This window comes from Lolium perenne, chromosome 5, assembly GCF_019359855.2.
Source record: "Lolium perenne isolate Kyuss_39 chromosome 5, Kyuss_2.0, whole genome shotgun sequence".
In the NCBI taxonomy this organism is placed as follows: domain Eukaryota; kingdom Viridiplantae; phylum Streptophyta; class Magnoliopsida; order Poales; family Poaceae; genus Lolium; species Lolium perenne.
In genome coordinates this window covers 64,392,954-64,465,042 of record NC_067248.2, presented here as the reverse complement: position 1 = coordinate 64,465,042, position 72,089 = coordinate 64,392,954, and the positions used below count along the sequence as shown (strand labels likewise).

The window sequence follows — 72,089 nt, the reverse complement described above, 5'->3', positions numbered from 1 at the left end:
GATATAAAATAGTGATGCAAATTGGACGTATCACAGCACCATGGAAACCCGACGAGGAAGCAGGGCAGGACGCAAGCCTTGCCGAAGGTCGCCAAGCGAAGAGCCAACGACAACCGAAGAGCACTGGTAAACTCCAAGACGATGTCTTCAAGAAGAACACGACACGAGCGCGCCGTCACCGCCCAATCCGCAGATCTTAGGTTTTCACCCGGAGCACTTTGCTCGACGAATACCGCGCCTCAGCCACACCACCAACGGAGAGCCGCACACTGTGGACTCCAAGGCGGTGTCTTCAAGAAGATCACGGCACGAGAGCGATGCCACCGCCCGATCAGAGGATCTTGGGCTTTCACCCGGAGCACGTAGAAGGACAGGGAGAAGCCTCAACAACGCCTTCAAGAAGGGAACGGCGTCCGCGGACGTCGCCGTCGTGGCCCGGGCGGACAAGGGTTTCCCCTCGGCGAACTCTCCCCGCCTTCTACACAGGACACCGACCAACAGAGTGGTCGATCCACTGCCACCGCACGCTGCTCGCCGGCCACCACGTCGCCCCCGCGACCATGGTTTCCGGCCAGCTCCTGAGCCATTGGCACGCCCGCCAACCAAAATGGCTCCCACCGACCAGGGCCGCCGCCCCGGCACCCAACTCTGAGCACTGCAAACTGCTACGCACGGAAGACACCATTGCGAGGACCGCAGACGCCGACCAAGGACTCCGGGCCGCCATAGCACCGCCGCCGACCCACTGGAAAGAGCACCCCCTGCCAGATTGACCACCAAACCGCCCCCGAGGCGGCCGGAGCACGCAGATCTGGGCAGAGATGGATGGGCTCGAAGGGGCCCGGGCCCCTGCTCGGCCCGAATCGAGGCGGCCAGACCCGATCTGGATCCGCACAGCCCACAGCAAGCTGGTCTCCTCCATGGCCGGCCGGACGAGCGCCGGCACCCACCGCGCCTGGCCGTGCTGGACCTCAACCCGATGTCCCCGCGCATCACCAGGCCGCCGCGCGCAGAGCTCGCGTCGCCCGCCACCGACCACTCCGGGGAGCAGCCGCCGCGAGCACGCCCAGGCCACGCAGCCGCCACGCCGTTGCAGGAACCGCGCCGCCGCACCCCACGCCAAAGCACGGCGCCCTCGCCGGCCGCGCCAGCCCGCGCCGCCGCCACCGCACGAGGGGAGAGAGGCCCGCCGCCGCCGGGGCGCCGCACGGGCTTCGCCCGGCGACGCGCTGAGGCGGCGGCGAGGAGGAGGGGAGGGGGAGGAGGGAGACGAGGGGGAGGCGCCGCCGGGAGCCCCAGGCCGCCCGCGGGAGCGGCTAAGGGGCTAGGGTTTTTTCTCAGAGGGAGGCTTTCTCCTCTGATTTTGAACGTTAGCGAGGAGGAGCGCAGACGGTCTGATTTTGATCGGACGGTAGACACGAGTGGTCACCGGCTAAGACAAGATAGAGACCCGGCACATAATAGAAAAGAGTCGCCTCGGTTGCGCTGCGTCTTGTTTGGTCCAACTATCCAAGTAGCTAGCTAGGCATCACGCCATCCAGAGAACCACAGAAATTTCTTGCCTGATGTGTAACGGCGTCGGCGAGGAGAGGAGAGGAGGCCACCATGCTTCACCGGCGTCGTCCCACGGCATATTCGAGCTGTCGTCGTCGTCCTCTACTTGGTGTCCGGCAGTCGAGCAGGTAACTATCTACGCGCTTCTCACCTAGGGACGATTTGTTCTTGTGGTGTGGTTAATTCCATTTCATGGGTCGGATCCGTGACTAGATCACGTATGCTCTCAGCCATGTGCTCACGGCTTATGCACGCCCTGACTAGATCATCTAGATACTAGGCCTGCCAGCGAAAAGGGTATTTAAGTGGCTGTGGCTGCCGAGAGGCTGCGTTTTCCCTTCGCTAGGGTTCCCTGCTCGTCCAAGTGAGGTGCGGCGGCGCTTGAGTGATCCTTTTGCTCCACCGCATCGCTTGCTCAGGCCAACCCAGGAACCACCACTTCTCTGCCGTTCGTTTGCGGACGCGGTCATGGACCGTGGCTACGACGATGGGCGCAAGCGGAGGTTTGAGGGAGGTGCCAGGAGGCAGGAGGGAGGCGGTCGGGGCGAGGGGGCCTGGCGCGAAGGTGGAGGTGCACGACATGACGGCAACAACAACAACTACGGCGGGCGCTTCGACGGTGGAGGTGGCCGCCAGGAGGGTGGCTACCGCTACCAGGATCCGGGCGGGATGCGACAGGAGGGTGGTTCCCGTTTCAACGGGGAGGACCTCCGCGGCACAGAGCGTGGCGACGATCGGTGGGGCCCGCCACCGCCGTGGTGGGAGGAACAACAGAAGCGTGAAGAGGCGCTGCGTGCGCGGGAGTTGCAAGCGCAGGGCCAAGGTGCGCGTGGCTTTGGGGAGTGGGCGGGTACGGGTGGTCAGGGAGACCGCTCTGGTGCGCCGCCGCGACTTCACCACCAGCAGCACCCGCAGGCCAAGGCAAAGGGGAAGAAGGTGATGGGCCAGGGGGCAGGGGCGGGCCCTGGCCAGCCAAAGGGGAAGAACAAAGCGTCCGCCGCTAAGGCCGGGGCCCCGGTGGCGGGTGAGTGTTTCAAGTGCGGCCGTGAAGGGCATTACCAGTCGGAGTGCACGTTTGAGCCATTGTGTGTGGTCTGCAGCGGAGAGGGACATGCTTCAGCGAACTGCCCTTCCAAAGGGAACTCTCTCCGCCTCCAGTCCATGGGGCATGCCATCTCCGGCGGGGGTTTTTTCAACATTGACGTCGAACCACTTCAGGGAGCGGGCTCCCTGGGAGAGGTCTCTACTGCTGTGATCAGGTTTGACTCCTCTCCGCTGTCGGAGGTGCAACTTTCCGACGAGCTGAAGCATCTGGTGGACGAGATGTGGGACTGGCAGGTATGCCGTCTCTCGGATTCGGAGTTCTCGGTCGTTTTTCCGTCAAGGGAGACGATGCGACTGAGTACTGGGAGTGGTAAGCTCCATCTCCCGCTGTCCAAGAAGGATACCGCCATCAGGGAGGCGTTCTTATCCCCTAAGCCGTCCCTGGTGCTGCCCGCCACCTGGGTTAGGCTCACAGGGGTCCCGGAGGATCTGCTCTCCAAGGAACGGATGCGGGCGGCCTTCGTGATGGTGGGGCGCATGGTCGATCTCGACGAGCTCTCAGTGCTAAAGAGGGACCGGGAGCCGATTCGGGCTCGTTTCCAGTGCCGTTACCCGGACCGCATCAAAGGGTCGGTGCAGGTCTTTTTGAATGGGGAAGGCTACACCGTGGGTGTGCAGGCGGAAGCCCCACCGCGTGGAGGTGCTGGTGGCTCCGGGGGTGCGCCGCCACCACCACCGCGCAGAGATACCGAGGACGACCTCTCGGATGAGTACTCGACTGATGACGAGTGGAAGCACGGCAGGAGGAAGAAAAACCAGGAACCTGAGCAGGACAAATCCGGGCAGCAACAGTCAAAGGGAGGCGCGACGGGGCTGCCGGGGGCGAAAACGTGCGACAAGGAGATGGGCTCGCAGAGCGCGCCACCCGCGTCGCGTGGGCTGGAAGCGCTTGACTTGCCGATCTTCCAGTATGGGTCCAACCTGGGTCGGGACGGCCTGGAGTGGACCAAGTCTCAGGAAGACACGACCTTTGCCGGGGAGAAGGGGTTGGAGCAGCCTAGGGAGGAGGGGGAGCTCTCGCTGTTCAGTGCGGACGACTCGCGGCTCTCGACTGAGACGGAATCTCTCGTCATCGATCCCCTGCACCTTCCGGCGGTGGACAGCCCACAGGAGGGCCCACCCACCAAGCTGGCCAGGCGGGACTTATCGCTGGGGGAGAAGGAGCTGGACCAGGTGGCATTGAAGGGAAGGGAGTTGGTGATGGAGGTGCAAGGAGCGAAGACGACAAGGGTGGCGGGGCAGAATCTGCAGAAGGAGGCGCTGGCGGCCATGCCCCTGGCGCAAGGCCGTCGGTCCCAGGCGGTGCCTTACTCGCGGCGTGGGGCGGCTGCGGCGGCTACGCCCTCCACCGCGACACGCAAGAGCGCAAGAAATGGGGGCGGCAAGTCCGGCACCTCGACGCTCGTGAAGGCGCAGCGCTTGGCGGCAGAGAAGAACCTGGAGGGCAAGTGCAAGGAATCAGGTACGTCGGCAGAGGTGCTTGGTTTTCTTTCTGATTCTCATCTGTCGGAGGTGATCTTGGATAGTGGCATGGTCTTCCGGCCCTCTGCGGGCACACAGGCTGAGGCTATTTCGATCATTAGAGCGAAGGAGACGGTGCAGGCTGCACTCGCAGCGACGGCACGGCGTCTCGAGCTCGAGGCGGAGGCGCGCTTGGCTCAGGCACAGAGCGAGGCCATGGGGGCTTCGGTGGGTGTGGCGGGAGACATCGATCCACCACCATCAGGGGAGGTGCTGGCTGCCAATGGCGACACGACGGCGACGGCTGACCCATGGGCAGGGAGCCCTGGGGTTGACCCAGCCTTGGGCCGGGAGACTTCGGCAGGGACGCCTCACAAATCCCCTGCCCAGCCTCGCGACGGGGAGGCTCAGGGTGCCAAACCTCGTAAGCGCAGGGGACGCAAATCGACACTCACGGTCCGGAAAGGGAGCTCCAAGAGGAAAGTCGCGCCATGAGGTTCCTCATCCAAAATATTAGGGGTTTTGGAGCGCCAGGGAGGTGCTCCCAGCTCAAAGACACGGTGCACAAGGAACGCGTGGATATTATTGGTCTGCAAGAGACTATTAAACAGGATTTTTCGGCGGTTGAACTTCGTCGCCTCGAGCATGGGGGCCAGTTTGCTTGGAACTGGTTGCCAGCGCAGGGACATTCGGGCGGTATGCTTCTCGGTTTCCGAGACACCTGTTTTGAGGTGGGGAGCTGGAGGATGGGTTCCTTCTTCCTTAGCGCGGATGTCCTGCAACGGAACCTGAACCTTAAATGGCGGTTCATGCTGATCTATGGCCCAGCTGACCATGCCAGGACGGCGGAGTTCCTGGGGGAACTGGAGGCCGAGGTCTTAGCATGCCCCCTCCCACTGGTGGTGGGAGGGGATTTCAACCTTGTCCGCAGGGTCGCGGACAAGAGCAATGGGATTGTTAACTGGCCAAGGGTGCGTCGTTTCAATGATGTACTAGCTGGTCTTGCGCTTCGGGAAGTTTGTCGAGCAGGGGCTCGATTCACTTGGACCAATAACCAAGCCGCTCCTATCAGGGCAGTGCTGGATAGGGTGTTTGTGTCCAACAGCTGGGAAATCCTGTTCCCGTTGTGCTCTCTGGTGGCGATCACCAGGATCGGGTCTGATCACTGCCCCCTCATACTCGATAACGGGGAAAAGGGCATCCGTCGCTCACCCAGGTTTTTCTTCCAAACTTGGTGGTTCGGCGTAGCTGGCTTCGAGGAGCTAGTTAAGGGGAAGATTGTGCGGGCGCTAGAGGAGTCGGGGCCGCATCGTTGTAGCATTGATGCTTGGCAGGGGATTGCTAGAGGCCTGAGGATGTTCCTCAAGGGGTGGGGTGCAAACCTTGGGAAAGAGAAACGGTCCTTCCGTGAGGGGCTTTTGCAGCAGGTTGCCTCCCTCGATAGGCAGGCGGACTCCTCCGGGCTGGATGAGGAGGGGTGGGCACTCCGATACCACCTGGAGGACCAGATAACCCAGCTGGACGCCTTAGACGAGGAGTACTGGCACCAACGGAGCCGCTTGCAGTGGACCCTTAAGGGGGATGCCTGTACGGCTTACTTCCACGCCTTCGCTAACGGAAGACGCAGGAAGTGTTTGATTCCCAGGATTTTGACGGAGACAGGGGAAGTCTCGGAGCAGGCTCATCTGATGGAGCATATCCATGGGTTCTATCAGGGGTTGATGGGTGCTTCGGGGGAGGAGAGGGTCTTCTCTTTGGCCACAGACCTGTGGCCCGCCGAACGCCAAGTGGATGATGAGGAGAACGCCGCGCTTGAACTAACCTTTACCCTGGAGGAGTTGGACCAGGTGCTGGCTGACATGAAGCCGGACTCCGCACCTGGGCCGGATGGGTTCCCGGTGGCGTTCTTCAAGAGATTCTGGGAGATTCTCAAGGGACCGATTCTTGCTATCCTTAACGATTTTGCCCTAGGGAGGGTTGACATTTCTCGTCTCAACTATGGGATTATCTCGCTCATCCCGAAAGTGAAAGGGGCAGACACAGTCAAACAGTTTAGGCCTATAGCCCTTATCAATGTCATCTTTAAATTCATAGCTAAGGCCTACGCGTCTAGACTCTCCCCGATAGCGCATAGGACGATAGATCGTAGCCAAACGGCTTTCATTAAGGGTAGATGCCTGCACGAGGGTGTGCTGGCACTACACGAGATTGCGCACGAGCTAAGGGCCAAGAAACTGAGAGGCCTTCTCCTCAAATTGGATTTCGAGAAGGCCTACGACAGAGTCGACTGGGGATTCCTTAGGGAGGTACTGCTGAGAAAAGGGTTCTCGGCAGTTACGACTCACCGCTTGTTGCAGTTGGTGTCTGGGGGTCAGACCGCTGTCAACGTCAACGGGGAAATTAGCCCATATTTTAGGAATGCACGGGGAGTGCGACAGGGGGACCCCTTATCCCCTATCCTGTTTGACTTTTTGGTGGATGCCTTGGCGGCTATCCTGACAAAGGCAAACCAGGCTGGGCACATACAGGGAGTGGTGCCACACTTAATCCCTGGGGGTGTCACTCATCTTCAGTATGCGGATGACACCTTGGTCCTGGTTGAGCCGTCGTACCTGGGGGTGGCCAACCTCAAGACCATCCTCCTCTGCTTCGAGAATATGTCGGGTCTTAAGATTAACCTGGCTAAAAGCGAGGCGATTGTGACAGGGGTCACCGAGGAGGAAAAACGCTGGGTTGCAGAGGGCTTGAACTGCAAGCTGGGAACTCTCCCGATAAAGTATCTGGGGCTCCCAGTATCGGACAAATCCCTCTCAGTGGCGGATTGGCACTTTCTCACTGAGAAGGTGGGTCATAGGGTTGACCCGTGGCAGGGGCTATTCCTTGCTTCGGCAGGTCGGCTGGAATTGACCAACTCCTGCCTTTCGAGTCTCCCCATGTTTGCGATGGGCATCTACCTCCTCCACGAGTCCACGCATGGGGCGATGAATAGATCCAGAGCCCGCTTCTTTTGGGAAGGGACCGGGAACAAGAGAAAATACCACATGGTGGACTGGGCTACTGTGTGCAGGCCGAAAGCGTTTGGGGGTCTGGGGATCCTTAACACGAAGTTTATGAACATTGCTTTGATGCTGAAGTGGGTCTGGAAGCTTTACCAGAATGCGGAGGGTCTTTGGGCTGACTTGATCCGTGCCAAATACCTGGGAGACAATGACCTCTTTTCCCCTCTCGTGCCGACGAAGGGGTCCCAGTTCTGGAATTCCATCCACAAGATTAAATGGTATTTCAAACTGGGGGCGAAACACCAGGTTAGGGATGGGGCCCGAACCTATTTTTGGCTTGACTGGTGGACCGGGAATGGTCCGCTAAGAGCGAGCTTCCCTCGTCTTTTTGAGGTGTGCAACAACCCCTTCGCTACGGTAGCGGGGGTTCGCACTGCCGATGGGTGGCACATTAGATTCAGACGCGCCTTTGGGTTGGCGGAAACGGTGGAGTGGGCGAACTTGTGTAGGATTTTTGATCTCCACCCCTTCGAAACTGGTAATGACCTGGTAACTTGGGGTTTGGAGGCTTCGGGGGAATACTCCACTAACTCCATTTACCACAGAATGTCTTTAGGTGCGGTGGTCACTCATCTCAAGGATGTTTGGAAAGTTAGGGTCCCGCCTAAGATCAAGATCTTCTTATGGCAGCTGCTCAGGGGACGCCTTCCATCTGGGGATCAACTCGTCAAGCGGCATGGCCCTTCAGATGGGAATTGTGCTCTCTGTGGGGAGAGAGAGGATTGTTCTCACATATTTTTTGGTTGCGCCCTAGCAAAGTTTATGTGGGCTGGGGTACGGGAACTCCTAGGTGACGTGTGGAATCCAGCAGGGGCTGGGCAGTTTCTCGCTATCGTCCATGGTCTATCGGGGCCCCTTCGTAGGATAGCATGGTTTACCTTTGCGGCTCAATGCTGGGCCTTATGGAATATTAGAAATAAACTTGCTATTGAAGGGAAACTGATTAACTCTCCGGCTGATGCGATGTTCCAAATGGTGCTATATATGCAGAGATGGAGGGCTCTGGCCAGAACGAAGGACCGGGGGCTGCTTGACATGACGATGGACGAGATCCGGAGGGTGCAGCTACGGATGCGGAATGACGGAGCAGGGTGATGCATGCGTTCTTCATTTTCCTGTGCTTCATGTGTTGTACCCTGATAACTCGATACTTTGCCGTCCCGTGGGCTGATTGTTAGTGTGTGTTGACTTCGTGTGGTGGGTCCAGGACCCGTGGTGTTGTATGATCAAACTTCTGTTGCTTTATCTATAAAGCCGGGCCTTTGGCCTTCTGTTTAAAAGATTGATACAGACTGCATCCATGACAGAGGAAGAGGGCAGCCTAGCTTAGGCGCAGCAGCCGCGCGGCGGATGTCCAGGGACAGTTGACACACCGGACCTGGCCTGTGCTGCCTGCTAGCAGCCACCGTGCAATCTGCCGTGCGACTAGCCGACTAGTACCACCTGAGGAGAAGAGGAGCGAGAAGTCGCGTCGCCGGCACGCAGGGGAGCTGCGCCAGGTCGCGCGCCGCCTCCACGCCTGGGAGCATGCTCCACTCCCGGCACCAATGCTATTCATGGTCGGGATGAGGGTAAAATGATAAATTGATATGAGCTAAAGTAGTATATACATGGCAGGGAGTGATGTTTTGGCATATGGGAGCATATGCTTCCTTTATTTTGAAATACATGTTAGATATATTTTAAAATGTCAAAAAGATTGAAACAAAAATTCCGCACGTACATCTTCATGTGCTACGCGCTCACAAAGTTGTTTCATGAAAAATCGACATGTCTTGTGACGTGTGTAAAAAAGAGAAAATTCGGTGCTGAAACAAAGACTTGTCACAAGATAAACTTTCTCTTTTTCGCTTAGACTACAAAAAATATCATTTTTTCGTGAAACTTGACGAGTACACATATATTATGGAGATGTACATGTAAATTTTTTTGTCAAAATTTTTTAACACTTGAAAATATGTTTTTATGGTAGAGGGATCATACGCACCCGGGAGCCGAATTGAGTTTCTGATACATGGCAGTAGTATAATCCAGCAATATCATAAGAGAGCAGAAATTTTTTTTTTGAAACGAATAAGAGAGCAGAAATTACATAAGATTTTCCAATGAACCACAATTATGTTCAATATTAACCATATCAGTAAGAAACATTGGATGATACGGCATGTACTATCTAAACTGAAATTATGTAGTAGAAAAAGAAAAAAAAAAGAAAAAGAAACAAAAAAAGAAATAGCAAATGGCGGAGAGATTGAGAAAGAAGGGAATTAATTATCGAGGAGGGACACACTGGCATATGGGCCAAGAGGGGACACACATGATCAGGCCGGTCGCACGGACCTTTCTGCTTCGACACTATTCTGACCCATTTTTGATCCGCAAATAGATCAAGCACGGACAGCCGAACAATTTGGATCGAGCCAATGGGTTAGTTATTTGTGCGTTTTGACACAAAGAGAGAAAAAACCCAGAATGAATCTCCCCGCTGGAGATGCCCCAAAGGTACAAAAGACTACCAGGACTCAACCAAATATGTAAATATTTGAAGCCTAAAAGTAGCAATAAAGACACGGGTAAACATATAATACTCCCTCTATCCCAAAAGGATGCATATAATATTTGAATAAAGTTAAATTATCAACATTTATAATTTCAAATTAATATTTTCAAAACAGTTATGAAATATATTTTCAGATAGCGTGCTTTTAAAATTTTAGATGTTGATATTTTTATATATATAGTTGCTCAAACATTTTTTTAAAATTTTAACTAAAAACTATAGGCATCTTAATTTAGAAAGCAGGGGGTACTATAATATCAAATATGCAGAAAAGAGGACCACCACCATTCAAGGCAAGTCAACAGCTGCTAACCTAACAAATGTAGTTCCTGGGCGCCTTTTTATACTACTCTCACTTGAGTGCTCATTGGAGTTCTTCACACCACAAGTTACAGCAGACGGTAACAACCATGGCCAGCAAGAAGAAAAAATGAAGAGAGATGAAGATGCAAGAACACGAGAGTTCCGTTGTCTAATTCAAAGCAGTAGGTATAGGATGCATTCGAGAAAACTACTTCACTTTTGTACATGATTGATTTTGCATACTAACCGCTACTTTGTTTTTTTTTAGCCTCTTCTCTGGACATACAAGTTGTAGCATCTATTCAGCACACAGGGACGCACACCACACTCACACACACCACACACACTCACACCCCACCCCTATGCGACTAACTAGACCTACTCCTTATATATCCTTCACGTCCTTGAGAGATCTTGGAAGTCCTAGACTCCATGACGGCGGGCACGTCGTTCTCACCTGTGGCATATTGACGTGTGAGAGAGGTACCTGCGAAATTATTTGGGCAGTGTTCCTACCGAACAGTACCTAGGTGAGACAACCCAGATATCGCTCCCGCGGGGAGTCGAACCTGGGCGGGCTGGCCGGCCACTGCCGCGCACAACCACTGCGCTCCATGCGCGTCTCACCGCTACTTTGTTAAGTAAGCTTCCCAAATACTACTTCTATTTTGAACATTCTCCCATATGGGGTTGTACCATGTTAGTGATATAGCATGAGCAATTGTGCAGCAACACTGAGGGCTTGTATCCCAATTGTGCAGCAACATGGAGCCACCTACGTGACGATGAACGTGACTAGCATATGTTGGTGAATAACTGAATGAAGAATTATTGGTGAATATAAATTTCAAGGAAATGATTAATTTAACATTTTTTAGTCAACGTTGTTGCTGCAGCTGATGCTGTGTTGTAATCAGAGGTGTTCCGTGTCTGATTGTACGGCGGTTTGTGTTGGAGATATGCCCAAGAGGCAATAATAAAATGGTTATTATAATATATCTTTGTGTTTATGATAATGTTTGCATACCATGCTATAATTGTATCAACTGAAACATTGGTACATGTGTGTTATGTAAACAACAAGGAGTCCCTAATAAGCCTCTTGTATAACTAGCTTGTTGATTAATGGATGATCATGGTTTCGTGATCATGAACATTGGATGTCATTAATAACAAGGTTATGTCATTAGGTGAATGATATAATGGACATACACCCAAATGAGCGTAGCATAAGATCAAGTCATTAAGTTCAATTTGCTATAAGCTTTTGGTACATAGTTGCCTAAGTCCTTCGACCATGAGATCATGTAAATCGCTTACACCGGAAGGGTACTTTGATTACATCAAACGCCATTGCGTAAATGGGTGGTTATAAAGATGGGATTAAGTATTCGGAAAGTGTGAGTTGAAGCATATGGATCAATAGTGGGATTTGTCCATCCTGATGACGGATAGATATACTCTGGGCCCTCTCAATGGAATGTCGTCTGATTAGCTTGCAAGCATATGATTGGATCATAAGAGATGACATACCGTAGTACGAGTAAAGAGTACTTGTCGGTAACGAGGTTGAACAAAGTATGGAGATACCGATGATCGAACCTTGGACGAGTAAAATATCGCGTGACAAAGGGAATCGGCATCGTATGTAAATGGTTCAATCGATCACTAAGTCATCGTTGAATATGTGGGAGCCATTATGGATCTCCAGATCCCGCTATTGGTTATTGCTCGGAGAGGAGTCTCGACCATGTATGCATAGTTCACGAACCGTAGGGTGACACGCTTAAGGTTCGATGTCGCATAAGTAGATTCGGAATATGAGATGGAGACTGAATGTCGTTCGGAGTCTCGGATGGGATCCAAGACATCACGAGGAGGACCGGAATTGTTCTGGAAGAATTCTGCTGTTTTGTATTTCAAGAAAAGTTGTTCTGGAAATATTCTCGGAATTGGACGAAATAAAAACAGAAGTTCTTATTTTTCTGTCACGTAGACGGAGTCCAAAGGGGAGACGGAGAAAGGCCAGGGGTGGGCCACACACCACCCCGGCGCGGGTCCCACCCTGGCCGCGCCAGGGTATTGTGTGGGCCCACCAGGCGTCGGCCCTAGTTGTGTTTTGTGAAACCCTAACCCTACCTCCCGACTATATATAGAGGGGTAGTTTGGCCGGCCATTGCTGCTCCGTAAGCAACCCTAATTTGCCACCTCTCCTCCCTCCCAGTTTCTCCTGCTCCGGCTTAGGCGAAGCCCTGCAGGAATTCTTCTCCACCACCACCACCACGCCGTCGTGCTGCTGGGATTCCGTGGAGATCTATCACACCTCCGCTGCCTGCTAGAACGGGGAGAGGAAGGAGCTTCATCAACACCGTACGCGTGACCGAGTACGGAAGTGCTGCCGTATTGCAGCACTGGGGATGCTCGTCTACACCAACAACGAGATCTAATCTCGTAGGCTTTGGAAATCTTCGAGGGTTAGTCTCACATCAATCTCGTTGCTCCGATCTTGTAGATTAGATCTTGGGTGTTCCATATATTAGATCTTGGATTTATTCGTCTTGCGGTAGAATTTTTTTTGTTTTCTATGCTACGAACCCCATCAGTGGTATCAGAGCCAGGTCTATGCATAGATCTGTTGCACGAGTATAACACAATGGTTTTGTGGGCGCTGATGCTCTTGTTGCTTTAGTTTGTGTACTTTGCATCTTGCGGGATGGTGGGATGAAGCGGCCCGGGCTAACTTTACATGACCGCGTCTCATGAGACTTGCTCCACGCTTGACATGCAACTTGTATTGCATAAGTGGCTTTGCGGGTGTCTGTCTCTCCCACTATAGTGAAGATTGCAATTTGCACTTTCTATTGTCAACACTAGTATCACTGTTGTGGTTCATGTTCGTAGGTAGATTGGATCTTACTCGAAAACCCTAAACCACGTAAAATATGCAAACCAAATTAGAGGCGTCTAACTTGTTTTTGCAGGGTTTGGTGATGTGATATGGCCATGATGTGATGATGATTATATTTGATGTATGAGATTTTCATTGTTGTATTATGTCAACCGGCAGGAGCCTAATGGTTGTCTTTAATTTTTGTTAAGACCTGCGTGTCTATTCATCATGTAATAGCTTTATTTTAAGTAGTTGTTATAGTAGCTATAAGTGATGGACAACCATGAAGCGGTGCCATAGACCTTGGTGCAATGCTGGTGATGATGGAGATCATGCTCGTGTGTTTGGAGATGGAGATCAAAAGCACAAGAAGAAAGGCCATATCATATCACATATCATGAATTGCATGTGATGTTAATCCTTTATGCATCTTATCTTGCTTAGATCGCGACGGTAGCATTATAAGATGATCCCTCACATTAATATCAAGATAATAAAGTGTTATCCCCTCGTATGCACCGTTGCTACAGTTCGTCGTTTTGAAACATCTCGTGATGATCGGATGTGATAGATTCTACGTTCACATACAACGGGTGTAAGCCATGTTTGCACACGCGGAATACTTGGGTTTGCTTGGCGAGCATAGCATGTACAGACATGGCCTCGGGACACAGGAAACCGAAAGGTTGAACACGAGTCATATGGATGATATGATCAACATTTTGATGTTCACCATTGAAGCTACATCATCTCACGTGATGATCGGTTTTGGTGTAGTGGATTTGGATCATGTACCACTTAACAACCATGAGGGATGTTGTATTAAGTGGGAGTTCATCAGTAATTAGATTAAAACATGAACTAATTATCATGAACATAGTCTGAATAGTATTTTGAATTAAAGTTTGTAGAATTGGCGTCCGTTTTCTACCATACACTAGTCTTGTAATTGAGATAGAAATACTGTTAAGTCTGACAAGTAACTTTACGGACTGGTGTTGTATTGTTAAAGAATCAAGATATGATTAAGTCCTAATGCAAACTTTTAGTAAACCTCACATTGATAATTCAAAGAGCAATGGTTTCAATTAGTACCAAATCATCTTGTCTCCGTGAAACTTGAAGTTCAAATACGTTTGAAAAGTAAGGAGCTGGAAATTTTGTTTTCAGAAATAAGCGAGGTATGAGATATATGTGATATCTAAGACCTTATTGCAAGATGATAGAATATAATCTAGTGAGACTACATAAACTCATAAGTTTTATGAGAATGTACAAAGGTTGAAGACGCTAGGCGTCCCAACCCTCCAACTAAGTTGGGCACTAACGATATTCACATATCCATGAAGTAATCTTCCTTAGTATTAACCGTTGCTAAGACTCGTCATTTCGAAGCATCACGTGATGATCGGGTGTGATAGATTCTACTTGTGCATACAACGGGTGCAAGCCAGATTTGCACATACAAATACTGAGGTTAAACTTTACGAGCCTAGCATGTACAGACATGGTCTCGGAAAGTCGTCATGATATGATGGATAAAATTATGAGTGAAATTGTTCATCATATTACAAAGTTACTAATAGTGAAGTCTGGAACACTTGTCATTTGATGATCAACTTCAAAGTAAGAACCTCAAGGTTATTGGTATTTGACCAATGGACCTAGAAGTTATTGAAGGTGAAGTGTTTTCTGAGAATGGGGAAAGCTAAAAGAGAAACCACAAAAGATATTTTGGCAAAAAGAAAGAAAAAGACTAGAAAGTCTAGCTCAGATGTATATAGATGATATACATGTTATGGATGTATCCCTTGTTTGGTCACATAATAAAATTCTTGGGTATTTGTACCAGATTGGTTGGTATGAGATGTCATACAATACAACGCAATACAAGAATACGATGGCCTAAGTGACTGATAAGGAATATGGTAATAATGCACGTCTGGAACATAATAAAGTGTTATTATGTTTGTCGTTGGCATTCTACCTAGCCCTTAGAATTTATAATAAAGAACTTAATAAATTGTTATTTTGCTCTGGTCAAATGAAAACAATGAGTTGTTCAAATTATGACATTGCTCCATGTACGATGGATAAGTTATTATAAATCTTAATGGTGAAACACACATACATAACACTGACGCTAAAAATGCCATAAGGCAAACGATTTGAATTCCACTCATTAGTGGAACCGCCATTTAGGTCATGTTAGAAAGGAACGCATGAAGGAACTCCATTTGAATGGAATTTTGGAGTCATATGATTTTTGAATCATTTGGCGCTTGCAAATCTCTTCTGAAAGGAAATAACTTAAATACCGTTCATAGGCCAAGAGTTGAACGGGCAACTAACTTAGTGGAAAAGTACATGATGATGTATGTGGTTCACTGGGCATAGTTGTGTGCGGGAGATTCTTTTACTTCAAGAAAACTTCCAACAATGAATTGAGTATATATATGTGGATATATTCGATAAGGAAGAAGTTTGAAACATTTGAATGGATTCAGATAAATTTCAGCATGAAGTGGAAATCATCGTAATAGAAAAGTCAAATATCTATGATTAGATCATGGTGGAAATATTTGAATTACGAGTTTTAGCGAACATCTAAGAGAGTTATGAAATTGTTCTACAACTCACGTTTCTTGGAGTATCATAGAGATGATGAAGTATCCGAGATACGTATCCAAACCTTGTTGGATCAAAGATGAGATAAAATATTGATGCCATTATATTTTTAAGGATTATGCTTTAGAGACTACCGTTCTTACACTGAATAGAGCATCATCATGATCCGTTGAAATGACACCATGCAAGTTATGGCATGGGTATAAACCCTAATAGTCCTTTATTAAAATTTTGGTATAAGTAAATGAGTTTACAACCAAAACCGGATAAATATCCTTGTTGGTTATCCCAAGAGAATGGATTGGGAATTCTACCCACTATGAAGTAAAAGACAAAAGTGTTTGTTAATGTTACTTGTTTATTTTCAAGAAATTGTTTTCTAGCGAAGTATTTGAGTGGGAGGACAATAGAACTTGATAAGGTTTATGAACCTGAGCATAATGATCAGAGTAGCGCAGCATCGGAAATGGTTCCGGAAGCGGCTACGACAATCATGGCTCCCATGACTACAAAGTGTTTTAGCCATGGAGATCGAAGTACATATTGAACCTTGTAGGTATGGTTTACTTTGTGATCAAATAAATGATTTGTGGACAAAGGATTGATTTTGAACAATGATAAACCAACTACAAACAAAGAAGTTATGATGGGCCCTGACTCCATTAAAATGGTTATGCGCCATAAAATCTAAGATAGATAAATACTTTTTGAAAGTAAATGGATCTATAAAATAGATGGACTTGGATGTAATATCCTTCAAGAAGCTTGACTTGTCGAAAAGTTGTTTACGACAAAGTTCAAAGAGTTGACTGCGAAAAGATTGTATCTTCCGTAGCAATGCTTATAGTCTATGTGGATTATTCTAGTAACCGCTACATATTTCTTTTATGAGATATGCTAGTAGGATGGCAAAGTACATTACTTAACATAAGTGTGTATTAAAGGTGTATACAAGATACAAACCAAGAGTTTTGCTGGTCCGTGGAATACTAGATAGGTATACGAACTTCAATTGGATGAAGTGAGTATCACGGAGTTGGAATCTTCACCGGATGAAATAGTCAAAGAGTTTTTGATTTCATCAGAAACGATGAAGATGCTTGCATTTGCAAGAAATTATGTGGGAGCGCTAAGACATATTTATAATACTTTATGTAGATGACATATCGTTGATTATAAATAATGTAATTATATAATTGATTAAAAAGGTTTCATTGAGAATTAACTTCAATGAAAGGATATGGACTGAAATATATTTAGTGTCAAGATCTATGAAGATAGATTGAAACACATAATAAGTTTAAGTCAAAGTACATAGAATGGATATTGAAGTAGTTCAATATAGAAATATTAAGAAAATTGTTCTTGTCATGTGAAGGTTTAACAACACTTGAGTGTATCTGACACTCAATGAGTAAAAACACATGAGTGACTTTAGATCACGAATAATATGTACAAAGTCAGATGTCATGTGCTCTAAAAGGTTAAGAGCATATACCAGAATGATTCATGTGATGATCATTGGACAACAGTAAGAATATCCCTGAGTACTTTAGAAGAACCAAGGATATATTTTTTATATGGGTAATGACAAACAAATCGCTGTAAAGTGTTGCACCGATATTAGTTTGGTCACATATAAAAGTAAAATTTCAAATCTCAATTAGGCTAAGTGTTATTTAAAAGGGTAGCACAATGAGCTAGAGTATGTCTATGCTAGATTTAGATGAGTTCTAAATATTGTGACGGATTCTACAAACGAAGGCAGAGTATGTCATTGTTTTGACAGTGACTGAGAATATTTAAGTCGATGAGTTCTTTGAGAACTTGGTGTAGTTCCGATAGTGTCAGAACTTTGAAGCTATATTGTATGTGACAATGTTAGTGACATATTTCAGACCGCGGAATTAAGGTTCCACCAGAAGACTGAACATATATTATTAATGCCGAATCATTTGGAAAATGAGTGATGCGTTGAGACGCAAATGAATTGCAAAATACATACGTTTCTGAGCGAGTCAGATCCGTTGACTAAAACATCTCCCGTGAGCAAAGCATGATAAGCAACAGAAGGCCAAGGTGTTATATCTTTACAAATGTAAACTAGATTATTGACTCTAGTGCAAGTGGGAGACTGTTGGAGATATGCCCAAGAGGCAATAATAAAATGGTTATTATAATATATCTTTGTGTTTATGATAATGTTTGCATACCATGCTATAATTGTATCAACTGAAACATTGGTACATGTGTGTTATGTAAACAACAAGGAGTCCCTAGTAAGCCTCTTGTATAACTAGCTTGTTGATTAATGGATGATCATGGTTTCGTGATCATGAACATTGGATGTCATTAATAACAAGGTTATGTCATTAGGTGAATGATATAATGGATATACACCCAAATGAGCGTAGCATAAGATCAAGTCATTAAGTTCAATTTGCTATAAGCTTTCGGTACATAGTTGCCTAAGTCCTTCGACCATGAGATCATGTAAATCACTTACACCGTAAGGGTACTTTGATTACATCAAACGCCATTGCGTAAATGGGTGGTTATGAAGATGGGATTAAGTATTCGGAAAGTGTGAGTTGAAGCATATGGATCAATAGTGGGATTTGTCCATCCTGATGACGGATAGATATACTCTGGGCCCTCTCGATGGAATGTCGTCTGATTAGCTTGCAAGCATATGATTGGATCATAAGAGATGACATACCGTGGTACGAGTAAAGAGTACTTGTCGGTAACGAGGTTGAACAAGGTATGGAGATACCGATGATCGAACCTTGGACGAGTAAAATATCGCGTGACAAAGGGAATCGGTGTTGGCGCGTAGTTGACGTGGGAGTTAGAAATCTTTGTGGTGTAGCTTTTCTTCAGTTCCCCGGCAACGGCGCCAGAAAAAGAGCTTGATGGCGTGTATTTCACACGTTCGTTGGGCAACCCCAAGAGGAAGGTATGATGCGCATAGCAGCAAGTTTTCCCTCAGAAAGAAACCAAGGTTTATCGAACCAGGAGGAGCCAAGAAGCACGTTGAAGGTTGATGGCGGCGGGATGTAGTGCGGCGCAACACCAGGGATTCCGGCGCCAACGTGGAACCTGCACAACACAACCAAAGTACTTTGCCCCAACGAAACAGTGAGGTTGTCAATCTCACCGGCTTGCTGTAACAAAGGATTAACCGTATTGTGTGGAAGATGATTGTTTGCAGAGAAAACAGTAAAACAAGTATTGCAGCAGATTTGTATTTCAGTATTAAAGAATGGACCGGGGTCCACAGTTCACTAGAGGTGTCTCTCCCATAAGATAAAAGCATGTTGGGTGAACAAATTACAGTCGGGCAATTGACAAATAGAGAGGGCATAACAATGCACATACATGTCATGATAAGTACAGTGAGATTTAATTGGGCATTACGACAAAGTACATAGACCGCCATCCAACTGCATCTATGCCTAAAAAGTCCACCTTCAGGTTATCATCTGAACCCCTTCCAGTATTAAGTTGCAAAGCAACAGACAATTGCATTAAGTATGGTGCGTAATGTAATCAACAACTACATCCTCGGACATAGCGCCAATGTTTTATCCCTAGTGGCAACAACACAACACAACCTTAGAACTTTCTGTCACTGTCCCAGGTGTCAATGCAGGCATGAACCCACTATCGAGCATAAATACTCCCTCTTGGAGTTAAAAGCAAAAACTTGGCCAGAGCCTCTACTAGTAACGGAGAGCATGCAAGATCATAAACAACACATATGTAATAACTTGATAATTAACATAACATGGTATTCTCTATCCATCGGATCCCGACAAACACAACATAGAGTATTACAGATAGATGATCTTGATCATGTTAGGCAGCTCACAAGATCCAACAATGAAGCACAATGAGGAGAAGACAACCATCTAGCTACTGCTATGGACCCATAGTCCAGGGGTGAACTACTCACTCATCACTCCGGAGGCGACCATGGCGGTGTAGAGTCCTCCAGGAGATGAATCCCCTCTCCGGCAGGGTGCCGGAGGAGATCTCCAGAATCCCCCGAGATGGGATTGGCGGCGGCGGCGTCTCTGGAAGGTTTTCCGTATCGTGGTTTTTCGCATCAGGGTTTTCGCGACGGAAGCTTTAAGTAGGCGTAAGTGCAGAGTCGGGGGGCTGACGAGGGCCCCACGCCACAGGGCGGCGCGGGCCCCTCCTTGGCCGCGCCGCCTTGTGGTGGTGGCCCCTCGTGGCCCCACTTCGTATGCTCTTCGGTCTTCTGGAAGGTTCGTGGCAAAATAGGACCCTGGGACTTGATTTCGTCCAATTCCGAGAATATTTCGTTACTAGGATTTCTGAAACCAAAAACAGCAGAAAACAGCAAATGGCACTTCGGCATCTTGTTAATAGGTTAGTTCCAGAAAATGCACGAATATGACATAAAGTGTGCATATAACATTTAGGTATCATCAATAATATGGCATAGAACATAAGAAATTATCGATACGTCGGAGACGTATCAAGCATCCCCAAGCTTAGTTCTGCTCGCCCCGAGCAGGTAAAACGATAACAAAGATAATTTCTGAAGTGACATGCCATCATAACCTTGATCATACTATTTGTAAACATATGTAGTGGATGCAGCGATCAAAACAATGGTAATGACATGAGTAAACAAGTGAATCATAAAGCAAAGACTTTTCATGAATAGTACTTCAAGACAAGCATTAATAAGTCTTGCATAAGAGTTAACTCATAAAGCAATAAATCTAAGTAAAGGTATTGAAGCAACACAAAGGAAGATTAAGTTTCAGCGGTTGCTTTCAACTTGTAACATGTATATCTCATGGATAATTATCAACATAGAGTAATATAACAAGTGCAATATGCAAGTATGTAGGAATCAATGCACAGTTCACACAAGTGTTTGCTTCTTGAGGTGGAGAGAGATAGGTGAACTGACACAACATAAAAGTAAAAGAATGGTCCTTCAAAGAGGAAAGCATCGATTGCTATATTTGTGCTAGAGCTTTTATTTTGAAAACATGAAACAATTTTGTCAACGGTAGTAATAAAGCATATGAGTTATTAAAGTTATATCTTACAAGTTGCAAGCCTCATGCATATTATACTAATAGTGCCTGCACCTTGTCCTAATTAGTTTGGACTACCGGATCTTTGCAATGCACATGTTTTAACCAAGTGTCACAATGGGGTACCTCCATGCCGCCTGTACAAAGGTCTAAGGAGAAAGCTCGCATTTTGGATTTCTCGCTTTTGATTATTCTCAACTTAGACATCCATACCGGGACAACATGGACAACAGATAATGGACTCCTCTTTAATGCATAAGCATGTGGCAACAATTATTATTCTCATATGAGATTGAGGATATATGTCCAAAACTGAAACTTCCACCATGAATCATGGCTTTAGTTAGCGGCCCAATGTTCTTCTCTAACAATATGCATGCTCCAACCATTAAGGTGGTAGATCTCTCTTACTTCAGACAAGACGGACATGCATAGCAACTCACATGATATTCAACAAAGAGTAGTTGATGGCGTCCCCATAAGCATGGTTATCGCACAACAAGCAACTTAATAAGAGATAAAGTGCATAAGTACATATTCAATACCACAATAGTTTTTAAGCTATTTGTCCCATGAGCTATATATTGCAAAGGTGAATGATGGAATTTTAAAGGTAGCACTCAAGCAATTTACTTTGGAATGGCGGATAAATACCATGTAGTAGGTAGGTATGGTGGACACAAATGGCATAGTGGTTGGCTCAAGGATTTTGGATGCATGAGAAGCATTCCCTCTCGATACAAGGTTTAGGCTAGCAAGGTTATTTGAAACAAACACAAGGATAAACGGTGCAGCAAAACTCACATAAAAGACATATTGTAAGCATTATAAGACTCCACACCGTCTTCCTTGTTGTTCAAAACTCAATACTAGATATTATCTAGACTCTAGAGAAACCAAATATGCAAACCAAATTAGCAAGCTCTAAGTGTTTCTTCATTAATGGGTGCAAAGTATATGATGCAAGAGCTTAAACATGAGCACAACAATTGCCAAGTATCAAATTATCCAAGACATTTTAGAATTACTACATGTAGTATTTTCCAATTCCAACCATATAATAATTTAACGAAGAAGAAACTTCGCCATGAATACTATGAGTAGAGCCTAAGGACATACTTGTACATATGCTACAGCGGAGCGTGTCTCTCTCCCACAAAGTGAATGCTAGGATCCATTTTATTCAAACAAAACAAAAACAAAAACAAACCGACGCTCCAAGCAAAGTGCATAAGATGTGACGGAATAAAAATATAGTTTCAGGGGAGGAACCTGATAATGTTGTCGATGAAAAAGGCGATGCCTTGGGCATCCCCAAGATTAGACGCTTGAGTCTTCTTATAATATGCAGGGGTGAACCACCGGGGCATCCCCAAGCATAGAGCTTTCACTCTCCTTGATCATATTGCATCATACTCCTCTCTTGATCCTTGAAAACTTCCTCCACACCAAACTCGAAACAACTCATTAGAGGGTTAGTGCACAATAAAAATTAACATGTTCAGAGGTGACACAATCATTCTTAACACTTCTGGACATTGCATAAAGCTACTGGACATTAATGGATCGAAATTCATCCAACATAGCGAAAGAGGCAATGCGAAACAAAAGGCAGAATCTGTCAAAACAGAACAGTCCGTAAAGATGGATTTTATTAGGCCACCAGACTTGCTCAAATAAAAATGCCCAAATTGAATGAAAGTTGCGTACATATCTGAGGATCATGCACGTAAATTGGCTTAATTTTCTGAGCTACCTACAGGGAGATAGACCCAGATTCGTGACAGCAAATAAATCTGGAACTGCGCAGTAATCCAAATCTAGTACTTACTTTACTATCAAAGACTTTACTTGGCACAACAAAACATAAAACTAAGATAAGGAGAGGTTGCTACAGTAGTAAACAACTTCCAAGACTCAAATATAAAATAAGATACTGTAGCAAAATAACACATGGTTTATCTCCTAAGAAGTTCTTTCTTTATAGCCATTAAGATGGGCTCAGCAATTTTAATGATGCACTCGCAAGAAATAGTATTTGAAGCAAAAGAGAGCATCAGGAGGCAAATTCAAAACACATTTAAGTCTAAAATGCTTCCTATGCATAGGAATCTTGTAAATAAACAAGTTCATGAAAAGCAAAGTAACAAGCATAGGAAGATAAAACAAGTGTAGCTTCAAAAATTTCAGCACATAGAGAGGTGTTTTAGTAACATGAAAATTTCTACAACCATATATATTTTCCTCTCTCATAATAATTTTCAGTAGCATCATGAGCAAACTCAACAATGTAACTATCACATAAAGCATTCTTATCATGAGTCTCATGCATAAAATTATTACTCTCCACGTAAGCATAATCAATTTTATTAGTTGTAGTGGGAGCAAATTCAACAAAGTGGCTATCATCATATATATGAGGCATATTGTAATCATAAAAGAAAATTTTCTCCTCAATGCTTGGGGGACTAAAAAGATCATGCTCATCAGAGCCAGCTTCCCCAAGCTTAGAATTTTCCATAGCATTAGCAACAATGGTGTTCAAAGCATCCATAGTAATAATATTCCCATTAGCATGCATATAAAGTTCCATGGGTTTTTTAATTCTCTCTTCAAACACATCATGTCCTAATTCAAGATAAAGTTCATAAAGATCTCTCATATTTTTGTTGTTTTCCATTATGCTTAACTAGTGAAATAAAAACATGCATGATATTAAGTAAAGTAAAACAAGTAACTAATTTTTTTGTGTTTTTGATATAGCAAACAAGATAGCAAATAAAGTGAAACTAGCAACTAATTTTTTTGTATTTTGATTTAGTGCAGCAAACAAAGTAGTAAATAAAACTAAGCAAGACAAAAACAAAGTAAAGAGATTGAGAAGTGGAGACTCCCCTTGCAGCGTGTCTTGATCTCCCCGGCAACGGCGCCAGAAAAAGAGCTGCTGGCGCGTAGTTGACGTGGGAGTTAGAAATCTTTGTGGTGTAGCTTTTCTTCAGTTCCCCGGCAACGGCGCCAGAAAAAGAGCTTGATGGCGTGTATTTCACACGTTCGTTGGGCAACCCCAAGAGGAAGGTATGATGCGCACAGCAGCAAGTTTTCCCTCAGAAAGAAACCAAGGTTTATCGAACCAGGAGGAGCCAAGAAGCACGTTGAAGGTTGATGGCGGTGGGATGTAGTGCGGCGCAACACCATGGATTCCGGCGCCAACGTGGAACCTGCACAACACAACCAAAGTACTTTGCCCCAACGAAACAGTGAGGTTGTCAATCTCACCGGCTTGCTGTAACAAAGGATTAACCGTATTGTGTGGAAGATGATTGTTTGCAGAGAAAACAGTAAAAAAAGTATTGCAACAGATTTGTATTTCAGTATTAAAGAATGGACCGGGGTCCACAGTTCACTAGAGGTGTCTCTCCCATAAGATAAAGCATGTTGGGTGAACAAATTACAGTCGGGCAATTGACAAATAGAGAGGGCATAACAATGCACATACATGTCATGATAAGTACAGTGAGATTTAATTGGGCATTACGACAAAGTACATAGACCGCCATCCAACTGCATCTATGCCTAAAAAGTCCACCTTCAGGTTATCATCCGAACCCCTTCCAGTATTAAGTTGCAAAGCAACAGACAATTGCATTAAGTATGGTGCGTAATGTAATCAACAACTACATCCTCGGACATAGCGCCAATGTTCTATCCCTAGTGGCAACAGCACAACACAACCTTAGAACTTTCTGTCACTATCCCAGGTGTCAATGCAGGCATGAACCCACTATCGAGCATAAATACTCCCTCTTGGAGTTAAAAGCAAAAACTTGGCCGGAGCCTCTACTAGTAACGGAGAGCATGCAAGATCATAAACAACACATATGTAATAACTTGATAATTAACATAACATGGTATTCTCTAGCCATCGGATCCCGACAAACACAACATAGAGTATTACAGATAGATGATCTTGATCATGTTAGGCAGCTCACAAGATCCAACAATGAAGCACAATGAGGAGAAGACAACCATCTAGCTACTGCTATGGACCCATAGTCCAGGGGTGAACTACTCACTCATCACTCCGAAGGCGACCATGGCGGTGTAGAGTCCTCCGGGAGATGAATCCCCTCTCCGGCAGGGTGCCGGAGGAGATCTCCAGAATCCCCCGAGATGGGATTGGCGGCGGCGGCGTCTCTGGAAGGTTTTCCGTATCATGGTTTTTCGCATCAGGGTTTTCGCGACGGAGGCTTTAAGTAGGCGTAAGTGCAGAGTCGGGGGGCTGACGAGGGCCCCACGCCACAGGGCGGCACGGGCCCCTCCTTGGCCGCGCCGCCTTGTGGTGGTGGCCCCTCGTGGCCCCACTTCGTATGCTCTTCGGTCTTCTGGAAGGTTCGTGGCAAAATAGGACCCTGGGACTTGATTTCGTCCAATTCCGAGAATATTTCGTTACTAGGATTTCTGAACCAAAAACAATGAAAACAAAGAATCGGCACTTCGGCATCTTGTTAATAGGTTAGTTCCAGAAAATGCACGAATATGACATAAAGTGTGCATATAACATTTAGGTATCATCAATAATATGGCATAGAACATAAGAAATTATCGATACGTCGGAGACGTATCAAGCATCCCCAAGCTTAGTTCTGCTCGTCCCGAGCAGGTAAAACGATAACAAAGATAATTTCTGAAGTGATATGCCATCATAACCTTGATCATACTATTTGTAAACATATGTAGTGGATGCAGCGATCAAAAAAATGGTAATGACATGAGTAAACAAGTGAATCATAAAGCAAAGACTTTTCATGAATAGTACTTCAAGACAAGCATTAATAAGTCTTGCATAAGAGTTAACTCATAAAGCAATAAATCTAAGTAAAGGTATTGAAGCAACACAAAGGAAGATTAAGTTTCAGCGGTTGCTTTCAACTTGTAACATGTATATCTCATGGATAATTATCAACATCACTACTAGGGAAAGGCTTATAGCCGCACTCCTTACCGCCGGCAAATACGAGCTGAAGATGCCGGCGGTAATACCTTCCAGGGGGGGCTAACAGTACCGCCGGCGAATAGGTAGGACGGCGCCGGGGGTAGCTCCTTTACCGCCGGCGAAAGTAAAATCGAGGCGCCGGGGGTGCAATGGGCCCCGGGGTCCCAATTGGGCCTAGCCTTACCGCCGGCGTCTTCGGGCCGAAGCGCCAGGGATAGTGGGCTCTACCGCCGGCGAACGCGCGCAGTAGATGCCGGCGGTATAGCCAAGCCAGGGTGGGCCACCAGGCCTTAAGTTACCGCCGGCGTTTTCGGCCAGCAGATGCCGGCGGTAACGTGCCCTACCGCTGGCATTTTATGTTATAGGCGCCGGCGGTAACCTTGGCATGTCCATTTAGGACGACCAGCCACCTACCACCACCCACACACACTCATATGTGATGGCAAATCAACCCAAGCACTAGTTAGCTCATTCCCCCACCCATTTTAGCTATTTCAACCAATAAAATATGATGTATTTGAGCAAATCATGCACTACCTAGCCCCTCTAGCATGATTTGCATAATCTAGATCTAGATCTATCTCCTCCCACCACCTTTTCCACTAGATCTAGCTAGATCTCTCCATTTCTTAGATCTCTAGATCTCTCAAGCATTAAAGTCGACGTGTGGCGTCTCTCGGGTGCTTTTGGACATCGCGTCAACTAGTAGGTACATAAACTAAATGAGTGGAATGTTCATGTGTTGGCGAAAATTCGCGGTTATATCACTAGTACTAGTGGTGGCAAAAGGCGTGGTTCCATATATGTAAATGCATTGTTTTGCATTTGTTTACGCGTGCAGGAACATTGAGTTGCCAATGTTTTGCCGGAATGTTGATTAACTTCCGTTCCGGCGAATTTTGGAACTCCAGCATGACAATATTTAGCAAAGGTCATGCCGAATTTTTTCCATGAAAACCGAGACGGTGGTGTAATCAATTATCTTGTCTTGTAGGCGGCGATGGTCATCGCGATGAGGGAAAGCGTCGTGGATAGATACGTGGAACGCGCGACGGCCGACATGTATCGAAAAAAGCGAAAGGATATAATGTGTCCTTGTCGAAGATGCAAGCTAGGATCGTTGTTTGACCCCTTCTCAGGCATAGTGAATCAACACCTGCTCAGGTATAGTTTCATGGAGGGGCATACTCAGTGGATGAGTGATGATGGAGATGATGATATCGATGGTGATGGAGGTGATGATGGTGGAGATGATGATAACGAAGGTGATGGAGAGGATGCCCCACACGACAATGGAGAGGAGGTTGAAGAGGATGGCGCACACGTTGATGGTGATCAAGAAGGCCGGGAAGAACATGCGGCCGACGAGGAAAATACCCCGCTAACCGCGGCCGTGCAGGACCGTCATGTTCAAGAACTTCTTCTCAGCAACACATCGACCGACCCCAAAATCGCTGGTAGACGGAAGGCTAAGCTGGTTCAACTCGAGGTAGACTCGAGAACTCCGTTGTACGATCCAGCTCGTGGGACGGAGGAGAGCCGTCTGAGATACGCTCTCGATATTATGGAGATGAAGGCAAAGCACAAATGGACGGACACAAGCGTGGACGAACTCTTCGGATACTTGAAGATCCACTTTCCTAAAGATAACACGTGTGCCGGTAGCCTACAGGAGGCCAAGAAAATCGTGTGCCCTCTCGATTTACCGCACCAGAAATACCACACATGCATCAGTGACTGCGTAATATATCGGAACGAGCATGCCAATCTCGATACATGCCCACAGTGTGGCGAATCTCGATACAAGAGAGGGACAAAAAAATCTCCTCGAAAAGTTGTGTGGTACTTCCCGCTCACGCCCCGTCTGCAGCGGTACTTCGTGGACCCCAAGGAAGCAAAGCTCATGCGCTGGCACGCGGAAAGAAAGGAGGCGGTGATGCGTGATGTAGAACGGGTTGAAAACCCAGTGCTAACACACCCTTCGGATGCAAGCCAGTGGAAAACATTAGACGATGAGTATTACGAAGAATTCGGGAAAGAACCAAGGAACATCAGGTTGGGTGCGAGCACCGACGGACTCAATCCGTTTGGGAACCAAAGCAGCAAGCACAGCACCTGGCCCGTGTTTGTATGGATGTACAACCTCCCTCCATGGCTATGCCTGAAGAAGAAGTACATACACATGAGTATGCTAATCCAAGGGCCGACGCAGCCGTGGAGGCGATATCAACCTGTATCTGGAGCTATTGAAGGAGGAGCTAGTCACTCTGTGGGAGGAAGGGACAGAAACTTGGGACGCCTACGGACAAGAAACTTTCCGTATGAAAGCCGCACTGTTGACGACGGTGCAGGACTATCTTGGATACGGATATATCGCGTGCCAGGTGTGCCACGGACACAAGGCATGTGTGAGGTGCATGGAAAAGACGCCATTTTTACAGCTGGGTAAGGATCCCGGGTCTTCAAAAACAATTCTTCAAGTGCCTACTAGAAGTCAAATTTCCCCTAGGCTACGCGGGGCTGATACGCAGATGGCTGGACCCGACGAAAAAAATCTTCAGCGGGATGAAGTCTCATGACTGTCATGTCATGATGACGCAGATACTTCCGGTTGCTATCCGAGGGATAATGGAACCGCACGTTCGTGCGACGACAATCGACTGTAACGTCTTCGACGTCATCACTCGAAAGTCGATAACCGTCAAGAAACTCGGGAGGCTGCAGGAAGAGATCGTCACCATCCTATGCGAGATGGAGATGTACTTCCCGCCCGCATTCTTTGACATCATGGTCCATCTGCTGGTGCATATAGTGGACGATATCGAGTATCTCGGGCCCGCGTTCCTTCACAACATGATGGCGTTAGAAAGAATGAACGGCTTCATCAAAGGATACATTCGTAACAGGGCACATCCGGATGGAAGCATCGTCCAGGGCTTTCTCACCGAGGAGTGCATCTCTTTCTGCAAGAATTATTTAAACGAGGACGACCCACGTCCGGTTGGATTGCCCGCCAACAAGCACCTCGGCAGATTCGAGGGAGTAGGCCACAACGCTGGCAGGAGGGAACTCGACGCGGATCAAGATGATAGGAGAACAGACTTTAACAGGGCCCACTTAGTAGCACTACAGCACATGAACGAGGTAGAGCCTTGGGTGGATCAGCACATAAACATGATCAAGAGCAGGGCTGACAAGCCGATGACGGAACAAGAGGTATTTAGAGCGCACAACTCCTCTTTCGCGAGCTGGTTCAAAGACCAGATTGATGCCAATCCCCCACCAATGGCAAGCGTCGTAGACAAAATGATATTGGCCTTGTCTTGTGGGCCCGCCCCCAACCTCATGACTTATCAGAAATACGACATCAATGGTTACACATTCTCTACAGAGGAGAGAGACAAAAGAAGCGACTATCAGAACTCGGGTGTGACGATGGAATCGTACACGGGTGAAGAGAAGAAAAGGTACTACGGAAGGATCGAGGAAATCTGGGAGCTCGACTACGTCGGGGAGAAGCTACCGATGTTTCGTGTCAGATGGGCTACGGACGTCACAAAAGAAGATGCGTATGTCACCACCATGCGACTGCCCCCCAAATCCAAGACCAAGAACCCCACCGCGCAAAATGAGCCTTGGGTATTGGCTAAGCACGTCGAGCAATGCTTCTTCATAACTGACCCGTCAAGGCCCAGCCGTGTTGTCGTAAGGAGAGGAAAAAGGGCCCTCGTCGGAATGGATGGAGTTGCCGACGAGCAAGACTTCGACGGCCTCGTCGGAGACCCAATGATGGAAGAACCCGATGAAGACGATAGAACCTACACACTAAGAAGAAGAAGGACGACGCTACCTAGGTCAAGTGTTCCTCCGTACACAAGGAGTCGCGACGATACCGGTGGGATCACAAGGACCAAGCGGAAGGGACTTTGAAGTCATTTGTGTATTTATAATAATTATCTCTTGAACAACCATTTGTTCTTCTCAAGTGTATCCTAAATTTATGTCTTGGTTTTTTATCGGATCTCGCCGAAAGGACTTTGAAGTCATTCAAGAATTAAAATCATAAATTGATGTCTCGCAATTTAAGAATTAAGTGTTAGCTAAAAAAGGGAATGAGAATTGATGTCTCGCAATTTATTGATTTTTTATCATATGTCGCCAAAAGCACTTTACAATTTAAGAATTAAGTGTTAGCTAAAAAAGGGAAGGAAAAAATGTTTGGCCTTTTTGCATCCACAGGGATTCGAACCCTGGCTGCTTCAGCATAAGATCAAGAGTGGCACCACTGTGTTAAGGACTCGGTTTTGATTAATGGCGTCTCGCCGGCCAGCTGGGAACCAAAAAAATACCCCCGGCGAATTAGGCCCTTTCCGCCGGTGGAAACTGACTGTGGCCCACATGTCAGTGAGTGTGAAGTTACCGCCGGCGTTTACGTCAAAACGCCGGGGGTAGTAGTTCCATGACTTAGCCGTGTGCGCGTCGCTCCCCTTCCACGGCCAAATCGACGAAAAAATCCCCCACGCCGCCATCGCTCCCCAGCCACCGTCGTCGATCCACCACCGTCGCCGGGCCCGAGATCTGCTGCCGCCACTCGCAGGTCGACGCCCTCCAGCACTGTTTCTCCTGGAGCCACGCCGACCGCGCCACGGGCAAGCGCGCCACCACCGTCCTCGCCGAGCTCGCGAAGAACGGTAATCCCCCCAAACCCTCGCCAACCGGGCCGTGCTCACCCGTTCCCACGCCGTTTACTGAGGTGGATCTGCTCGCTGCTTCTGTTGCAGAGGAGGTTGTGAACGTAATCGTGGAGGGCGGCGCCGTGCCGGTGCTCGTGTGCCACCTGAAGGTGCCCCCTACGGAGGCGGCGGCGGGCGAGGAGCACTAGCCCCGCCCGTTCGAGCACGAGGTCGAGAAGGGCGCTGCCTTCGCTCTCGGGCTTCTGGCCGTAAAGGTTCGTTCGATTTATCTCCACTCTGCACTGTAGTTGATTAGATTTTGCTCTGCATCCGTCTATTTGGTTGGAATCGAACTTTGTTGCTATGAACTAGCATCCTTGGTGAATTACCTAGAATGTTTGGTCGCTGAAATTACCGAATTCTCTGTGAGATTGTGCTGCAGTAAAGCGGTCTCTGGTGCTGCTTAGCCCGTTAGTTATTTTTTGAGGATTAAACGATTGTCTTTGTAGTTCTAGTGATATGGATAATTGGGTGCTCGTTGTATGAGTCGGAACTGGGAACCTTTGTGTGGTCAAACGGGAGGCTTCTCTGGTGGTGGAGAATTGGTTGTTAGCGGCAGTAGGTTAGTAAATTTCAGTTCAATCGTATGGACCAGTCAGGCTTAAGGAGCATGAACTAGGGTGTCTTCAGCCAATGGAGTTAGTTAACATTGATCTCAAGGCGCTGAGTTAGCTAATCATACAATACGAAAAATAGTGTTTGTATTACCTAATTTTAACTTGCAAACATCACCGGTTTCTTTACATGTTCTGACTTTGAAACCTCACTGGTTTCTTTCATGATTTAACTTTGAAATATCCCTGGTTTCTTTTATCCTTGGAGAAAACCAATCTCCAAAACAGCAACATTTTTTTGGTTTTTCCACCTAAGATGTATGTAGTCCGGGTAGAACTGCTTTCCTAAGCTTGATGCAAAATTTGAAATTTTGAGGTTGTTTTTTTTCCTCAAGGGGTGGAGCATAGATTTAGAGTTTGATTTTTCTAAGGCAGACTACTCTCGTAGTTTTTTGGTTTTTCCACCTAAGATGTATGTAGTCCGGGTAGAACTGCTTTCCTAAGCTTGATGCAAAATTTCAAATTTTGAGGTTGTTTTTTTTCCTCAAGGGGTGGAGCATAGATTTAGTCTGTCAATAATGTGCAGTGAGCTCCTGCTCTTGCATCATGCATAGCAGTGGCCTTGGGCCGTCTGATTGTGGCTGTGAACTGGATATTGGCTTGTCAATAATGTGCAGTGAACTGCATTGTGCTATGCAGTCTTGCAATTGCATCATGCATGACTAGGCAGTGTGCCTGTATGTCATGATACTCAGATTCTGCATTATCTTTCCAAGTTGACAATGTATTTGTGCAATAAAAGAGCATATCTGCTGATACCTGTTCTGCAAAATGATGTCATTTTTCATTGGGAATTTTATATGTACTGCAGGTGGGATGAAATGAGATACTTGTATGCTTGATCATGGCATGCAGCTTGTTGCCCAGATGTATTGAAAATTCTGTATCTCTGCATGTAGTTTGTTGCCTAGATATGTGTCTGCAGGTACATTGAGTGCCAATGTTTCGCCGGAATGTCGATTAACTTCCGTTCCGGCGAATTTCTGGCACTCCGGCATGACCATTTTTAGCAAAGGTCATGCCGAATTTTCATTGTAGGCAGAGAGATTGCAATTAAATGAAAAGCATAAGCTTAACAGAGCTAGGGGTAGTAACTAGTAGTGGATTTCCACCCTGTTAATAAACCATGCTACTGTGCTACTTTATATGAATTTCTGAATTTGTCAAGTGATAGTTACAGTATATGAATTTCTGAGTATATTTTTAAAATGAACACTTACAGTAGCTTTTGCACTTACAATAGCTTGTGCACTTACATAAGGTATAGCTAGCGATGTCGTCTTCTGCAGACCCCAACGAAGACGTTGACGGGTCTTCTCAGCGGAAGTTGGATGAGCACTACAGGCTCATGGTCTCGGATCAGCTGGAGGAACTTCCAGGCAGCGATGACGAGTCCTCGGAGGAGGAGGATGCTGAGATGGACAACGATGGTGAGGATGAGAGGGGGGCTGCCGACGAGACCACCGACAGTGGCGTTGCCGGGGGTAGCTCGGATACTACTACCGAGGCCAAGAGGAAACGGAAGCAGCGGCGCCCAAACAGGGTCGGCACCACTCGCGACATAATCACCGCGGTGGACGCCAAGACCGGGATTCCTACTGAGCCCAAGCACGTGGCGAAGGGGTACGGCCTCCAACTGGGAGCAATCCTTCGGGACGTCGTCGACGTCAACGAGACGAAACTCCGAACCAAGAAGAAGCAGCATCTGCAGGCCCAACTCCTTGCGCGGCTGCACGCACGGTATGAGTTCCCTGTGGAATACGAGAACGAGGATACCAAGGATAACATCGTGAGCAGACGAGCCCTCTCTAAGTTCTCCAAGAATCTCAGCGGTTATAAAACCATCTTTGAGGGGGATGCTTGGTGACAATGAGACTTGGGAAGAGATCCGGCGCCACTTCCCGCGGATGACGCTGGAGCGATATAATAAATTCTTGGAAAACGAGGAGCTCGAGTACACCAAAAGACAATCGACACAGGGAAGGAGCTGGCGGATAAGAACATCGGTCACCACAATCTCGGTTGCCGTGGCTTCGAAGGCAAGCAGCCGGTATGGGACAAGGAGGACCAGGCCTACATAAATGCTGGCCTTGAGCCCCCTTTTGCCAAGTACAAAGACCCACTCTTCAGGGCATATCTCAGGTCCCGATACCATCGAGAATTGGCTGGGAAACGTGTCACGAAACCTGATGTGGTGGTGGGAGTTGAGTTGGTCGCCGACGCGAAGGTGATGGCACTAGAGAAAGCAGTGGTAAGCAATTTACCAGCTTATTAATTTGATACTGCTCACCAAGTCCATTACATTCTAAAATTGTTCATGTTACTTCTGGCAGTTGGCGGAACAAGCAGCCGCCGAATCAGCTGGCTCCTCGTCCCAGACGTCGACTGGCAAAGTCCCGTGGGACACGCCTTTTATCAGGGGTCTGAACACCGTGAAGGCGCGGCCGCTTTTGGACAAGCCCCACCGTGTCCCCGGCGCCGGAGGAGGTCGCAAGCTTGCCGACTATGGCTTGGACGTGCCCTCAAGCACTAGGGAGTCGCGGCAGGTGCAGAAGGACCGGGAGCACGAGGCTCTTCTGAAAAAGGTGGCCGACCTGGAAACAACCATGGAGCAACGCGTCAGTGCCGAGGTTCAGCAACGAGTCAGTGCCGAGGTTCAGCAACGCGTCAGTGCCGAGGTTGCTACCAGGGTCGATGACGCGCTGGCCAACAGGGTCAATGAAATCATCCCTGATCTTGTGCTGTCGATGAAGAATTACTTCGATGCCGGCGGTAAGGGACCGATGCGGGTTATCAGCCTAGGCGCCAGCAACTCGGACAACCGGCCTCCAACTAGACACGCTCAATGCACACCCAACTTGGTGACTCCACCCGCCGGCAATGTCGGCGCTAGAGAGGATTCGCCGGACCTGGGGGGGCCCAGTACTAGCCCCTCGGTCACACCGCACGCCTGGCCTCGGTCCTTCAACGCGAGCCGAGCTCGACGCCCTCACGGTAATTAATTTAGTATCTCAAGCTCTACAAATTAGTTACTTTGTCGTCGCCCCTCTCTGACATACACATGTTTTCACAGGCGAACGCGACTCCTTGCACCTTGCTACTGAATGTGGACAACAAGTTGAAGGCTGTAGCGAGCGGCAGTGTCATCCTGCCAACACAGGGTATTTTCCACTGCGTCTGGTTGGATGATAGCTTGAGCCGGGTTCGCGTGAACCGGTCGTTACCGGGATGCCAAGACCTCCATCCTCCTTATCAACCCCCGGAAACGGAAACCCCGCTCACTCTCGGGGACCTCAAGAATCACATCCTTCTATGGCCGAAAGCCCTAATTCGGCTGAACACCGCCTCAGGTTCGGAGGCAAGCTATGGCATGGTCACTCCTCAGGATGCAACGGATGCCCTGAGCCAAGCCAAGGTCCCAGCTCCAACGACTGCTTTGACGGCAGGCAAAGGCAGGGCCAGTGCTCCACCGGCTTATGATCAATTTGAGCCCGATAGTCAGCCCGATAGTCCGCACGAGAGTCAGCACGACAAGGCGTTGGACATCGATCAAGCTCCCATTGATACGTTCATCGCCGAGCTCGACGCCGACGCGGTTTCTCCTTACAAGCCACCCGCCGGTCATATCCTAAAGAAGAAGTTGTTCCTTTCACAAGAAACGCCCGAGCAGGAGGACACTACCGCCTTCACCGCTCCGCCCCGAGTTGGGCTTACCCCGAGGACACTCCTTGGTGCGACCACGGAAGGTATGAAACAAACCGCTCCGGCCAGTTGCAGTAAGAAGAAGGGCAGGAAGCGGAAGAAGTCGGGAGATGTTGCGGCAAGCAAGATAGTGGTTAATGACAAGTTGCCGACCCCGTGGAGGAAGTTGCATCACTTAGGCGAGCCGATGCTGCCGGCACACTATGTCAACAAGTTGACGCCGGATATGAGGAGCGTGCATGATGCTATTCTAACAAAGGAGAAGCTACTTCTTAAAGATAGAAATCCCTCGTACCCGATTTTGATCGCCAAGGTGCCCACTGGCTTTGGCTTTGTCAACACATACCCTGCGGACTTGATATTCATTCGGTACGAAGACATCTTCAGGCTCTTGCACATCCAACAGCTAGACCGACGCTGGGACCCCCCCAGATCGCTCCGCATGGCGCACGCTAACGCCAGGGAGAACCCAACGCACATCGCGATCATGGACCCCTACTACATGACTCCAAGCTGTCGCCGGACCGAACAAGCGTTTCTCGCCAACTATATCAAGAATTTATTGGTGTTAAACAAGGATAAGAGTTGCTTTGTCATACCATATTTCCGCGAGTAAGTATTTGGTTACTAAAGTACCCTATATTACATTCTTTCATGAATTTCCTTAATAGCTGAGTATGATGGTTTATTTCCATTTTGCGCAGTTTCAAGTATTGCACCCTCCTCCTCTTTTACCCGTATCATTCCGATGTCACTTATCTCGACTCCGGGCTTGATAAGGAGAAAGACTTCACCGACCTTAAGTCTACACTTGATAAAGCCCTCAGCAGCTTCATAGCTGAGGTTGGCGTCAACAAACTCAGGCATGAGAAGAAAGTTAAGGGTTGCCATGTGTGCAACCACATAACCAAGTTCCCCTGCCTAAAGCAATCGGCGGATGACAATGGGATGGAGGCATGGTTTGCCATCCTACAGATGAGGGCGGTTGTAAGGTCTCAGAACGATCTCTTGTTGCCATCTGCTCTGCGGGGGAAGTTCGTGAACATGGCGGACACCACCGATGAAAACGTGAGAGGCGACTTCCGTGCCATCCAGCGGACCATTTGCACAATACTCTGGAGGGATGTCATCATGAATGGTGGCTTGTTCAACTATGCCTCCGCACTTTCTAATTCCGAGATAGAAGGCCGATTAGAAGATGGATGTGACGAGAGAACATTCAACACGCTCGAGGGCATCCGTCCCTTCCCGCCGAAGTAGACTTGAGTCAAAAACTTTTGTGTCCTGCAAATGTTAGTCATAAATTACATAAGTATTTTTTATGTTTGTTCTTTTGCACACCTATATGTTATATCTCTCTCTATGGATGTACTAACAACTTACATTTCTTTGTTGTGTGTTTGCATAGATGACGTACTATGTCGTCTACCACGGCAGGGTTCCTGGAGTCTACGAGGACTGGGAAGACTGTAGGAGGCAGGTCCACCGTTTCAGCGGCAACAGCTACAAGGGGTACACCACTTTGGAGGAGGCGGAAACTCGATACGCCAACTTTCGAGCGGGACAGAGGAGGGAGATGTGGAGGACCCCTTTCATCGTGATGATGCTTGCCGCCACCGTCTCTCTAGTTTATTATGTCATTGTTGTTTAGCTAGGTCATCGACACTGGATTTATATGTATTGTGCTACTTCGAGTCGTGATGTTATGGTCAACTATCTACTATCTAAACTTGTCTTATTAATGCATGCATGTTGTGAACATTTGGGACTTTCTATATAACTGTGTATTCTGTGTATTCTGGTATACTGTGTATTCTGGTATACTGTGTATTCTGTGTATTCTGGTATACTATGTATTCTGTGTGTATTCTGGTGTATATTTCGAGTTTTATTTTTTTAATCCTGTAAACAATACCACCGGCGCCCCCAAACCTGTACCCCTGGCGAAATTGTAATCGCCAGCGCTACAGCGTATTACCCCCGGCGAATTCGCAAACCGCCAGTGCTAAGTCGCTACCGCCGGCGATTCGGGTAAAGCGCCGGGGATAACAGCAGTTACCACCGGCGATTTGGAAAACGCCGGCGATACTACATTACCACCGGCGAGGTGGTCGCCGGCGAATGCGTAAACGCCGGCGGTAATGCATTTTGGGACGCCGGCGGTAAGGCATTTCCTAGTAGTGCATAGAGTAATATAACAAGTGCAATATGCAAGTATGTAGGAATCAATGCACAGTTCACACAAGTGTTTGCTTCTTGAGGTGGAGAGAGATAGGTGAACTGACTCAACATAAAAATAAAAGAATGGTCCTTCAAAGTGGAAAGCATCGATTGCTATATTTGTGCTAGAGCTTTTATTTTGAAAACATGAAACAATTTTGTCAACGGTAGTAATAAAGCATATGAGTTATGAAAGTTATATCTTACAAGTTGCAAGCCTCATGCATAGTATACTAATAGTGCCCGCACCTTGTCCTAATTAGCTTGGACTACCGGATCTTTGCAATGCACATGTTTTAACCAAGTGTCACAATGGGGTACCTCCATGCCGCCTGTACAAAGGTCTAAGGAGAAAGCTCACATTTTGGATTTCTCGCTTTTGATTATTCTCAACTTAGACATCCATACCGGGACAACATGGACACCAGATAATGGACTCCTCTTTAATGCATAAGCATGTGGCAACAATTATTATTCTCATATGAGATTGAGGATATATGTCCAAAACTGAAACTTCCACCATGAATCATGGCTTTAGTTAGCGGCCCAATGTTCTTCTCTAACAATATGCATGCTCCAACCATTAAGGTGGTAGATCTCTCTTACTTCAGACAAGACGGACATGCATAGCAACTCACATGATATTCAACAAAGAGTAGTTGATGGCGTCCCCAGAAGCATGGTTATCGCACAACAAGCAACTTAATAAGAGATAAAGTGCATAAGTACATATTCAATACCACAATAGTTTTTAAGCTATTTGTCCCATGAGCTATATATTGCAAAGGTGAATGATGGAATTTTAAAGGTAGCACTCAAGCAATTTACTTTGGAATGGCGGATAAATACCATGTAGTAGGTAGGTATGGTGGACACAAATGGCATAGTGGTTGGCTCAAGGATTTTGGATGCATGAGAAGCATTCCCTCTCGATACAAGGTTTAGGCTAGCAAGGTTATTTGAAACAAACACAAGGATAAACGGTGCAGCAAAACTCACATAAAAGACATATTGTAAACATTATAAGACTCCACACCGTCTTCCTTGTTGTTCAAAACTCAATACTAGATATTATCTAGACTCTAGAGAAACCAAATATGCAAACCAAATTAGCAAGCTCTAAGTGTTTCTTCATTAATGGGTGCAAAGTATATGATGCAAGAGCTTAAACATGAGCACAACAATTGCCAAGTATCAAATTATCCAAGACATTTTAGAATTACTACATGTAGTATTTTCCAATTCCAACCATATAATAATTTAACGAAGAAGAAACTTCGCCATGAATACTATGAGTAGAGCCTAAGGACATACTTGTCCATATGCTACAGCGGAGCGTGTCTCTCTCCCACAAAGTGAATGCTAGGATCCATTTTATTCAAACAAAACAAAAACAAAAACAAACCGACGCTCCAAGCAAAGTGCATAAGATGTGACGGAATAAAAATATAGTTTCAGGGGAGGAACCTGATAATGTTGTCGATGAAGAAGGGGATGCCTTGGGCATCCCCAAGCTTAGACGCTTGAGTCTTCTTATAATATGCAGGGGTGAACCACCGGGTCATCTCCAAGCTTAGAGCTTTCACTCTCCTTGATCATATTGCATCATACTCCTCTCTTGATCCTTGAAAACTTCCTCCACACCAAACTCGAAACAACTCATTAGAGGGTTAGTGCACAATAAAAATTAACATGTTCAGAGGTGACACAATCATTCTTAACACTTCTGGACATTGCATAAAGCTACTGGACATTAATGGATCGAAATTCATCCAACATAGCGAAAGAGGCAATGCGAAACAAAAGGCAGAATCTGTCAAAACAGAACAGTCCGTAAAGATGGATTTTATTAGGCCACCAGACTTGCTCAAATGAAAATGCCCAAATTGAATGAAAGTTGCGTACATATCTGAGGATCATGCACGTAAATTGGCTTAATTTTCTGAGCTACCTACAGAGAGATAGACCCAGATTCGTGACAGCAAAGAAATCTGGAACTGCGCAGTAATCCAAATCTAGTACTTACTTTACTATCAAAGACTTTACTTGGCACAACAAAACATAAAACTAAGATAAGAAGAGGTTGCTACAGTAGTAAACAACTTCCAAGACTCAAATATAAAATAAAATACTGTAGCAAAATAACACATGGGTTATCTCCTAAGAAGTTCTTTCTTTATAGCCATTAAGATGGGCTCAGCAATTTTAATGATGCACTCGCAAGAAATAGTATTTGAAGCAAAAGAGAGGATCAGGAGGCAAATTCAAAACACATTTAAGTCTAAAATGCTTCCTATGCATAGGAATCTTGTAAATAAACAAGTTCATGAAAAGCAAAGTAACAAGCATAGGAAGATAAAACAAGTGTAGCTTCAAAAATTTCAGCACATAGAGAGGTGTTTTAGTAACATGAAAATTTCTACAACCATATTTTCCTCTCTCATAATAATTTTCAGTAGCATCATGAGCAAACTCAACAATGTAACTATCACATAAAGCATTCTTATCATGAGTCTCATGCATAAAATTATTACTCTCCACGTAAGCATAATCAATTTTATTAGTTGTAGTGGGAGCAAATTCAACAAAGTGGCTATCATCATATATATGAGGCATATTGTAATCATAAAAGAAAATTTTCTCCTCAATGCTTGGGGGACTAAAAAGATCATGCTCATCAGAGCCAGCTTCCCCAAGCTTAGAATTTTCCATAGCATTAGCAACAATGGTGTTCAAAGCATCCATAGTAATAACATTCCCATTAGCATGCATATAAAGTTCCATGGGTTTTTTAATTCTCTCTTCAAACACATCATGTCCTAATTCAAGGTAAAGTTCATAAAGATCTCTCATATTTTTGTTGTTTTCCATTATGCTTAACTAGTGAAATAAAAACATGCATGATATTAAGTAAAGTAAAACAAGTAACTAATTTTTTTGTGTTTTTGATATAGCAAACAAGATAGCAAATAAAGTGAAACTAGCAACTAATTTTTTTGTATTTTGATTTAGTGCAGCAAACAAAGTAGTAAATAAAACTAAGCAAGACAAAAACAAAGTAAAGAGATTGAGAAGTGGAGACTCCCCTTGCAGCGTGTCTTGATCTCCCCGGCAACGGCGCCAGAAAAAGAGCTGCTGGCGCGTAGTTGACGTGGGAGTTAGAAATCTTTGTGGTGTAGCTTTTCTTCAGTTCCCCGGCAACGGCGCCAGAGAAAGAGCTTGATGGCGTGTATTTCACACGTTCGTTGGGCAACCCCAAGAGGAAGGTATGATGCACACATCAGCAAGTTTTCCCTCAGAAAGAAACCAAGGTTTATCGAACCAGGAGGAGCCAAGAAGCACGTTGAAGGTTGATGGCGGCGGGATGTAGTGCGGCGCAACACCAGGGATTCCGGCGCCAACGTGGAACCTGCACAACACAACCAAAGTACTTTGCCCCAACGAAATAGTGAGGTTGTCAATCTCACCGGCTTGCTGTAACAAAGTATTAACCGTATTGTGTGGATGATGATTGTTTGCAGAGAAAACAGTAAAACAAGTATTGCAGCAGATTTGTATTTCAGTATTAAAGAATGGACCGGGGTCCACAGTTCACTAGAGGTGTCTCTCCCATAAGATAAAAGCATGTTGGGTGAACAAATTACAGTCGGGCAATTGATAAATAGAGAGGGCATAACAATGCACATACATGTCATGATAAGTACAGTGAGATTTAATTGGGCATTACGACAAAGTACATAGACCGCCATCCAACTGCATCTATGCCTAAAAATTCCACCTTCAGGTTATCATCCGAACCCCTTCCAGTATTAAGTTGCAAAGCAACAGACAATTGCATTAAGTATGGTGCGTAATGTAATCAACAACTACATCCTCGGACATAGCGCCAATGTTCTATCCCTAGTGGCAACAGCACAACACAACCTTAGAACTTTCTGTCACTGTCCCCTGTGTCAATGCAGGCATGAACCCACTATCGAGCATAAATACTCCCTCTTGGAGTTAAAAGCAAAAACTTGGCCAGAGCCTCTACTAGTAACGGAGAGCATGCAAGATCATAAACAACACATATGTAATAACTTGATAATTAACATAACATGGTATTCTCTATCCATCGGATCCCGACAAACACAACATAGAGTATTACAGATAGATGATCTTGATCATGTTAGGCAGCTCACAAGATCCAACAATGAAGCACAATGAGGAGAAGACAACCATCTAGCTACTGCTATGGACCCATAGTCCAGGGGTGAACTACTCACTCATCACTCCGGAGGCGACCATGGCGGTGTAGAGTCCTCCGGGAGATGAATCCCCTCTCCGGCAGGGTGCCGGAGGAGATCTCCAGAATCCCCCGAGATGGGATTGGCGGCGGCGGCGTCTCTGGAAGGTTTTCCGTATCGTGGTTTTTCGCAAGTTTTCGCGACGGAGGCTTTAAGTAGGCGGAAGGGCAGAGTCGGGGGGCTGACGAGGGCCCCACGCCACAGGGCGGCGCGGGCCCCTCCTTGGCCGTGCCGCCTTGTGGTGGTGGCCCCTCGTGGCCCCACTTCGTATGCTCTTCGGTCTTCTGGAAGGTTCGTGGCAAAATAGGACCCTGGGACTTGATTTCGTCCAATTCCGAGAATATTTCGTTACTAGGATTTCTGAAACCAAAAACAGCAGAAAACAGCAACTGGCACTTCGGCATCTTGTTAATAGGTTAGTTCCAGAAAATGCACGAATATGACATAAAGTGTGCATATAACATTTAGGTATCATCAATAATATGGCATAGAACATAAGAAATTATCGATACGTCGGAGACGTATCAATCGGCATCGTATGTAAATGGTTCAATCGATCACTAAGTCACCGTTGAATATGTGGGAGCCATTATGGATCTCCATATCCTGCTATTGGTTATTGCTCGGAGAGGAGTCTCGACCATGTCTGCATAGTTCACGAACCGTAGGGTGACGCGCTTAAGGTTCGATGTCGCATAAGTAGATTCGGAATATGAGATGGAGACCGAATGTTGTTCGGAGTCTCGGATGGGATCCAAGAAATCACGAGGAGGACCGGAATTGTTCTGGAAGAATTCTGCTGTTTTGTATTTCAAGAAAAGTTGTTCTGGAAACATTCTCGGAATTGGACGAAATAAAAACAGAAGTTCTTATTTTTCTGTCACGTAGACGGAGTCCAAAGGGGAGACGGAGAAAGTCCAGGGGTGGGCCACACACCACCCCGGCGCGGGTCCCACCCTGGCCGCGCCAGGGTATTGTGTGGGCCCACCAGGCGCCGGCCCTAGATGTGTTTTGTGAAACCCTAACCCTACCTCCCGACTATATATAGAGGGGTAGTTTGGCCGGCCATTGCTGCTTCGTACGCCACCCTAATTTGCCACCTCTCCTCCCTCCCAGTTTCTCCTGCTCCGGCTTAGGCGAAGCCCTGCAGGAATTCTTCTCCACCACCACCACCACGCTGTCGTGCTGCTGGGATTCCGTGGAGATCTATCACACCTCCGCTGCCCGCTGGAACGGGGAGAGGAAGGAGCTTCATCGACACCGTACGCGCGACCGAGTACGGAAGTGCTGCTGGATTGCAGCACTGGGGATGATCGTCTACACCAACAACGAGATCTAATCTCGTAGGCTTTGGAAATCTTCAAGGGTTAGTCTCACATCAATCTCGTTGCTTCGATCTTGTAGATTAGATCTTGGGTGTTCCATAGATTAGATCTTGGATTTATTCGTCTTGCGGTAGGAAATTTTTTGTTTTCTATGCTACGAACCCCATCAGTTTTGGCTACACTTCTTATATACCGCTGACAACTTTTGCACTACGAAGTAGGTAGCAGCACAAATAAATGATGGACCAGTGAACTGAATGCTTATGCAATTGACAGGGCCGCTTGTACATGTATTTCTCATATGTGTTTGCTGGAACTATTTGGTATACAATTATGAGCATCGGTGCCGATTATAATTATTTCTAGACCAACTTCAGCAACAAATGTTCAAAACTTGAATACATGCCCCAGCACCAGCTTCATATGTGTGCCGTAGGTTCTCTGAAAAAACTTATTTCATAGAAGACATCATAACTTGCTCTGATTGACAATATCACATGAACCAATTAGAAGAATAGTTATCTTATCGATTGGACACAGTATCTTGCTGGAATATGGCGTCATACCTGCCTCGCCCTCGCCTATATAAGTGTCCATTATTCCGTTTGTGGTTTCATGTGCTTGTGATTCTAATTTAGTTATAGCCACAACTTATTGTTAAACCTAAGAAATATATTATCATATTAGCAGTTAATTTTCATCATTTTATAAAAAACATAGGCACGCGCTTCACAGGATCGTGCGCCAAGGCGCACCCTAAATCTATATTTTTTCTCTTTGTTTTTTGATTTGCACGAAAGCATATAAGGCATATATCTTATGTTTTTTACTATATTATGGTTGCGCACTGCCTCTCAGCTCCTTAGCCTTTTGAATCTAATTGTATATTTATATGTTTGTTTACTGCTATAACTCCCGAATTAACTAATTGTTTTACCCATGCATCTCTCCATGTGATTGCTCACATATTCTGTAGTTTTGTGTAAGGGTTTTGCTTCACTGCTCCCTTCCCTCTATTCAAACTTTGGATTCTTTCTTGGACTAACTTGCCCCCTTAATTTTGGTGGTAGATTGGGTGGAGGAGGACAACGGAGTACGCCTTATCCTAATTTCAACCTACTAACAAGGTTTTGTGAAACTAAGAATTGTCTTATCGAATATACATTACAGGGTCGTACGCCAAGCCGCACATCAAAATCTAGTATAAATAGGAGGCGCCTCGGTTGAGCCGCGTCTCGTTTGGTCCAAGTAGCTAGCTAGGCATCACGCTGGCCAGAGAACCACTGAAATTTCTATCTTCTTCCCGCTCCGGATTTTCGCTCGATGAAATTCAAACATGGTTGCGTGACTCTATAAATACTAGTCCATGGTCACCTTGCCGCGTGTCGGCTATCGCGTGACTTGTGAGTTTAGACTTTGGCGTCGGCGAGGAGAGGGGGCCACCATGCTTCACCGGCGCCATCCCACGGCCTGTTCGAGCTACAGAATTTCGAATGAATTTTCTTACCTGATGTGTAACGGCGTCGGCGAGGAGAGGAGCGAAGGCCACCCCCTCCTGGGGACCGGGGACAAAACCCTAACCCATCGTCGTTGGTCCCTCTTCCTCGCGATCCTGGCCCTTTGAACTAGCACTCCTTCCACACCGCCACATCCTCATCGGGGGCCGCCTGTTGCGCCGGCAGATGCCCTGGGGCCTCCCTTGCGCGATGAGCGATGTCCATGCAGACGCAACCGTCGGTTCGTCCAAGGAGCATAGGCGCAGGAGAACCTGACACATCCGCTCGAGGGGCGCTCCGTCGTGGCGCCGAAAAGCTGGCGTTGCTCCAAGACGGGCATAAGATCCATCAGAGATGGCGGTCCCTTACTGCTGCTCCAACCCTACACGGTATCGAATACCCCTGCAGAGGATAGAGCCGAGCCGCGGCCGAAGCAGGGGCTGGTCATCGGGAGCAAGGGCTGCAATGTTGTGCGGAGGGATTGAGAAAGAAGGGGATTAATTATTGAGGAAGGGACACGCTGACATATGGGCCAAGAGGTGTCACACGTGGTCAGGCCCGCTTCGACGCTATTTTGACCCATTTTTGGTCCGTAAATGGGTCGAGCGCGGATAGCCAGACAATTTGGATCGAACCGATGGGTAAGTTATTTGTGCGTTTTGGCACAAACAAACAAAAAATCCAGAATGAATCTCCCTGCTGGAGATGCCCCAAAGGTAGGAAAGACTACCAGGGCCCAATCAAATATGTAAATATTTGAAGGGTAAAAGTAGGCAATGAAGACACGGGTAAACATGTAATACTCCCTCTATCCCAAAAGGATGCCTATAATATTTGAATAAAGTTAAATTATCAATATTTATAATTTCAAATTAATATTTTTAAAACAATCATGAAATATATTTTCAGACAATGTGCATTTAAAATTTTAGATATTGATATTTTTATATATAGTTGCTCAAACTTTAATTTTTTTTAATTTTAACTAAAAATTATAGGCATCTTAATTTAGAAAGCATGGAGTACTATAATATCAAATATGCATAAAAGAGGACCACCACCATTCAAGGCAAGTCAACAGCTGCTAACCTAACAAATGTAGTTCCTGGGCGCCTTTTTATACTACTCTCACTTGAGTGCTCATTGGAGTTCTTCACACCACAGGTTACAGCAAACGGTAACAACCATGGCCAGCAAGAAGAAGAAATGAAGAGAGATGAAGATGCAAGAACACGAGAGTTCTGTTGTCTAATTCAAAGCAGTAGGTATATAGGATGCATTCGAGAAAACTACTTCACTTTTGTGCATATTACAAGAATAGAAGGCAGTACATGATTGATTTTGCATACTAACCGCTACTTTGTTAAGTAAGCTTCCCAAATAGTCAAATACTACCTTTATTTTGAACATTCTCCCATATGGGGTTGTACCATGTTAGTGATATAGCATGAGCAATTGTGCAGCAACAATGAGGGCTTGTATCCCAAATGAGCGGTGTCTTGGGCCGTTCAAGTTTTAAATTGCCAGTATTTTCATTGCAAAAACTTAGTTACAGCCAATCCTAAGCCTCATTGCTTGTTCATAATTTGCCAATTGGAAAACAACAAGCTTCTAGCAAATGTAGTGTAAATATTGGCTCTAGAAGCACCTTGACAAAAATAACATAAATTGCCGAACAATTTTCATCTTGTTAGATTACAACATGTTGTTGAAACATTGGATCAAGAACTCACGATACAATCACTCAATTTCTAGAATCTTTTGGATCGGGAGTTCACTACCTTAGTAGTTCTGGAGGATTCTACTCCTCTCTTCTTATCCTCTTTATCTTGTCTTGTTTACATTTTCACCCTCTACTAGACAAGATTTATATACAAGTCACACACACACACACACACATTTCTACACTCCCCCTCAAGATGGGACAAAGGCATCATAGAGCCCCATCTTGCCACATAGACTAACAAAGGTCTTCTCGGGGAAACCCTTGGTTAAAATGTCAGCCACCTGTTCTGCAGATTTCACATATGGCATACAAATAACTCTCTCCATTTCGAAAAAAAAATACAAATAACTTTCTGGTCCAACTTTTCCTTAACAAAGTGCTTGTCAATTTCAATGTGCTTGGTCCGACTATGTTGCACTGGGTTATAAATGATATCAAGTGCAGCCTTATTATCACAATAAAACATTAGAGGTCTAGTTTGGAGCAATCCTAGCTCCATTAGCAAGATTCTAAGCCATAATACCTCACACACTCCGTGAGCCATAGCTCGTAATTCTGCTTCAGCGGTGGACCTTGCTACAACACTCTGTTTGTTACTACGCCACGTAACCAGATTACCCCCAACAAAGGTACAATACCAGAAGTAGACTTTCTGTCATCTATGAACCTGCCCAGTCTGCATCTGTGTAGCATTCCACTTGTAACCTACCATTTGGTTTATATAACAAGCCTTTACTAGGGCACCCTTTAAGATAGCGAATGATTCGCATTACCGCATCCATATGTTGTTTCTTTGGGTCATGCATAAATTGGTTGACAAGACAGCAAATGCAATATCGGGCCGAGTGTGTGATAAGTAGATTAATCGTCCAACTAGCCTTTGATATTGTTCTCTGTCTACGGGAGATCCACCTTCCTTGACAAGACGTAAATTTGGTTCAACTGGAGTAGGACATGGACAACAACCAGACATTCCAGTTTCAACTAGCAAGTCTAGAATATATTTTCTTTGTGATAGATAAATACCTTTAGCACTCCTTGAGACCTCTATTCCCAGAAAGTACCTCAATTGTCCAAGATCTTTAACTTTAAACTGATGTGCTAGATGCAGCTTTAACTTATTTATTTCCTCTTGCATGGCTGCTTTCCATTTAGGATCTTCCATGGCATTTTCCCAGGTTTTGGGAACCGAGGTGGAGTCTAGGGATGCAATAAACCCTCTAAATGATGGACTATAATTTTCATAAATAAGAAATTTAGCATTTTCATGCTTATAGCCTACACAATCCTTAAGACGAGCTGGAACATCAGTACGCCGAACAGGCTTTCTTAGTGCAATTCGACAATCATCTGATTGTCAGAGGAATTTCAGTACCTTTGATTCTCTCTCTATTTGGGTAAGAATCTTGTGAGGCTGCAACACCTTCTTCTCGTACATTAGAATGTGCTGGTTCACAAGGTGATGCACTGGAGCGTGCAGAAGAAATTGTATCAGGCATACTTGGTTCTATTATTTGATGGCGCGAGGGAGTATCACATACCTCGTGCATACTTGAGCCACTGCCATACTCATCAATGTATGTATTGCTCTCCCCCTCTGTTTCATCAGTTGGCTGTAGTATATTATTTACAGGAATCAACACTGAACTTCCATATGCAGGTTCAGGGCTTGGCATCTCCCCCTTTCTATGAGTACCAACCACAAGACTCTCTTTTGGTCCATTTTGAGAAGGTCACGCTTCAGCCCACTCCAGACACCATCTCATGGCGGTGGACAAACTCAGGAATATACACGACGGAGTCAGCTTACCATGCCAGTTCGATGGAGCGATCGCACCTTTTCGGACAGACAAAGCTGTTCAAGGCGAAGATGGAGCCAAAGTATTGGTTCTTCGTCTGGTTGGCGCTGCTAACGACTGAAAACCTGACCATTCACAGGTGGCCGCATGACTCTATGTATATACTATGTCAAATTCACCTAGAAATGGTGCGCCACCTGCTGTTGCAATGCAGCAGGTGGTCAGTGAGAAGATCTTAGCTTGGAATGATTCTTTAGGCATGGTTCCACCTCCCATGAACAAAACAATCAACGTTTGGTAGGACGACAACATTGACTGCAGCCCTGCCCAAAGAGAGGAGACGGGAATCTAGCGGTGCTTTCATCTATTCCATGTGGGGGATTTAGAGATGAACAGAAGAATCTTCCGAAACACTACCCTCCACCTGGATGTGGTGGCGGCATTGGTGCAGGAAGAGATCACACAACGGGCGCATGCCCACACAGAACCACAGATGTTTCACCTATGTTGTAGTTTTTTTTCTTCTATTCCTTTGGTGTGATCTCTGCACATAAACACTCTAATCGGACGTACGGCAGAACGACTGCCTTTTAACCTCCAAAACATATACCCATATAGACTCCGTTTTGAAAAGGATAATATATACTCCATAGACTAATCAAGATCATATAAAGGTCCTTTCACCAGAGGTATTAACCATATTGTGGTACTCTTCACTAGCACATGCCTTCAATTCACCCACAACTATGTTATAAGTTATATACCTCAGGGTCTATAGCTTCGTTTTGTCCCTGCACCTTCTAGCGCCACAAGCTGTTGCTTCAAACGATCAACTATTGCCTCCAACTCAGCCTTTTCTGCTTCTCGAGCTTCAGACACCTCTCTAATCAGCTCCTTTGTTCCTACTTCGCGCCTTGGTTGAAAAACTCCTTGAACTGCATTTGTGGCTCTTGAATCTCTGATCTTAGCATCTTTCACCCGCTCAAATGGTGTAACATAGTAGAGTGTATCAGTAGAAATTACTCTCGTCACCAGCTCACCATTTCCATTTACTAGGCCATCAGAAGATGCGCCATCGTTTTCTACAAAGAAAAAGAGTATCATATTAGCAATAGTTTGTTGTCATATTTCATCAATTCTTAGGCATACCTGGTCTTTCTATGTTAACCTTTATGCAGTCCTACTTACAGATATGAGGATATATTTTCATTTGCTATTTTAGTACCTTCCAAGACAGTAGAGTTTTTTCTGTCCACCTTCGCTCTCTGATCTTGCTCTTTTGTAACATTGTATGGCTGGATTTCATCAATGGATGCTTCTAAGACATCAACATTGGTCTTAACATTGATGACACGAGTTACTCCATCTGGTCCTCGTCTGAGAGTTGTATCACTTTGGACAGTAGCAAGCTCATAATCACAATTGTTTCCCGCCATGATATCCTTCAATTTTGTGCCCTCCTGCTCATCTCTACTTACTGTGAACACGTGTCGTTCCTCATATGGCTGATCTGAGTTGTTTATGGTCACCGCCAACCTAGATAATTTCAGGTACATTGCAGTGACCTCGGTATCCTTTCCGAATATTTGATCCAACTCATCATCACTGATCGCCAAGATATCTTGAAGATCTGAATGCACATCAACTACAATTGCAGGTCCAATGCCTTTGTTGCTGCCAGTGCTTGCTGCACCCTCAACGTCACCATGTTCAGAGCTGATATTGTTGTCATCATGCATCATAACAGAGTCCGATACTTGCTCTTTACAATGTTCATTCTTGGAAACAGACCCACAGGATGGTTCACCAATTGCAGTCACCAAGGCCGTCTCTGCATCAGAAAAAGCTTGGTCAGCAACTTTGCGCAAAACTACCTTACGTCTACCTTTTCTTGTCCATGTTGGCACAAAATCCTTGAGAGGAGTTTCTGAATTCTCTTTGAGAGTCTCCCGGTCTTTCAAGTTATGCCTCTCCACATCCTGCTTATGTGTCATTAGAATGATGCTATTGAGCCTCTCCACTAGCGGGATCTCATCCTGTGGATCCTCTGTATCATCAGGCAGAATCATCCCGGCCTTTAGGTGACGCTCTTTGCAAGAATCTACACCAGGAAGATCTTGAGCTTTTCTTTTTCTGGAACTAACCTCAACATGAATTTGTTTGATCCTTGCAGCATTAGCAACAGCAGCAGCACTTGTCGACAAGTAAGGCTCCCACCACTGTGAATATGCAACTGTCACACCGGGATCACATTGTGGAATGAAGAAGGTAATTTTTTCAGGGTGCATCTTGTATGTTGCCCACGCAGCCTTTCGGCTTAACTTGACACGGGCGACAGTCCTAGGTACGTCCTGATCGAAGCCCAGCTGCCTTGCAACACGATGTGGACAGTAGTGCTCAATGCATCCCATGCCAACAAGTTCGCAAGGTCGCAGACACTGCGCAAAGGACAGCAGTTCCTTACTTGCTGCTATATCTTGACCGTGCACCCAGCAGCCAGCTTTGGCTTGCAGCAGAGCAAAGCTAGTAGTACTTTCATAAGGCCTCCATTGAAACTCATCCGGTGACATGAACACTGAGTGGATGTAGCTAGGATGTAGCGCCTTTTTAGCATTGTGCCAGTGGGCAGCCCTGGGCGCGGCAGGATCATCACGGCGAGAGGTGCTCTTGGTCTCGGGACGAAGCTCCGGGAACCGCTCCCAGACCCATAGCTGGAGGATGTGCAGCGGCGCACAGCCCACGAACCGCCGCCGATGGGTGTTGCCCGAGCTCAAGTAGCGGTTGAGGGCGGAGAGGTCCTTGTAAACGCTGGCGAGCGCGGCCGGCGCGAGGGCGACGCACTTGCCGCGAGCCAGCCGGGCAGCGATGGGGAACACCTCCGGCCGGACCACGTCGAATGGAGGCGCCGGGAACACGTACCTAGATAACCACATGGCCAGAAACGCGCCGTGCTCGAGCAATCTGCCGTCATCGTCCTCCGTCGGCTGCTGAGCGAAGTGCTTAGCCCAGGCGGCATAACTGGCTTTCTTGCACTTGCTCCGGTTCAGTAAGATCCGGACGGCCTCGAGCGCGTCCACGTCCCTGCGGAGCTCGTCCGACCGCGAGCCAATGGAGTGGCCCAGCAGGGGAAGCCCCCCGAGCACGGCCACGTCCTCGAGCGTCACCGTGGCTTCGCCCCACGGGAAGACGAAGGTGCTGGTGTCGCCGGACCAGAAGGGCGCGAGCTGGAGCAGCAGGCCCTCGTCCCGCCGCACCCAGCTCGTGGTTGCAAGAACGGCGGGCAAGATCCGGACCTTCCGCCACAGCAGCTCGTGCCGCGGCCGGAGCTTGGCGACCCACCGCCTCCACTGCTTCGATGTGCCGGGCCAGCCGCTCAGCTCCACCTGGAGCTCGTCGGCAAGAACAGGGCCGGCATCGGGGGAGGGGGCTAATGGTAGGGCGGGGGGATGGGCGCTGTCCCCGCGGGGCAGCAGGAAGTGGGCAGATCGGGCGACGGGGCGGGAGGGATCGGCGCCGGAGATAATTTGGGTGGTGGATTCTTCAACCAGGACCTCCTCGACGGTGGACATTGCAGTGCTGGTGGTCGGGGTTTTCAGGGGAGGAAAAGGTGAGGGAGGCGACAGTGGATCGTCGACTGTGCCGAGTGCCGACCGCTCCCGCTGATTTGGGATGTAAATTTACAAACGAGCCCCAAGAAATTAATAGACCACCAAGCTTTCCAAGCACGTCAGCTACTGCTGGAAATTTTGGCAAAAGAGACCACCATGCCCAATTCATTGACAAAAAGGACCACCTGCGAATCGAATTGACAAAAAAGACCACCTCCGACGTGGCGGCAGAGCCCCCAGGCGACACGTGGCAAGATGTCGCCGGGAGCGGTGGCGGTAGGGCATGCCGCATGTGCAAGTGGCGGCACGTTAGCAGCTGACGCTTCTCCGTCCGTCGCCGCTTGGGCCTGCGGGCCATGCCACCCCTGGTTCCGTAGGCAGGGTGACGTGCCACATGCCTCCACTGCTAGTGGCGGCAGGGCCCAACACTGCACGTACGGAAGGAGCCAGTCACGTATTTTCAGCCACACGAAAGACACAATCTCGCTTTGCCATCAGTACTCAACTATGGCGCGATAGCCACAGCGACGCCATGGAACATGCAGCAGCATAAAGATATTAAGGTCATTTCCAGCGGCGCGACGTATTTTAGCGTCTATAAATGTCCGCGCGCCGTTTACCTCGGCTGAAATGGTCGAAATCGACCGCGCGTCTGTTTGCGTCGGGGTGGCTCCAGTAGCACGACGCATTTTTTGGCCGAATCAATTTTTTAACATGAAAACATAATTTACATAGTTTAACACATGAAAATAAACCCTAAACGTGTGCCCCTACTGTTGCTCGTCGTCGCTGTCGAGCACGATGAGCTCCGGTACCGTCCACGACCAGTTTGAAACTGGAGGAGCGTACGCCGGGCGTGCCGGCGGTGTTGGAGGTGGAGGCGCCCAGGGCTCTGGCGTAGCGGGGCAGCGGCGGCTGCACAGGTGGGTCGTTCTCGGAGACGAGGACGTCGAGCTTCGCCATCTCGTCGTCCGTCATGTTCTCGGGGAACTCAAATTTCCGACCCTCCGCCATGGCCTGCTGCCATTCGTGGAAGATGGCCGCGACGTAGTCATCGCTGTCGTCCTTGACCTCCTCGTTATGGTACGCGAGCGCCTCGATGTAGTCGTGGTCGTCGTAGCCGTGGTCGACATAGTCGTGGTCATCGTGGTCGTCGAGGTGGAGGCGACGGTTGACCCGGCATGGCCGATTCCTGTAGCGCCAGTCGTAGGGCGTCGGTGGACGGTCGAAGGGAAGTCCCTGTCGCCCATGAAGCCCACCCTCCTCCTCGGATCGCTCTCGGACTCGAGATAGCTGCGCCAGCTGTCGGAGTTGATGTCGTAGGCGGGATCGGCGCGGAGGTCCGGCGGCAGGTACCGCCTGCTTCGCCGGATCTCGGCGCTCCTATCTAGGGGGAACGGGCACCCGGCGATAGCTGAGGCTCCAGCCGCCAGGCATGTGCACGTCCCCCCAGGCGTCGCACGATGTCCAGTTCGCGTGCATCATCCTCCCAACGCTGACAGGCAGCGGCACCATGTGCGGCCGCACCCCCTTCTTGGTGCCGCTACCGGACGCCTCGAAATCGTTCTTCTTCTTCCCCATGGTGTTGCGGCGGTGGTGGTCGGAGTGGAGGTGTGGGCGATGGAGGAACGATGCCGGTGGACTTTTAAGGCCGGCTGCGCGCGGGAAACGATGGCATTGAAGGCGGCGCAGAAGCCCAGCCGCCGCCCGCCAGTGCGCGCGTAGAAGAGGCAGCCGCAACATTGATGGCGAAGTCTGCGGCGCATGCACATAAGCGCTGACCGTGGAAGCGATAGCCGCGGATGTGATGCCCTCGATACAGGCTCGCTGTCAGGCGGGCCCGATGAAGAAGGGAGCGGTCACTTGGTGCATCGGCGCAGCGTCCGCCGCGACGTATTCCAGACGCAAATATGCGCCGGGTTTGCGTCGCTGCGGACGACCCAATCACGATGTCTCTGTTCCGCTGGAGGTGGTACCAGACGCATTTTCGGTCCACGGCGACTGTTTACGTCGCTTCGTTGGAGATGCCCTGATGCAACGGAGGTCCAAGTCACTCATTGGTCATGGCTTGTGCAAAACAAAGATCAAACACACATATATTATTAAATCTAATAGTCGTACGTGTTTGCCACAGGCCGAGGAGCTCACTTCCGCTAGCCAGTCCGCTCACTTCCGCTAGCCACAGATCGAATTAATTCACATCAAGTGGAGTTTAGGCGATTTACACAAAAATAACCTAAAAGTGGAAGAAAAGCACAGACTAGCCCTCCGGCGAAACTATTTCACCAATCTAACCCTTTTGTGTGGTGCCCCTATCACGGGCGCCACACATGCCCATGCGGCTCCCCTCCTGCCGGCGCCACACACCCAGCCGACGTGGCGCCATCGACGCTGAGCTGGTGCGCCCATCCGACGTGGCAGCATGTGTGGCGCCCCTCTCAACGGCGCCACACATGTACTTGTAATCCCCCAAAACATACTGTGAGACAATTCCTCTGGGACTTAGCCGTTTTGCGAGGCTCGATGTGTGGCGCCGATGCCACGGGCGCCACACTAGCATGTGTGGCGCCGATGCCACGGCCTGTCGTACTCTTCATCCAGAAGCCACACCATCCTACATGTTTACACAACCATGTTATGAGCCATTCCACTAACAAAAATGAGCAACACATACATGAGAATATCCAAATACATGAGAGTTCATATCCAAATACATCACACATATGAAGAGTACGACAGGGAGCACCGTGGCATCGGCGCCACACATGCTAGTGTGGCGCCTGTGGCATCGGCGCCACACATCGATCCTCGCAAAACGGCTAAGTCCCAGAGGAATTGTCTCACAATATGTCTTGGGGGATTACAAGTGCATGTGTGGCGCCGTTGGGAGGGGCGCCACACATGCTGCCACGTCGGATGGGCGCACCAGCTCAGCGTCGATGGCGCCACGTCGGCTGGGTGTGTGGCGCCGGCAGGAGGGGAGCCACATGGGCATGTGTGGCGCCCGTGGTAGGGGCGCCACACAAAAGGGTTAGATTGGTGAAATAGTTTCGCCGGAGGGTTAGTCTGTGCTTTTCTTCCACTTTTGGGTTATTTTTGTGTAAATCGCCTGGAGTTTATGCCCAAAATCTACAAGGCAGACGCCATCATGCTAGCGCGCAGTGGTGGGCCCTACCGCCACCAGCAGTGGAGGCATGCGCCACGGCACACTGCCGCCAGAGCCAGGACAGCATGGCCCGCAGGGCCAAACGGCGACGGACGGAAAAGCATCGGTGCTAACGTGCCGCCACGGGTGCATGCGGCATGTCCTGCCGCCACTGCTCCCGGCGGCATCTTGCCACGTGTCGCCTGGGGGCCCTGCCGCCATGCATGAGGTGGTCTTTTTTGCCAATTCAACTCGCAGGTGGTCCTTTTTGTCAATAAATTGGGGAGGGTGGTCTCTTTTACCAAAATTTCCTACTGCTGCAGCTCACTTTGATGTTCGCATTTAAACTGCCAATCATAATAAATTGTAGAAGCTACCATTTTCATATGCAATAAATTGGTAAAATTTACCCCATCACAACTATATAAAAGGACATGTTTTTCGAAAAGTACCTTTGACACATGCTCTCTCCACTTCAAATTTTTGAAAGTTTAAAACCTCACGTTTCTAAGTCTCAAAAAGTTACAGCGTTGAATATATAGATAGATATATACGGGTGGTGTGTATGCAAAAAAAGTCCTGTTAAAAAGTACTTTATATTTTGAACAATATAAAAAAGATACATTTCTGACAGTAAATGGTAGTAAAATAGTACTATTACAATAGTGTATCCTTTTGTCAGAAATTTGTTTTTTTGTATTTCCAAAATTTTAAAGTCTTTTTTATCGGGACTGTTTTGCATACACTTCGCATGTAAATATATATCTACATATGTAATGTCATAATTTTTGAAAACATAAAAGTGTGAGATTTTGAAATTTTTAAATAATTAAAAGTGAAGGGAGCACTGGTGCCTATGTGCACCGAATTCGTCCATGTTTTTTCATGCGAATAGGATGGTATCAGTTTTGTATCACAAGGTCGACCAGCATATTATTGTATTGAATTAGTTGTTGGTCACAAGTCACAAAGCCTGCACTTGAACAGTCAAAATATGTCCCCACTTTTAAATATGGAGTACTCCATTTGTTCTCTTATATTCCAAGCCCTCAAATTTTATTTCAATGCCATTCTCCACCTATCATTAAATTAGACAGGTGGAGGTTTGAGTGCATTAAGAAAACATCTGAGTAATGACAGTGTTTTTTAAATAATTCAGACCCAGGAAAGTAACCACAATTAGGGAAGAAATTGCTACAAAATCCAAATGTTGAAGTTAGAATTTTCATATTAAATTGGGAAAATTTTAAAAGATAAAATTGGGTAGGCTCTGGAGTCAAGGCCCGGGGAAACAATCTGACAAGTAATTTGTTATTAATACTTATAATTTTGACTCCATGTAATTCTAAGGTTGTTTTGTGTAATGATCCAATATATTACAGTTTGCCACGCTTGTGTAAGCTCAGACACTCCATATAATTTGTGTGTACAGTTTTCGACATACCCGTGGTTTGCCACACTTTACATCTATGTGTCTCTATGTCATGGAGTTCACTTATTGCAAATCTTGTCACGCTTATGGCTAACTTTTCTTTAGCCACAATTTATAGGCAAATCACACTTGCGCAAGGTTTAGTTGTGCCAAAGGTAGCTACAAGTCATCCAACTCATGATTTTACCTTAAACTAGCATATTTGCGAGGGTATTCTCTTTTTTTTTTTTTTGAACAATGATCATCTTCTTTAGTTTGTCAAAATTCTATGGGTAGTTAAAACTATTAGAATGAATTAAAAATTATCTATTTAGGTGCACTTATTAATAACTTTCGGTTGTGTGTTGCCCGCTAATAACTTTTTGTTGATTAGATAGATGGTCAAAAATTTAGAATTTCATAATAATTTCAGCACATATCATTTTTCTATTGTGTCTTTTATATGTGAGAATTATAGATTGTGGTGGATTAACATGATGATTTCAATGTGCGAAAACCGTCGACCACCACTTTATCCATTGCCACTTCACCGTTAGACTTTGGAGCCTTGTGAAGGGTTGGATGTAGGGATATAAACTGATAGGATAGTTTTCGCACCGAAACTGGCGCCGTATCCGTTTTAAGACATCCATATTCGATTTTAAAAGAATAAGGCGGATAAGTATATCCGATCCCGATGTGGTGCTCTGCATATGGTATAAGATATGGTATAGCAAATAGCATACGGATATGGATTATCTGAAATTTAATTAGGATAATTCAAAGGTTTTAATCTGGATAACAAGATTTATTTGGCCAGCAAAAGCAAATGTCAATCTTCCATGGTTAGTAGTTATTGAGTTACCAAATTTATTTGGCGAGCATGTTTAGGTCTAAGAGCATCTTCAGTCGCGTCCTCCAAAGCATCCCCAAATCTTTTTTTTGCCGCGCCGGACATGTAACCGGCTCTAGTCGCGCGCCCTAAAGCCCCTTTTCAACCAGCGTGGCCCAATATGGTGTCCGACGCCCCCAGACCGTCCCCTCTCCATAGGGGATGCTTCGGGCGCGCCGGACAGAGCGAGAAGCGAGGCGTGGAGTGGCGGACCCGACGCATCATTGAAACACGAATGAAGCGATGCAGCTTTGCCTTAATGGCAAAGGAGGGACATGCGAGATGTCCTGTTGGCGCTGCGGCTCCCCGACGCGTCTATGCGCCTCCTCCCCACGTCGCTGCCGTTCGCACGCTACCGCTTGTTCCCACGGCTTCTCACCTCTTCATGTGATTTCTTCCCGCCTCTTCTCATGTCGCCGGTGCCTATAAAAGGCCGCCTCTGCTCAGTGGACGCCACCATAGCCGCCAACATCCCTTTCTCCACCGCATACATGCCTCGTCGCCTGCACACCACCTTCGCAATGATGAGCTGCGCCGGCGGCGGCCAGTTGCCTCCACCACCCATCTCCACCTCCACCTTCATCTCCACCACCACCACCGGTGGAGTTTGAAGTTGACCGAGAGCTGGTGGACAACGAGGAGTGGGAGGCGGCGGCGCAAGAAGCCTCCATAGAGGCGTTTGATGCCGCCGCGAAGGAAGAGACACGCCTTCACCGGAGGGAGGAGATGGCCGAGCAGCGGCAGGTGGAGGAGCTGGAGCAGCGGCGGCGTGGGGAGGAGCTGCACGAGCGGCAGCGCGTGGAGGAGCTGTGGGAGGAGACGTCAGCCACAGAATTGGCGGCCTGGGAGGTGGAAGCGGAGGACGAGGACGACGACGGGCCAGACCGGAGGAGCAAGCGGCGCAGCAGCGGACGATCGTCGAGTCCTTTGAGTTGTAGAAGAAGCTTCTCGGCGATGTACGTGCCCACGAGGAGGGCAACGATGCACGGTGGCGCCGCGGCGTCGACCTCTCCCTCCAGCAGTCATCGGAGCAGCGGCGGAGGAGAGGCGACGATGCAGCGGAACGACATCTTCTTGTCATGTTTCGGAGGGAGAAGCAGCACGAGGTGAACGAGCAACGGCAGAGGGTAGGCGACGATGGGGCGGGGCCCTCGAATGCACCGTCGTGCGGCCAATAGGCCCTGGTTTAGATGATCCTAGCCGTTTTCATTCGAACTTGTAAAATATTTATTTTAGTGCATCTTTGTTTTTTGGGGCCTCTAAATTGGGGGCACGACTGGGGAGAGATGTGCCCCAAGCGGTGGCACCACGCAAACGTGTCCCGCAAACGTTCAATCCGATACCGTTTGGGGGCTGATTTGAGGGACGCGACTGAAGATGCTCTAAATTTCTACCAATGCTTAAGTTTTAACGCATTGTGTCTCTTTCTTCTTAACTACTCAAGAGTAAAAATATAAGTCCCTCTCAAGATTTGCAAGAACTAAAACTATCTACCGACGAGAGCATATACCGACTATTTTTGTTTCTGATCCGAGTCTGCTATATTTACGATTCGAATCCGTAGCCCGATTGATGACCCACAAGTATAGGGGGTGTATCGTAGTATCTTCGATAAGTAAGAATGTCGATCCCAACGAGGAGCAGAAGGTGTTGACAAGCAGTTTCGATGAAGGTTTCACTGTAAATGCTCACAGACAAGTATTCAGGGGGTTTTGATGTAACAGATGAAATAAGTACGAGTAGGTAAAATGCGAGAGAAATAATTGCAGCGAGTGGCCCAATCCTTTTTAGCACAAAGGAAAAGCCGGTTTGTTTACTTATAATAACCAAACGTTCTCGAGGACACACGGGATTTTAGTCTAGTGCTTTCGCTACATACAGCTGATTAATCTTCATTGTTTTGATAAGTGTTGTGTGGGTGAACCTGTGCTAATGTACCGCCCTTCCTAGGACTAATACATACTTGTGATTATACCCCTTGCAAGCATCCGCAACTACAAGAAAGTAATTAAGATAAATCTAACCACAGCCTTAAACTCTGAGATCCTGCGATCCCTCCTGCATCGATATACCAACGGGGGTTTAGGTTTCTGTCACTCCGGCAACCCCGCAATCGGCAAACGAGTACAAGATGCATTCCCCTAGGCCCATAAATGGTGAAGTGTCGTGTAGTCGACGTTCACACGACACCACTAGAAGAATAACACCACAACTTAAATATCATAACATTGAATATTACTCAACCATAGTTCACTACTAACAATTAGACTTCACCCATGTCCTCAAGAACTAAACGAACTACTCACGAGACATCATATGGAACATGATCAGAGGTGATATGATGATGAATAACAATCTGAACATAAACTTGGTTCAATGGTTTCACTCAATAGCATCAACAACAAGTATGAATAGATACCGGGAGAGTTTCCCCTATCAAACAATCAAGATCAAACCCAAATTGCTACGGCGGTGACGAGGTGCTGCGGAGGAGATGGCGGTGATGATGGTGGAGATGATGATGATGGTGATGGAGATGATGTCCAGCTCGATGGCGGTGACGATGGCGTCGATTTCCCCCTCCGGGAGGGAATTTCCCCGGCGGATTCCTGCCCGCCGGAGAGCTCTTTTCTCTCTGGTGTTTTCCGCCCCGCAGAGGCGGCTGTAACCCTTCGTGAGGATTCCTCTGTGGCTTAGGTCTTCGGGACGAAGGGTTTCGCGAAGAAAAGGAGGCGAAAGGGGTCGTGGGCCCCCCAGACCACATGGCGGCGCAGCCAGGGCATGGGCCGCGCCGCCCTAGGGTGTGGGCCCACCCTGGGTCCTCCTGGCCCCTCCTTCTGGCTTCCTTCGTCATCTGGAAAAATAGGATTTTTGGTAAAACTCCCTTCCACAGTTGATCTTCCGAAATATTGCATTCTGACGGTGCTTTTTCCAGCAGAATCCTGGCTCCGGTGCTTGATCTCCAAATAATCATGAAACATGCAAAATAGATGAAATAACATAAGTATTGTGTCCCAATATGAAATATATCAATGAATAACAGCAAATTATGATATAAAATAGTGATGCAATTTGGACGTATCAACTCCCCCCAAGCTTAGACTTCGCTTGTCCCCAAGCGAAACTGAACTCTGTAAACAGGTCCACATGTTTATGGAGTGAAGAGTCGATAAATAAAATACGGACAAGAAGCATCATATTCATTCACACAAGACATTATAGTAAACAACTTCCTCATATAACTCAATCTTGAAACAAGTATAAGGTAGTCACAAATAAAGGTGCATAAGGAATCATAATTGGTGATGGCAAACTTTGTTCTTGGTCAGAGAACATTTAACAGATTATATTCATCTATTGAGCAGCGCTCTCATATTAAAAACTTATGGTAAACTTGCATACTCAATCATATTAATCATTGATGACTTTCAAAGCTATATTCATTCAAGGTAAAACTTGTACTAAACAAGAAAGAGTAAAGACATGATGAAGCAAATCACAATATAATAGTTTAATCACAACAACTCAAATGCTTGCTTGAGATGGAGGGAAATAGGTTTACTGACTCAACATAAAGTAAAAGACAGGCCCTTCGCAGAGGGAAGCAGGGATTAAATCATGTGCTAGAGCTTTTTCAGTTTTGAAATCATATAAAGAGAATAAAAGTAAAGTTTTGAGAGGTGTTTGTTGTTGTCAACGACTGGTAGCGGGTACTCTAACCCCCTTGCCAAACAAACCTCCAAAGAGCGGCTCCCATGAAGGACGTTATCTCTACCAGCAAGGTAGATCATCCCTCTTCTCTTTTGTTTACACATGTATTTTAGTTTATTTAAGGGTGACACTCCCCCCAACCTTTGCTTACACAAGCCATGGCTAACCGAATCCTCGGGTGCCTTCCAACAATCTCATACCATGGAGGAGTGTCTATTGCAAAATTAAGTTGCTTACTGATGAATCAGGGCAAAACATGTGAAGAGAATTATTAATGAAAGTTGATTAATTGGGGCTGGGAACCCCGTTGCCAGCTCTTATTGCAAAATTATAGGATAAGTGGATGAAGCCACTAGTCCTTTAGGGGAGGCTGCCTAACAAGACTGAAAGATAAAACACCACATACTTCCTCATGAGCTATAAAACATTAACACAAATAAGAAGTAATAAGTTTTGAATTGTTTAAAGGTAGCACATGAAGTATTTACTTGGAATGGCAGACAATACCATGCAGTAGGTAGGTATGGTGGACACATATGGCATAGGTTTGGGTTCAGGTTTGGATGCACGAGAAGTATTCCCTCTCAGTACAGGTCTTTGGCTAGCAAGGTTAATTAGCAAGCATAAGAGTTGAGGGAAACAAACAAATATACATGTGATAGAAACAATCATGCATCTTACTTGTAAGCACAAACAGTTTTAACTTTAGAATACTAAGCTAAGAACTGATAAGAAAGATAATAATATCTTCTACATGTACTTCCTCTATTCTTCTAAAACTCAAAGTGTTGTTGCTATTGACCATTGCTAAGTTTGCCAAAACCAAATAGATTAACTCAATGCTCCCAAAGTGGTACCAATACTAAGATCAAGATCAATCATATAGTAGAAATTGTAAACTCGAATAAGGTGTGCAATATGTAAATGATAAGACTTCTCATTAATATTCCATAACGATAACTCACACCAAAGGATACATAGACAAACTAAAGGAGAGATACTTCCATACTGCAACCCATCTCATACGATAACTTCCCTACTCATGATATGACACTACTTGATAGTAAAAAGTAAAAGTTAATGATAATGTGATACCGCGGCACTCCCCCAAGCTTGGAACAAACGAAGGGGATGCCAATACCGATGATGGATTACTCCTTTGGTGATGGTAGTGATGAATTCCTGACAAGCTTCTCAATAAGCTCCTGAAGCTCATCAATCCTGTATATGAGGTTGCGAATCATCTCCGAATTGTGCTCGACGCGGTTAAGAAGTCTGTCCGACGACGAGTCCCAACTCTTGGAGTTATTTCCCCAACCTTCAGCTTCAGGCTCCGTCTTTCCTGCATTGTTAGAACGATCTATATCCCAATTGCTAGGCAGTGCTGCCTTGGGAGTCCTTTCAATTTGATTATTGTAGATTAGATTGTGGAAAGGATGGTGAATGCCTGAAGAAGATGTCCTTGGAGCTAGGTAATGGCGGGGAAGTCCTCCTCCGGTCCTAATCCGTGCGCTCTTCTTGGCGTTGAGCGAGTTTGTCACCACTTCAACGCTTGCAATGGTGGTGCGTGGGTGCTCTTGCGGAACTTCTTCGACTTCCTCTTCATCCTCCTTTGCTTCTTCCTTGACGCTCTTGTCCTCTTCTTTCCACTCACGATCCTGATTATCTTCATCCGGAAGCCCCTTGCCTTTGTTCTTGGAGACCATGGTGCCTCTAAACTGAAAACAGATCCTGGCAGAAACAGCTCGAAACAAAACACGTCGAGAAAACGATATACGGACCTCCAGGGGTCCGGGGGATTTTATAATAAAAATTTTCAGAACAAACGGAAAGTACCAGATCGAACTAGAGTCGGAAAGGGGCGACGAGGCGGCCAGACCACAGGGCGGCGCGGGCCCAGGCCAGGTCGCGCCGGCCTGTGGTGCCACGTCCTCGTGCGTCCTTTCCACTCCGTTTCGAACTCGTAATTTTTCATATTTTCCAAAAACAAAAAAAATAATGTTCGGAAAGTAAATCGCGAACTTTTCATTACCAGTACTGTTACCTATTCAAAGTCGAGTTCTGGCGGACTGTCAATTTGTCCCTTGATGAAGCCTCCGGTGTTTCCACTCGAATAATATCAATATCAACATTATAAGAATCACCTGAGATATAATGCTTGAGTCTTTGTCCATTCACCACTTGCGTAGCATTGCCTTGGAGAGAGCTAATTTCAATTGCTCCTGAACGATACACCTCCTCAACAACATATGGTCCTTCCCATTTTGAGAGTAATTTTCCTGCAAAGAATCTGAGACGAGACCGATACAATAGGACTTTATCCCCAATATTAAACTCTCTTTTGATGATCCTTCTATCATGCCATTTCTTAACTTTTTCTTTAAAGAGTTTAGCATTTTCATAAGCTTCACTTCTCCATTCATCTAGAGAACTTAATTGTAGCAACCTCTTATCACCGGCAAGTTTAGGATCTTTATTTAATTCTCTAACAGCTCGATAAGCTTTGTGTTCTAGTTCTAAGGGTAAATGACAAGCTTTTCCGTAAACCATTTTATATGGTGACATTCCCATGGGGTTCTTATAAGCAGTTCTATAAGCCCATAGTGCGTCTTTCAATTTACTAGCCCAATTCTTTCTAGATTTATTAACAGTCTTTCCCAAAATAGATTTAATTTCTCTATTTGATAGTTCTACTTGGCCACTACTTTGAGGGTGATAAGCGGAAGCAATTCTATGATTAATACCATACTTAGCAAGAGTTTTTCTAAAACCTCCATGAATAAAATGAGAACCTCCATCAGTCATAATATATCTAGGTACTCTGAATCTAGGAAAAATAATATCTAAAAGCATTTTTAAAGAGGTCTCACCATCAGCACTTTTTGTAGGTATGGCTTCCACCCATTTAGTAACGTAATCAACAGCAACAAGTATATGAGTGTTACCTTTTGAAGAGGGAAATGGTCCCATGAAGTCAAATCCCCAACAATCAAATGGTTCAATAACAAGAGTATAATTCATAGGCATTTCATTGCGTCTGGAGATATTACCAACCCTTTGACATTCATCACAAGATAAAATAAACTTCCTTGCATCTTTGAAGAGAGTTGGCCAATAAAAACCTGACTGTAGAACCTTTTGCGCGGTTCTATCTCCGGCGTGATGTCCTCCATAAGCACTGCCATGACATTTACTCAATATCTCTTGTTGTTCATATTCGGGAACACACCTTCGCATAATACCATCCACTCCTTCTTTATATAAGTGTGGGTCATCCCAGAAATAATGCCTCAAGTCATAAAAGAATTTCCTCCTCTGCTGAGCTGAAAAGGTTGGAGGCAAGTACTTGGAAACAATAAAGTTAGCATAATCAGCATACCAAGGACTGTCTCGCGAGCTCACCTTTATTACAGCCAATTGTTCATTTGGAAAACTATCATTAACAGGAACAGGGTCATAAGCAATGTTTTCCAATCTAGACAAATTATCAGCAACAGGATTATCAGCACCTTTCCTATCTACAATATGTAAATCAAATTCTTGCAAAAGAAGTACCCATCTAATAAGCCTCGGCTTAGCATCTTTCTTTGTCATAAGGTATCTAATTGCAGCATGATCAGTATGAATTGTAACTTTTGAATCAACAATATAAGATCTAAATTTATCACAAGCAAAGACTACAGCTAACAATTCTTTTTCAGTAGTAGCATAATTTCTTTGAGCAGCATCAAGAGTCTTGCTAGCATAATGAATAACATTTAATTTTTTATCTACTCGCTGTCCAAGAACAGCTCCTACAGCAAAATCACTAGCATCACACATAATTTCAAAAGGTAAGTTCCAGTCAGGAGGTTCAACTATAGGAGCAGTTGTTAAGGCTTTCTTTAGAGTTTCAAAAGCTTCCTTACAATCATCATCAAAAACAAAAGGTACATCTTTTTGAAGAAGATTAGTAAGAGGCTTTGAAATCTTGGAGAAATCTTTAATAAATCTCCTATAAAACCCAGCATGACCAAGAACACTACGAATACCTTTAACATCCCTCGGATAGGGCATCTTCTCAATAGCTTCAACTTTAGCTCTATCAACTTCAATACCTCTCTCACAAATTTTATGTCCCAATACAATTCCTTCATTAACCATAAAGTGGCATTTCTCCCAATTAAGAACAAGGTTAGTTTCTTCACATCTCTGCAAAACTTTATCAAGGTTTCGCAAGCAACTATCAAATGAATTCCCATAGACAGAAAAATCATCCATGAATACTTCCACAATACTCTCACAAAAGCCATGAAAAATAGCAGACATGCATCTTTGAAAAGTAGCAGGAGCATTACATAAACCAAAAGGCATACGCCTATAAGCATAAGTTCCATAGGGGCAAGTAAAAGTGGTTTTCTCTTGATATTTAGCTTTAACAGCAATTTGTGAAAACCCAGAATAACCATCAAGAAAGCAAAAATGAGTATTTTTAGATAACCTTTCTAGCATTTGATCAATAAATGGTAAAGGGTAATGATCTTTCTTAGTAACTTTATTAACTTTTCGATAATCAATGCACATTCTATACCCTACAACTACTCTTTGAGGTATGAGCTCATCATTATCATTAGGCACACCAGTCATTCCTCCTTTCTTAGGAACACAATGCACAGGACTAACCCATCTACTATCAGCAATAGGATATATAATACCAGCTTCAAGAAGTCGTAATACCTCATTTCTTACCACATCCTTCATCTTAGGAATTAGGCAATGACTGAGGTTCAACAACAGGCTTTGCATCATCTTCCATATTAATGGCGTGTTGGCAAATAGAGGGAGAAATCCCCTTCAAGTCATCAAGAGTATAGCCAATAGCACTTCGGTGTTTCTTCAATATTTGCAATAATCTTTCTTCTTCAAACTCTGTAAGCTTAGAACTAATAATAACAGGATATATCTTCTTATCATCAATATGAGCATATTTAAGATTATCAGGCAAAGGCTTTAAATCAAAAACAGGATCTTCCTTTGGTGGCGGTGTTGCACCCAAGTCTTCCACCGGTAAATCATGTTTGAGTATAGGTTGGCGAAGAAAAATCTCCTCAAGCTCCTCTCTTTCTTTCCTAAAAACTTCACTCTCGCTATCCTCTAAATGTTGCTGCAAAGGATTATTAGGAACAAGAACAATAGATGCACACTGCTCCATTTTAAAATCATTACTAGGCAAATCAGCTTTATAAGGAGTTTTAGTAAATTTAGAGAAGTTAAACTCATAAGATTCACCAGCAAATTTAGTCAAAATTTTCTCTTTCTTGCAATCTATAATAGCTTCACAAGTATTTAGAAAAGGTCTACCAAAAATGATAGGACAATAATCACTAGCAGCAGAACCAAGTACCAAAAAGTCAGCAGGATATTTAATCTTACCACATAGAACTTCCACATCTCGGACAATACCAATTGGTGAAATAGTTTCTCTATTAGCCAGCTGAATAACCACATCAATATCTTCAAGTTCACAAGAATCAATTTCGTGCATAATCTCCGTGTAAAGCTCATAAGGTATAGCACTAACACTTGCACCAATATCACATAAACCATAATAGCAATGATCACCAATTTTAACAGATAGCATAGGAACACTAGCTTGTTTGGGTTTATTAGGATGTGAAACAATATTAGAAGCATCTTCACAGAAAATAATATGACCATCCTCTACATTTTCAGTCACAAGATCTTTAACTATTGCAACAGCAGGTTCAACTTTTATTTGTTCTTCAGGTTCTCTAGGTTTCTTTTCACTTTTATGAACCGCACTATTTATAACAGAGTACTCTTTCATTTTAGCAGGAAAAGGAGTTTTTTCAATATAAGCTTCAGGAATAACACGATCAGCAGTTTCAATTACAACACACTTATTAATAGATGAATCAATTTTATCTTTATATGGTTCATGATACTTATCAAAATTCTTCTTAGGCAATTCATAATCAGAGGCAAAAGCTTTATAAAGGTTTGCAGCAACTTGAGAATCAAGACCATATGTAGCACTCATATTACGAAATGTATCAGTATCCATAAAAGCTTCAATGCATTTATAATCATAAATTATACCTGATTCTCTATCTTTGTCGTTCTCCCATCCTTCAGTATTTTCTTGGATCCGATCAAGAAGGTCCCTTTTAAACTCTTCTTTGTTGCGTGTAAATGATCCAGAACAAGAAGTATCCAGCAAGGTCTTGTCTTGAAAAGAAAGTCTTGCATAGAAATTATCAATAATAATATTACCAGGAAGCTCATGAATGGGGCATTTGAGCATTAAAGACTTCAATCTCCCCCAAGCTTGGGCAATACTCTCTCCATCATGAGGCCAGAAATTATATATGCGGTTCCGATCTTTGTGAATTTCACTCGGAGGATAAAATTTGGAATAGAATAAAGGCACAATGTCCTCCCAGTCAAGAGAATCACCATTCTTCAGCAATTTATACCAATGCGCCGCTTTACCAGACAGCGATATAGAGAATAGCTTCTTCCTAACTTCATTCATAGCAATACCTGCACATTTGAATAACCCGCATAATTCATGCAAAAACAGTAAATGATCACCAGGATGGACAGTTCCATCCCATTCATAGCGGTTATCCATAACATGTTCAATAATTTTCGTAGGTATTTTATATGGTATTACTTCCTCACCTGGCGCCTCATCCACTACCGTTGCAGTAGTAGTAGATTTCCCAAATAGAAATTGAAGAGAAGATCTCTCCATAATGACTTATAGCAGCAGGCAGAAATAAAATCAGCACAAACAGTAAAGGTTTTCCTTACCAATTCCACTTACCAATAGCGCTTCACTCCCTGGCAACGGCGCCAGAAAATAGTCTTGATGACCCACAAGTATAGGGGGTTTATCGTAGTATCTTCGATAAGTAAGAATGTCGATCCCAACGAGGAGCAGAAGGTGTTGACAAGCAGTTTCGATGAAGGTTTCACTGTAAATGCTCACAGACAAGTATTCAGGGGGTTTTGATGTAACAGATGAAATAAGTACGAGTAGGTAAAATGCGAGAGAAATAATTGCAGCGAGTGGCCCAATCCTTTTTAGCACAAAGGACAAGCCGGTTTGTTTACTTATAATGACCAAACGTTCTCGAGGACACACGTGATTTTAGTCTAGTGCTTTCGCTACATACAGCTGATTAATCTTCATTGTTTTGATAAGTGTTGTGTGGGTGAACCTGTGCTAATGTACCGCCCTTCCTAGGACTAATACATACTTGTGATTATACCCCTTGCAAGCATCCGCAACTACAAGAAAGTAATTAAGATAAATCTAACCACAGCCTTAAACTCTGAGATCCTGCGATCCCTCCTGCATCGATATACCAACGGGGGTTTAGGTTTCTGTCACTCCGGCAACCCCGCAATCGGCAAACGAGTACAAGATGCATTCCCCTAGGCCCATAAATGGTGAAGTGTCATGTAGTCGACGTTCACACGACACCACTAGAAGAATAACACCACAACTTAAATATCATAACATTGAATATTACTCAACCATAGTTCACTACTAACAATTAGACTTCACCCATGTCCTCAAGAACTAAACGAACTACTCACGAGACATCATATGGAACATGATCAGAGGTGATATGATGATGAATAACAATCTGAACATAAACTTAGTTCAATGGTTTCACTCAATAGCATCAACAACAAGTATGAATAGATACCGGGAGAGTTTCCCCTATCAAACAATCAAGATCAAACCCAAATTGCTACGGCGGTGACGAGGTGCTGCGAAGGAGATGGCGGTGATGATGGTGGAGATGATGATGATGGTGATGGAGATGATGTCCAGCTCGATGGCGGTGACGATGGCGTCGATTTCCCCCTCCGGGAGGGAATTTCCCCGGCGGATTCCTGCCCGCCGGAGAGCTCTTTTCTCTCTGGTGTTCTCCGCCCCGCAGAGGCGGCTGTAACCCTTCGTGAGGATTCCTCTGTGGCTTAGGTCTTCGGGACGAAGGGTTTCGCGAAGAAAAGGAGGCGAAAGGGGTCGTGGGCCCCCCAGACCACATGGCGGCGCGGCCAGGGCATGGGCCGCGCCGCCCTAGGGTGTGGGCCCACCCTGGGTCCTCCTGGCCCCTCCTTCTGGCTTCCTTCGTCATCTGGAAAAATAGGGTTTTTGGTAAAACTCCCTTCCACAGTTGATCTTCCGAAATATTGCATTCTGACGGTGCTTTTTCCAGCAGAATCCTGGCTCCGGTGCTTGATCTCCAAATAATCATGAAACATGCAAAATAGATGAAATAACATAAGTATTGTGTCCCAATACGAAATATATCAATGAATAACAGCAAATTATGATATAAAATAGTGATGCAATTTGGACGTATCACCGATATATCTGGATTCGAATCCGCAGTCCGATATATCTGTATTCGAATTCGAAACCGATCAATATCCATTCGATCTGAATCCGAGAAAAATATATGGTAGAGGATATGGTATGAGTAAAATCCGATCCGTTTACACCCCTAGTTGGATGGATCTCTTAGGTCGTCACCCGTTGCATCGGACGGGGCTCAGAATTTTGGATTGGTGGAGCGACATGTCAGGTGGCTCTATCCCTGACCGCAGAGGTATGGCCGCTCTTACGTTGCTCATCTCTTTGGAGATTTGGAGTGAACACAGTGCTAGAGTCTTTCATAACAAGCAAACCATCTCGCATATAGTCTTCGATAGGAATAAAAAAAAACACAACTAGGTGTTGCCGGGTTCCAAACGTTTGAGCGAAATGATGCCGGGAGAGTAATTTTTGTAATAAATAATTTTACGGTCTTGTAACAACTTCTACTCAATTAATTAAATAGGGAAAAGCTTTTGCCCCGTTTCCAAAAAAAAATCCTCCGCCCTACCATCTGCTCCCTGTTACAATGCATCAACCCCATTTCGTATCTCTCTCCAATGATCTCGTTGAGAGTAAAGGTAGGGAAGACTAAATATGATAGATGAAATACGTAAATATTTGAAGAGTAAGGGTCCGTTCGGTTCTGGAATCCACTGGAACGGAATGGAACCGTTCCATTCCTAGGAGACATTCTCGTGTTCGGTTGTCAACTGGAACGGAACCGGGGCGTTCCTCAGAAGGGAATATTCGCTCCATATCCGGAACGCACTCGTCCGGCCAAAACGGCCGGACCGAGTGGAACGGGCGCTAATCTCTCTCTCTCCCTCACGCTAATCTCTCTCTCCCTCCACCTCCTCTCTCTCCCTCCGAGCTCCCCGCGGCCCTGCGCTCCTCCGCGCTCCCTCTCCAGCCAGCCCGGGGCGCGACGCGGCGACCGGAGCAGCGCCAGCGGCCAGCCATCCCGAGGCGCGGCGGCCCACGGCGTGGCGGCCCGAGGCGGACGGAGCGGCGGCCCGAGGCGGACGGAGCCAGCCCGCGACGCCGGCCCGAGGCGGACGGAGCCAGCCCGAGCTCGGCGGCCATGCGACGCCGGCCGGAGCAGCGCCGGCGGCCGGAGAAGAGCCTCTCGGGCGATGGCTGGACGGCCTCTCGGGCGCGCCGCTGCTCCGCGCGCTCTCCTCCTCGCCGCCGGCCTGCTCGACGCGCCGCGCCCGTCGTCCCAGCCGCGGAACCTCGCCGCCCTGGCCCGCCGCCACGCGCACCTCGCCGCCTCCTTCCGCGACCTCGACACCGAGCTCGCCGTCGTGCTCGACGTGCTCCCCGCGGCCTCCCTCCGCCTCTCCCCCGACGCGGCGGACCACCTCGACCTCCTCCGCGCCCACTGCCGCCGCCGCGCGCCGGCGCAGTACGACGACCGGGACGAGGCCGCGCTGCGGGACCGCATCTAATTAGGCTATAATTAATAATGTTTAGATTAATTAGGCTCTAATTAATTAAATTTTAGATTAGCTCCATGTGGTTCCATTCCCTCCTTTCCAGATCAACCGAACGCAAGTATGAAGTGGAATGGAATGGAGTGGAATGGAATGGAATGGAATGGTTCCATTCCATTCCACTTCATTCTCAAACCGAACAGACCCTAAAAGTAGCCCTAAAGGCAGCAGATGTACGTGATAGGTAAACGTACACAATAATATATAAAAAAAAACAGAAAAGAAGCCACACCATCCTTCAATGCATGTCAACAACTACTAACCTAACAGATGTATTTCCCTGGGTGCCTTTTTATACTACTCTCAAACTTGAGTGCTCACTCCACAAGCTACAGCAAGAGGTAATAGCTTTAGCAAGCAAGAAGCAAAAATTAAGAAAGAAGACGTAAGAACGTGATAGTTCCGTTGTTTATATCGCAGCAGTAGGCATAGGATGCATTCGGGAGAACTCCTTCACTTTGCTGTCTTGAAGCGGTGCTGGTCAGCGTCGTTGTGGAGGACGTAGAGTACCCAACGACGACCATGTCAATGACACGGTGGAATTTTGGGTCCTCAGGCACATGGTTGGCTCCATGCCCTCCTCACAAGCACTAGCTACAGGCGGGAGTGCAGGGGCACCTCTCGCGGCAAGGCGGACTGCAAGGACGATGAAGAGAGGGAGTTCAGGTCTTCGTTAGCCGAGGCATAGCTGCAGGTACATCATCAGTGGTCGCCTGAATAGGTTGCTTGGCGCATATCACAGAGTAGGTTAGTAGGCTTTAGCTGATCCCAAATACAGTAATGAAAATAAAAGTAGGCTTTAGTTTTTGGCTGTGTCTCGACTGTGGTTACCGTTTCGACTCTCGACGGCTGTGTCATAGAACGGTGTTGTGATGGCCATCAGGCTTTCTTTTCTTCTATATATTAGGGCATCTTCAGCGGCGCAACGCATTTCGGACGTCCGAAATATCCGTTTGCGTCGCGTCGCGGACGTAAGATAGACCGTTTTTATCCACGCGTCCGTTTGCACCTGAGGTGGCTCCAGCGGCCCGACGCATTACCGCGTTGGCATCAATTTATGAAGTTTCCAAACAACAAAATAAGAAAATCAACGAAGTCATAGTTATTACATTTAAATTTTTAAAATTCTACATGAAAATAAGATAGTATTTCTCTAGGCATGATCTTCATGGTCAGCCAATGTCCACTGATGCTAAATTAGATCCGTCTGTAGCCGTTTGCACATGTTTTGTCAGTGATTTCTACATTGATATTTAGATACTCCTGCCAAGATGAAGCCCCATGGAGTGGCGCAACTAGCTCACCTTGAAAGTCCTAGTGGTTCTCATTGCGGCCATCAGGACGCTCGTTCTCAATGATCATGTTGTGCATGATCACGCATCATGTCATTACCTCATCCATGGTTTTCAGGGACCATGTTCTTGCCGGGTGACGGACAATTGCCCACCGAGCTTGGAGCACACCAAATCCACGCTCCACATCTTTCCTGCAAGCCTCTTGCATCTTGGCAAACCTCCTCGTCTCTCGGAGTTTGGATTACGGACAGTCTTCACCAATGTGGCACAGTCAGGGTAGATGCCATCAGCAAGATAATATGGCTTGTCATATGCATTTCCGTTCATCTCATAGCTCACCCGTGGAGCTTTGCCTTGCATGAGCCAGTTGAAAACCGGTGATCGGTGCAACACATTGATGTCATTGTTGGAACCGGCCATGCCAAAGAACGAATGCCAAATCCATAAATCTTGAGATATGACAGCTTCAAGAATGACAGTTTTTCCCTCCTCATGCCCGTTGTACGCACCCTGCCATCCAAATGGACATTTTTTCCACTCCCAGTGCATGCAATCTATGCTGCCAATCATTCCTGGGAACCCTCTAGATTCGTTGATAGACA

At 46.3% G+C, this 72,089-nt stretch overlaps 1 protein-coding gene and 1 long non-coding RNA gene across 2 annotated transcripts; one reads left to right on the top strand and one right to left on the bottom strand.

Annotated features, from left to right (window-relative positions):
- Positions 1 to 30,246: 30,246 nt before the first annotated feature.
- Positions 30,247 to 36,345, top strand: LOC127304681 (uncharacterized). Its single transcript, XR_007853491.2, has 3 exons — positions 30,247 to 30,324; positions 30,415 to 30,581; positions 36,091 to 36,345. It is a non-coding gene; the product is annotated as an uncharacterized lncRNA (long non-coding RNA).
- An 11,424-nt stretch (positions 36,346 to 47,769) lies between these two features.
- LOC127299360 (uncharacterized) lies at positions 47,770 to 51,160 on the bottom strand. The gene is made up of 2 exons (XM_051329313.2): positions 48,760 to 51,160; positions 47,770 to 48,616 (listed from the first exon to the last, which is right to left on the bottom strand). Exons 1-2 carry the CDS (start codon positions 51,101 to 51,103, stop codon positions 48,300 to 48,302), a joined length of 2,661 nt encoding a protein of 886 aa, XP_051185273.1. The 5' UTR covers positions 51,104 to 51,160; the 3' UTR covers positions 47,770 to 48,299.
- Positions 51,161 to 72,089: the final 20,929 nt, after the last annotated feature.

Bases quoted from the DNA above. Each gene is read 5' to 3' on its own strand.
- LOC127299360 (XM_051329313.2), bottom strand. From the start codon at position 51,103: ATGTCCACCGTCGAGGAGGTCCTGGTTGAAGAATCCACCACCCAAATT. The intron at 48,617-48,759 runs GTACTAAAATAG...TTTTCTTTGTAG, and splicing joins AAACTCTACTGTCTTGGAAG to AAAACGATGGCGCATCTTCT.